Here is a 72,089-nt window from a genome sequence, read left to right as displayed (position 1 = left end):
GTCAGTGGTAAACAGCATAGCAAGCCACCTGTGCGGTTTCAATGATTGTGTTATATTTGAATTGTAGGGGCATCGGTAATGATCGCACTCAACGAGCCCTGAAGCTTCTGTGCCTACAACATCGTCCTGATTTTTTGTGTCTTGCAGAACCTCTTGTTTGTTTTAGTTACACTGCTGATAGGTTTTGGAGATCTCTGGGTCTTTCGTTTTTTGCCTGGAATGATAAGGATTCGCCGACTCTTTGGCTTCTTACTAAGGATGCTTCTTCTCTTTCTCTTCATTCTTCGCAAGCTCAACATGTTATTGTTCAGCACCAGCTGGGTGATAAATCTTTTCTACTCTCTTTTGTCTACGGTAGTAACCTGGCTTCGGAAAGAAGGGAGTTGTGGTCTTCTCTTTATAGTTCTGCCTTTCCAAATAATAATTGGTTGGTGCTTGGGGACTTCAATGCTATTACGGGCTCTTATGAGAAGCTTGGTCCCCCTCCTGCTGTTGGATCTTGCAGGGAATTCAGAAATTTTATTGATGCTTGTGATCTTATTGATATTGATACTTTGGGTCAAAGGTTTACTTGGTCCAATGGTCGACATGGGGCGGCTCATGTTGAATGTCGCCTGGATAGAGCTTTGTGTTGGTCCCTTGTAAGGTTGCAAGTATAGTTCCAAGGGGGGGTTAGGAACTATTTAAACTTTTTCGCAATTAGGGCAGACTTCTTTTTCTAAGGAAAAAAGGTTTTACAGCGGCACTGAGTAAACAGCAAGATACTGGCTTAGTCAACTGGTGACTAGGTCAGTTTCTTAGCTTGAGTCAGGAGATAGCACTTAGAGTCTATTCCTGAGCTCAGACGTTTAATGCGCACAACTCAAACTTGACCTCTTTACTTGGTCAGTTTTTGGTTATTTTAAGCAAGCAATATATATAAGGAGTTAAAGGTAAGAAATACTTCACTCAGCAGATTTATCCAGGTTCGGCTTCTTCTAAGCCTACGTCCTGTCCCCGAAACACGTTCCGAGATTTCGAATCCTCTACTGAGCTCTTTAAAGGTAGAGCCTCAAACCTTTTACAATCTTAGCAACTGAGTATGACAAGAGTACCTTCCTCTATACCTCTACTCAATCCTAATCTCTCGCTGAGTACTAAAACCGAGTACTCAGCCTCTCCTTTCTAATCTCTAGAAATGATAAGTGATTTGTCCTATACAAAGATTTGCTAAGACACTTTAGACGATTGAAATAATCACTCTAGGCTTTTACACAGATATAAGAATTGTAGTGTAAGATTTTGCTTTGCTTCTTTGCTTGCAGAACTTGTGTAGAAATTTGGTCAGCGTAATGGCTTGATCAAGTTCTGTATTGAGTGAAGCTTCTGATGGCACTATTTATAGAGACGTCTGGGCATCGGTCATTTCGAATTTCGAAATAACCGTTGGAGGGAAACGGCTTCCTGTCGTTGTCATCCTGACTTGCTCAGAGCTCTCGGCCAATCAGAATTGTGTATCTTCTGTCCTCGGTCAGCTCAGCAGACTGTCTCTCCTTTTATGGTAAAGTCAACTGGACAGCATACTGTGTCGTCTGAACTTTGCCCAAAGGGGAAATACTTTGTCTGGAAGTTTTCCTTCGCCAGCTGCTGTCTTGTACGTTTGTCGAATCTACTCAGCAGCTTCATCTTGAAGTTGTTCCCGAAGGTCTTCTAGATCCTTCTCATGCTGAGTTGCGTTTTGTCCAGAACGGCAACGTTTTGACAAACGCGGGCCGAGTTGTACTGAGTTGTTTGACTTGGGCCTTGGCTTCCGTATTGGGCTTGGGCCTTTTAATTCTTATGTCTTATAACAGTTTTAACTCAACATTGAACAAACACATTAGTAGAATAAATCAAAGCATTTAAACTTAGTATGTTTAGAATATGTATTTTAAATTATACTTAAACAATTTTGTCAAATCAAAATTATGTGGAAAGGTGTTTCAACAAACTCCCCCATTTTGATGTTGGCAAAACTATTCAGCGAGGAACTCAGTATGAGCTCCCCCATGATAGTTGACCTAGTATAGTTTAGCAAACTCCCCCGTAAGGGTTGAGCTACTGACTTAGTTTTACTCAAAACATTTAAAGGTTTAAATGAGTAAGTCTAAAGTCAGTTTTCAGATATAGGTCAGCTATTTCAACATATTCTATTTACTCAGTATTAAGCGGAAGGTTTGATCATATAGAGTGTGCCGAGTAATTTGTTGTTCAATGGATTCTTAACAGACAATGTTTTATAAGCACATAGGACAATGTCAAACATGTTATCAGCATTTGATTTAGTCAATAAAATTTATAAGTATAAAAGCTGATTTAATTGAAGATACGTAATGACTCAGTACTTAGTAACATATAACATATATCATAACTCAGAAATTGAATAAAAGATGCAGATATGATATATAGATAGAAGTCAGTGATTACACAGCAAAATATATATAGATAAGGCAAATAGATTACAACTGACTTAGCCTATACTGAGCTAGCCTATCTATTTCTTTTTCCTGTGTTGCGATGACTGACTTCGCTCATGCTGAGCTCTAGCTGCATGTTCTTTCTCCCCCATTTTGTCAACTTCAGGGAGTCTGAAAGCATCAGTTAAGACAGCTCGAGTTAGTTCTTGGGACAACTCCTTAAGTTTCTCAGCGCTTTCATTTACGCCATCAAAGATGGCAACTCCATCAGCTGATACCTCTTCGGGTACTTTGAGATCAGCAGCACTGAGCATATTGACGCTAAACGCTTGAGCTTTGCCTTGCCAGATAAGAGCTTCAGTAAGACCAGCAAAGATTTGGTGAAAAGTCTTTAAAAGAGCTGTGTCGTAATACTGACGTTGAATGTTGTTATGACGAATGTGGTTGAAAGTTTGTTGTGCGAGAGTCAGCATCTCATTCTGCTTCATGGCGTCAGTATCCATCTCTTGCTTATTCAGATTAAGCAACCGTATAGCCTCACCAATTTGCTCTACCGAGCACTGACTGTACGAAACCATTTGCTCGTTGGTCTTAAGTTGCTCAGTATGAAGCTGAGCAAAGAGCATCTTGATTTCAGATGAAGTGGCATAGTCAGGATGCGCAGCTGACAACTTCTGGACTTGTTGGTGGAGAGAGTTCAAGTGTTGCACGGTTGTCAGCTGGATCTCAGCCAGCTTGGCAATTGAATCCTGCTTAGCTTGCTGTGCTTGGAAGGATATGACGACGTTCAGCAGATCCTTGAGTCCCTTAACTTCGTTGAGAAGCTGAGTGACTTGGGAAAGCTGGGTGGTCTCAAGAATTGAAGAGCCAGCAGCAAGATGAGTGGAGTGTTGAAGGTCTCTGATTAATGCTTGCACCGAGTCAATGATTTTTTTGCCGGACTCAGTGGCATTCAGATAGCTTTGTGATCCTTCAGGGACATCAGTGTGACCGGAAGGAAGAGGAGTGAAAGGGGTTACCAGGTCAGTGACTGGAAGTGATGAACCAATCTGCACTTGTGTTTGTGGGATAGTTGATTGATCAGCAGAGAGTTGAGTTGGAGAAGTTGTAATGCGAATACTGTTTGTGCTGACGGTAGAAGTGTGTGGAGTCAGCACCATGCTAGAGGAAATAGCATGAACAGCAGTCGGCTCAACCTGACTGGTTAATGTTGCAGAAGCATTGGGGTCGGAATGTTCCTGCTGAGAAGAAACAGAGGCTTGCTTTTCTAATGGCGCCGATGTAGTGGAGGTTGATTGGCGTTTGAAAAACTTGAGTTTGATGGTAGAAGGGTCCTTAGTTGTCTTTGAGAGGACAAAGTCATGAAGATTTGGTGGTTGCACAGGAGGTTCACTGACTAGCTTTTCACTGGCCTTGACCAACTTTCGCCTTCTACGAGGTGGAGTGACAGTATGATCAGGTTCTCCTGAGTGAGAAGGGGAAGATTCTTGTTGCTCAGTATGAGGCTGGTCAGTTTGCTCTTCAGCTGGATCAACAGTGTGTTGGTCGAGTACTTGCTCAACTTCAGCAGCCAACTCAGTATCGGCATGCTCAACCTCAGTCTCACTGGCTATTTCCTTAGAGTCCTCAGCGTCATCCTAACCGCTGGCTTCTTCTTCTTCTTCCTCTGAGCTATCACCATCAAGTTCTTCTTCAACTTGGGAGATAAAATGATCATCCAGTTGTACATCGTGCTCATCATGCTCAGCTACAGTACCTTGACACTAGGTGAAGTGAGAGTCACCCGGTACAACGAAATCAGTTGGTATAGCATTGAGGGGAGTCAGTGTAGAAGGTTTCTGCTTCTTCTGAGGTTGCTCAGTAGTTTCCTCAGTTCCAGGCTCACCTTGCCTGCTTCGTTTCTCAGCTAACTTTCCAGCTGACTTCTGCCTTTTTGCTGGAGACTCAACATTTTTGGAAGAAGTCTCAGCAGTTTTCCTTTTGCGGGAAGCTGGGGCCTTAGTCCTTCGCCCTTTCTTTGGCTCAGCAGTTCCCTCAGCTTGGCCAGCAGCAGAAGCAGCTTTACCTTTCTTCAAAGGCTGTCCAAACTTTAGTGCTCTCAGCGAGGCAGCTGTGATCTCAGTTCCTCGAGTCTTCTCCTCACCTTCGAGATCAACCTTATGGTCAATGAGGATTCTGGTGATGAGTGATCCAAGCCGCATCGTGCCAGTGCTTCGAAGGAAACCAGCAATGAGAAAGACTGGCATGTTGATGGGAGTGTACGTCAGCATATGCCATATAAAGCATTGCTCGAAGTTTGTTGCTGATGTAGTGCAGTTGATCTTTGGGTAGATGAAGTAGGTCAGCAAGTAGTGAGCCATTTTCTGGTGTTGACCCATTGATGAAGCTGAGACTTCTCCTGAGTGGCCCTCAGGTTCGCAGAAGTTGTGTACATACCCAGTTCCATCCTGATCTCCAGATCTTCTCAGCCTTGCTCCCTCAGTTTTTAAATTGAGCAGATTTCCTATGTAGAGAGGGTTGATGAAAATGGTTTTGTCTTTCACCACTGTGCACAGGTAGTCAGTGTTGTCATTTGCAACTTTGAGGTTGTGGTAAAACTCCCTCACCAGGTCAGGATAGGTTTCATCCCTAACCGAAAACAGCCCAGTCCATCCATTCTGTGAAATCCACTCGCAGAACGGTTGTTCATTTTGCACGAAGTTTTCCGATACCCATCTTGAGGGTTCAACTTTCCATTCACGGACATTCTCGAAAACCTTGGAGTAGGTTCTGATTTTTACGGGTTTTTCCTGACCAGCTTTTCCTTTGCTGGGTGTTGGAGGATTCCTTATAGGTTCATCGGAGCTGGACTTTTGGTGGCCGGTACCGGAGGTGTTGTAGGAAACCTTAGTCATAGTTTTAGGATGGGAAAGCTTCGATGGATTTTTAGAGAGAAGGAATTTCTTTGCCTTAGAGTTCGATAAGCGTAAAGAATAAAAAGTGGGGAAATACCCATTATTTGTAGAGGTGATGTGTAGTGTGGATTTAATCGAATCCATGTGTCAGTTTTGCCTTGGGATTTTGAACCGACAAAGATCCTGGCATTTATGACACATATGACGTATACGTCATCCTAGGGCTATACGCGTGCTATTGCATTTATTCTAACGGATCTAACACTCAGTGTTTAGAATACTAATCGTTTGATATTCTGAGTGGTCAGTATTGCATAAAGAGATGATTTTTTAAGTTTAAGTTTAAACTAATTTACTCAGTGTGCAAGTTTACTCAGTATTTGATGTTCAGTCAGTTTCGATGAGTTACTCAGCAAACAATCAATCATTCAGCATAGTAATTCACTCAGCATGCATATTCATTTAGTTCAGGAATTTACTGAAGAGGATTAAACATACCAATAACTTCTCTCAGTATGTTGAACTGCTCACGGGCCAGTGGCTTCGTGAAGATATCCGCAAGCTGTTCGTCCGTTGGGACAAAGGTCAGCTTGATCTCACCCTTGAGTACATGGTCTCTAATGAAGTGATGTCTGATGCTGACATGCTTCATTCTGCTGTGTTGAATTGGGTTCTTTGAAAGATCAATTGCACTTTTGTTGTCACATTTGACTTCAATTGTCTTCGTTTGAACACCATAGTCTTCAAGCTGTTGCTTAATCCATAGGACTTGAGCAACACAATGACCAGCAGCAATGTACTCAGCTTCAGTGGTAGACAGGGCTACTGACGCCTGCTTTTTGCTGAACCAGGATACAAGACAGCTTCCTAAGAAGTGACATCCTCCAGAGGTGCTTTTACGTTCCAGCTTATCCCGTCCATAGTCAGCGTCAGTGTATCCGATGAGTGTAAAATCATGAGTATTTGGATACCATAAACCTGCGTTCACTGAGCTTTGCAAATATCTAAGGATTCTTTTTATAGCAATGTAATGAGATTCCTTAGGGTTAGATTGATATCTAGCACAGTAGCATACTGAAAACTGAATGTCCGGTCTACTGGCTGTTAAGTAAAGTAGAGAGCCTATCATACCTCGATATAATTTGCTGTCTACTGACTTACCATTCTCGTCAGCGCAGAGGACAGTGTCAGTGCCCATAGGAGTGGATATTGGCTTGCAATTTTCCAAGTCATATTTCTTTAATATCTCCTTGGCATATTTGGCTTGACTGATGAAGATGCCATTCTTTCATTGTTTAATTTGAAGACCGAGGAAGAAGTTGAGTTCTCCTATCATGGACATTTCAAACTCAGTCTGCATTTGTTTGCTAAACTCCTTGCACATTGATTCGTTAGTTGCACCAAATATTATATCATCAACATAAATTTGGGCCAGCAGGGTATCTTTACCCTTTCTCTTAATGAATAAGGTTGTATCAGCTTTGCCCCTAACGTAATTTCTAGTCAGCAGGAAACTGGTCAGCCTCTCATACCAAGCACGTGGTGCTTGCTTGAGGCCATACAGAGCCTTTTTGAGTTTGTAAACATGGTTTGGGAACTTAGGGTCCTCAAAACCTGGAGGTTGATTTATATAAACCTCCTCGTTTATAACTCCATTAAGAAATGCACTTTTGACATCCATTTGGAATAATTTAAAGTTCATGTAAGATGCATATGCACATAGAGTTCTAATTGCCTCTAGCCTTGCCACTGGGGCAAAGGTCTCACCATAGTCAATACCTTCTTGCTGACTGTAGCCCTGAGCTACAAGCCTTGCTTTGTTCCTGACTACATTTCCTTGTTCATCCATCTTGTTTTTGAAGACCCATCTTGTTCCGATAGTCTTTTGACTCTTTGGATGAGGCACTAGCTCCCATACATCGTTTCTTCTGAATTGATCGAGCTCCTCTTGCATTGCGTTCATCCAGAATTCATCGTATTCAGCTTCAGCGAAATTCTTCGGTTCTTGAACTGAGACGAAAGCAACATTGCTGAGGTACTTCCTGAGTTGATTCCTTGTCATCAGGGTATTCCCAGTAGAATCAAGGATTGCACTTTCTGAGTGCCCTCTTGGAATCCTTATCTCTTTAGGTAGATTTATGTCTTGTGCTGTTTCTGTTTCAACAATCTCTGCAGAAGTAGATGGGTCAGCATGCTCAGAGACGCATGGCTCAGCAAGTTCGTCAGCCATGAAGCATATCTTCGCTGACTCGGTGGCCTCAGTTTCTGTAGGTGAAGACTCATCACTGTCGCTCCAAGTAGCCACCATTGCCTTCTTCCCACTCTTCTTGTCTTTCCTCAGTGTGGGGCAGTTTGACTTAATATGGCCAGTTTGATGGTACTCAAAGCATGTAATGGGCTTTGAGCTGTCCTTTTTGTATTTGCTGTCGCTTGAGTCAGCTTTATACTTATCAAACTTTCTATAAGGCTTCTTAGAGTATTTGTCATTTTTCCTGAATAGCCTTTTCATCTTCCTTGTGAACATAGCCATCTCCTCATCATCAGTTGAGCTCCCGTCAATGGAGTCAGCTTTCATGACAAGGGATTTTTGTTTCTTGTCTTCAGATTTTTCCTTCACCTCGAAGTTCTTCATAGATATCTCATGGGTCAGCAATGAACCGATGAGTTCGTCATATTTGTAGGTGGTTAAATCCTGAGCTTCCTCAACTGTTGTCTTCTTTGCTTGCCAATCTTTAGGAAGACTCCTGAGTATCTTTTTAACTTGTTCTTCCTCAGTGAAGATTTTTCCAAGTCTCTTGAGCTCATTAATGATGTTTGTGAACCTTGCATTCATGTCTGAAATGCCCTCATCATTGTTCATCTCGAATAGCTCGTACAGTCTCATCTGCTGATTCACCTTGGACTCTTTTACTTTATTTGTTCCCTCGTAGGTGACTTCCAGCTTTCTCCAGATCTCTTGTGCCGACTCACAACCTGAGATTTTATTATATTCTGCAGCATCGAGCGCACAGTGAAGCATATTGATAGTCGAAGCATGGTTTTGGAGCTTCTTAAGATCATCCTCTGTCCATTTGACCTCAGCTTTTACAACTGTTTGGCCAGCCACAACTTCGACAGGTACAAATGGGCCTTGGACTATAGATAGCCAGGCACTCATGTTTGTAGCCTGAATGAAATTTTTCATCCTATTCTTCCAGAAGGTATAGTTTGACCCGAAGAATAGGGGAGGCCTAGTAATGGACAGCCCCTCAGACAGTATCTGAGTTGTCTGGTTTCTAGGGAGAAACCGAGTGCTGTTTTCGCCCATGGTAGGGATCAGCTCAAGGTTGTTAGACCTTTTACAGTGAGCTTTTAAGCTCTGATACCACTTGTTGGTCCCTTGTAAGGTTGCAAGTATAGTTCCAAGGGGGGGGGTTAGGAACTATTTAAACTTTTTCTCTAAGTCTAGCATAAAGACATTATCTATTTGAGGGGCAGTTAATATTAACTCATTTGTTTTACCCTCGTATATTTTACATCCAGTAGCATTAAATATAACTTTTCTCCCATTGTCACATAGCTGAGCTACGCTGAGTAAGTTATATTTGAGTCTGCTGACTAGGGAGACAGATTCAATAGTAGGATTACCTCCGATGGATCCTGACCCTACTATCTTACCCTTCTTATTGTCTCCAAAACTTACGCTCCCTCCTCGTTTACGCTCAAACGTGATGAACTGAGTTTCATCACCCGTCATATGCCTTGAGCATGCGCTATCAATATACCACATCTTTGACTTCTCGGCACATCTCAGGCTTACCTGCATTGTAACTAGTTACTTTTAGGTACCCAATTATTTTTGGTTCCTTGCTTGTTAGGTGCAACAGGTAAAGCATCATATTTTATTTTATGGCGACATACATGGACAGTATGGCCATTCTTTCCACAGAAGTCACAACTGACCTTCTGTTTAGGATGTTTCACAGAAGTCACAGCAAGATACTGGCTTAGTCAACTGGTGACTAGGTCAGTTTCTTAGCTTGAGTCAGGAGATAGCACTTAGAGTCTATTCCTGAGCTCAGACGTTTAATGCGCACAACTCAAACTTGACCTCTTTACTTGGTCAGTTTTTGGTTATTTTAAGCAAGCAATATATATAAGGAGTTAAAGGTAAGAAATACTTCACTCAGCAGATTTATCCAGGTTCGGCTTCTTCTAAGCCTACGTCCTGTCCTCGAAACACGTTCCGAGATTTCGAATCCTCTACTGAGCTCTTTAAAGGTAGAGCCTCAAACCTTTTACAATCTTAGCAACTGAGTATGACAAGAGTACCTTCCTCTATACCTCTACTCAATCCTAATCTCTCGCTGAGTACTAAAACCGAGTACTCAGCCTCTCCTTTCTAATCTCTAGAAATGATAAGTGATTTGTCCTATACAAAGATTTGCTAAGACACTTTAGACGATTGAAATAATCACTCTAGGCTTTTACACAGATATAAGAATTGTAGTGTAAGATTTTGCTTTGCTTCTTTGCTTGCAGAACTTGTGTAGAAATTTGGTCAGCGTAATGGCTTGACCAAGTTCTGTATTGAGTGAAGCTTCTGATGGCACTATTTATAGAGACGTCTGGGCATCGGTCATTTCGAATTTCGAAATAACCGTTGGAGGGAAACGGCTTCCTGTCGTTGTCATCCTGACTTGCTCAGAGCTCTCGGCCAATCAAAATTGTGTATCTTCTGTCCTCGGTCAGCTCAGCAGACTGTCTCTCCTTTTATGGTAAAGTCAACTAGACAGCATACTGTGTCGTCTGAACTTTGCCCAAAGGGGAAATACTTTGTCTGGAAGTTTTCCTTCGCCAGCTGCTGTCTTGTACGTTTGTCGAATCTACTCAGCAGCTTCATCTTGAAGTTGTTCCCGAAGGTCTTCTAGATCCTTCTCATGCTGAGTTGCGTTTTGTCGAGAACGGCAACGTTTTGACAAACGCGGACCGAGTTGTACTGAGTTGTTTGACTTGGGCCTTGGCTTCCGTATTGGGCTTGGGCCTTTTAATTCTTATGTCTTATAACAGTTTTAACTCAACATTGAACAAACACATTAGTAGAATAAATCAAAGCATTTAAACTTAGTATGTTTAGAATATGTATTTTAAATTATACTTAAACAATTTTGTCAAATCAAAATTATGTGGAAAGGTGTTTCAACACTTTGGTGTCAGAGGGATTTTTAGATTCTTGGGGCACTATTTACTGCACGGCTTTAGCAAGGTATAGTTCTAATCATTGCCCGATGCTTCTTCAATGCAAAACTGGGGAGCCAAGGATTGCTAGGTTCAGATTCCATGCCATGTGGACCACTAATGATTCTTTAAAGGGGGTAATTGCGAACCACTGGACTGCATCCCACATCTCTCTCCCTCCTGCATAATTATTATGTCATAAACTTCGCACTCTTAGGCATATTCTCAGGGATTGGAATAAAAATGTGTTTGGCAGAATTGATTCTAATATCCACCTAGAAGAAGTTCATCTTGCCGATATTCAAAAGCAAATTTCTGAGCAAGGTGATTCTCCAGAGTTGAGTAGTGCTGCTTCTGCCGCCTGTTCCAATCTTGATTTACAACTTCTTTGGCAGGAGATGATGTACAGAGAGCAAAGTCATGTTAAGTGGCTTAAAGAGGGGGATAGTAACACTAGTTTTTTCCAAAGGTCTGCTAAAGTTAGAAAGACTTGGGCCGGCATTCATCATTTAAGGATCGGCGATGGGGGTCTCACTTCCGACACGGATAGATTATCTGATCATGTAATTGATTATTTCTCTAATCTCTTCCGTACTTCTAGGGACCATTTCGATCTTTCTCTAATTAATGAGGTAATTCCCAACTTAGTAACTTCTTTGGAAAATGAAGAATTAATTTCTAAACCTTCTATTGAAACTATTAAAGACACGGTCTTTTCCATGGATCCTGATAGTGCCCCTGACCCTGATGGTTTTGGGAGAACCTTTTATCGCTTCTTTTGGGATATTGTTGGGAAGGACGTTTGCAATATGGTTCAGGCTTTCTTTGATCATGGTTGCATCTTGCCTGGGTTAAACTCTAGTATTATGGCCCTTATTCCTAAAGTGGCTGAAGCTGACAGAATTGAGAATTTTCACCCAATTGTGATGAGTAACTTTGGTTTCAAAATCATCTCAAAAATTCTTGCGGATCGCCTTGCAGTTATTGCTGCAAGGATTGTCTCACCCAACCAGTATGGTTTCCTTAAAGGTAGAAGCATTCATCAGTGCATTTCCTTAGCTTCTGAGGGAGTTAATATGCTTGACAGAAAACGTTTTGGTGGTCACATGGCCTTAAAAATTGATATTCGTAAGGCTTTTGATTCTTTAGATTGGAACTTTCTCTTGGTTGTGTTGGATTCCTTTGGTTTTTCTCTCACTTTCAGAGATTAGATCCTAAACATTCTGGCTTCTGCTCGTATTTCTGTGATGATTAATGGTTCTCCAAAGGGTTACTTTTCTTGTTCTAGAGGGGTTAGACAAGGGGACCCCCTTTCTCCTCTACTGTTTGTCATCGCTGAGGATTTTTTCTCTCGTTGGCTTACTAATATGGTTAGGGAGGGTACTTATTCTCCTATGTATTATTCTGGTGGAAATTCCTTTCCCTCTCATCTTCTTTTTGCTGATGACATGCTCATTTTTAGAGTGGCATCTTTGAGCAATGTGCATGCTCTTAAGGATTTTTTCCTGCTTTATGGACAGATATCCGGTCAGCAAGTTAGTTGGGATAAATCTGCTATCTTTTTTGGTTCTCAGGTGAGTCCTCCGAGGAAGATTCAGTTTGCCAACTGTCTTGGCATCCGTTTGGAGTCTCTCGCCTTTAGTTACTTAGGAGTCCCTTTATTTAAAGGTACTCCTAGGGCCCGTCACCTCAGCTGCCTTGCAGACAAATTTCTTTCTCAATTTAGCAAATGGAAAGGTAGCTCTCTCTCATTTGTAGGTCGTTTAACTCTAATTAAGTCTGTTATTACTGGTTGTCTGGTTCATTCATTCTTGATCTATAAGTGGCCAGTGGGTTTGTTGAAAAAGCTCAATCGAAGTGTTAGAAATTTCCTTTGGACTGGTTGTATTGATCAGAGGAAGTTAATCACGGTTCCCTGGCAAACTTGTTGCAAAAGTTTGGAGAGTGGTGGTTTGGGCATTAAGGATTTTAGGATCTTTAACCAGGTTCTCTTGGGTAAGATGTGTTGGGATTTAATTCAAGAAAACAGCCTTGCTATTTCTCTGATGAAGTCTAGATTTATGGCTGTCTCTGGTTTGCCTAAAGCTACCATTGCTCCTTCCTCGATTTGGTCTTCCTATAAGTTTGTTTATTCATCCATTTGGGACCAGACCTTTTGGTGGATTGGTCAGTCTTCAACGCTCAATTTCTGGACTGATAGGTGGATCATTCCATCGGTGGCGGACAGATTGGGTCTTGATCATCAGGATAAGCGTTCAAGCTTTAATTCTGTTGATGATTTCTTGGTCAATTCGGAATGGTTTGGCTTAGGCACTCTGCCTTCGGTTGTTCAAGACAGTATTAGATCTATTCACAGGGGTAGAGATGATTCTGATTTATGCGCTTGGCAGCCCGCTATGAAGGGTATTTTCTCTGCCAAAGAGTACTATTCGATTATCAGTCCTCGTTCCTCCTCGGTGGACTGGTATAAATTTGTTTGGAATGCTCACACTCCCCCTTCTCATTCCTTCACATCTTGGAGAGTTTTGCATGGAAGGGTTCCGTCTCACGACCTCCTGCAGCGTCTAGGCTTCTCTTTTGCTTCTCGTTGCGTTCTTTGTGGTAGGGATGATGAGTCCATTAACCACTTATTCATTAGCTGTTCTTTTGCAGATTCTCTATGGAGGGCCCTTGAGATTCATTTTGACTGCGTTTTACCTCGTCATTCCCAATTCATCCACTTCTTCAGCACTTTTCGTAGCATTAATTTTGGCTCACAGGTGTCGTTGATCTGGCGTGTTGCTGTTGTCTCTTGCATCTAGTTAATCTAACATTGCAGGAATGAAGCAACCTTTAAGGAGGTTTCTCCTTCTATTCAACACTCGAAGATCGCCCTTTTTCGAATGATTCGAGAGTCCTTTGCCTCTTCTAAAGGGTTTTGCTCTTCAATGAGGGATGCTGATATCTTATCCCATCTTCTAGCTTCTCCAAGGCCGCCTCCGACTCCCAACATTATTCCGGTCCATTGGCTTAAACCTCCTCCGGGTTGGGTTAAAGTCAATGTGGACGGCTCTGCTTTTGGTACTCCTGGCGAGGCAGGAGCAGGCGGTATCTTTCGTAACTATCGCGGCTTTACCAAAGGTTGTTTTGCTTTTTCTATCCCTCCTTCTTTTGCTTATATGGCTGAATTGAGAGCCGCTATTTTCACAATTGAACTTGCTTGGGAGAAAAATTGGCATCATCTTTGGGTTGAGTAAGACTCCATGTTCGTAGTTAATCTGCTTCGACTTCGTTTCATGGATGTTCCTTGGAGTATTCGACAAGAGTGGTTGCACTGTCTTAGCATTTGCTCTAGTATGAACATTATTTTTACACACATCTTTAGGTAAGGGAATCATGTTGCTGATGCTTTGGCAAAGTTTGGAGTCTCTTCCTCTGTGATCAATTGGTGGTCTTCAGCTCTTGCTTTTTGTCACAGGTTTATCAATGATGACATTTGTAATATTTTTCATTTGCGTTTTTCTTGATTTTTCCTAAACTTTTCTCCTTCCCCCTTCTTCTTGTTTGTTCTCCTTCCTCTTTTCTTGTTCAAACTCACTTTTTCTTTTTTTAATATATGACGGGTTTGCCAGTTCTTGGGCCATGGGTGCTCACCCTGCTCAAGGTCTGTCTCGTCCCATTTTCTATCAAAAAAAAGATATGTCGTCTAAAAGTTTGAGAGAAAGCCTAATTTACTCTGTAGAAGAAATTAGGTTTTTATTTTGGTATTTATATGACGTTTAAATGCTTGAGCGCGTTATAAATTTGGGAAAATATTTGCTCCCTTGCGAACCGTATAAAATTTTCTTTTTTATTTATTTATTTTCAGACATCAATGACAGTGTTAATATAAATAATATCATGTAATAATGATGAACATTTTGGGTTAAAATCAGGTTTTTATAGGGTGACAGACATGTGTTATCGTAAAGTCATTGTAATTTAAGGTTCTTTGTACTTAAACTTTTAGATGATACTATTGCGAAAAATAATCAAATGATAGGAAAAAAATATCTATCATATATCTTGTGTCATCTGAAAGAGTTTATTTTGATTTTTTATAGATTTATAATAACTTTATAATTGTTCTTTTTTTAACGTACATTTATTTCTAAATTAGAGAAGATAATAGTTGTGGATAGATGCATATGAAATATAAATTGATTAGTATATCCAATAAATTGAGTTCATTATTGTATGTATTGAGGAAAAAATTAACACATGCTTAGTTGTGATTCTTATTTACAAACTCCATCCTTTATGTGACATAAATTCTAAAACCAAATCCCATTGTAGGTATAATTTGAATAAATTCTACTCTTTGCTTTCTTTTCTTGTTCCCATTTTGTGTTTATTAATCAACATGAGTATTATATTATTTTTTTCCAAGATAGTATGGACGACTTATACATTTTGTAAAGTTACGGTATAATACATCAGTTGCTTCGTGAATGTGTTCAAAATCCTTTATTGCCTCCGGCACTTATATAATGTCTGATTAGGCTCATGAATTTACTTAAAGTGTACTGATTAAGTCCCTAAATATTATAAAAACTTCATAAAGGTGTAAAAAATAGAAAGTTAATTTGTTTTAAAGATATAGAATCATGAATCATACATTTATTTTTTAAGTTTTGACTTTTTTTTTTATAGATTTAAACAAATTGAAATGTATATCACTTTAAACAAGTTCAGAGGGTAATGAATCACTATAAGCGAGTTTCGAAGACCAATATGTCATTTTAAACAAATCTAGGTGGCAAATAAGTTACTTTAAGCAAGTTGAGGGAGTTAACAAAACACTTTATAAGTTTAGGGGGTCAATCAACCTTTTAAGGTAAGTTCAAAAGCTATTAATGTATTTTAACTATTATAAAATAATTAATTGATTTATATATGAAAATTTAATTCAATTAGATTGAATTTTAGTAGATTAGAATGGAATACAATTTTAAAACTGAAAAATTTGGACAGTTATAATGTAATAAATTTTGGAAAGCGTTTTTTTCTTAAAAATGGTAAGATGTATATTTGACTATATTTAATCAGTTTTGAAAATTCAATGAAATTAAATTTAATCGATTATAATATAAATAAATTCGAAACTGAAAATTCAATGAAATTGACTGTTACGGTTGAAAAGATTGATTTTTCAGCTATAAAAGGGAAACAAAGGATGTCTAACCAACACATAAAACTCTCTCTTTTAAAGTAAAAAGGAAAACATAAACAGAAAAGTAAGTATTCAAACATTCCTTATATTTCAAAGTTAATTTCGTTCTATTAGTTGAATTTTCATTACAAACCATTTTATATTAAATCTTTAGGCCATCAATCTCACCCATTTGAAGTGCTTGACAAACACCGAACGAAGATCAGTCTAAATGTGGAAACATTTCAAAGGTGCCGCCATGGTGATGGAGGACCTCCAAGATTATCTTATGATTAAAGCTATGTCCGCAAAGAGCAAACTAGCTTTTCGAAAGTGTTCGGGACTATGCGACATAGACATAGTGATGGAGTTTGAAACTCGACCAGATCAAGTGAGTTGTCTGAGTTAATTTCAAATAAATATTACGTGGTTTCATATTTTTTTTAGATCGGTATATATTGTTGGTAAAAAATTTTATTTTTTTAAATTTGACCAATATCGATCTCAAAATAAAAAATTTTAAGAATTAAATAACCAAATTTTTTATTTTTCAAAATTATCATTTTTTAAGTTTTCTTTTTTTAAACATTAACTTTCTCTCTCATAAACAAAACACCACCTAAATAATCTTAAACCAAAAAAATTGAAGAATTAAACTTGATTAAAACATTATTTTTTTAGGTGGATAAATTTGGAAAAATGAAAATTTTGATTGAATTAAGTGTAATTGAAATCAAAAGTAAAATTAGCCTAATTAATATTATGATGTTAGGATAAAATTAAAATTAAAATTACTCTACCAAAGTTTTTAACACCTTATTGCTTGAATTCACCTTTGAATCACACTTTACTGTTTCGAATATTCATTAAGATTTTCTCATCTGATGCAATTTTGTTTGTCTTAGGAGCAGACAGAAGGCGAAGGAGATAAAAACGCTGCCGCCTCCGCCGCCGGCGAACCGAAGCATGTTTCTGTTTACAAAATGAACATGCATTGTGAAGGCTGTTGTAAGAAAATTAGAAGAGCCGTGAAGCATTTAGAAGGTGAGAATTGAATAGGATTGATTGATTTGTTTTGATTGATTTAGGATTGCCAATTGAAGTTTGTGATTTGTTGTTGAAGGTGTGGAGTCGGCGAAGACGTATCGTCAATCGAACAAATTGACGGTGACTGGGGAGGTTGACCCTGAGAAAGTGAAAGCGAGGCTGGAAAAGAAAATGAGGAAGGAAGTAGAGATTGTATCTCCGCAGCCGAAGAAAGACGGCGACGGTGGTGTTGAGAAGAAAGCGGATGAGAAAGCCGCCGAGAAGAAACCGGAGGTGAAGAAACCTCAATTAATTTAATAATAAAATAATTAATTTAAATTCGTTTCTGATTACGATGTGTTGGATGGAAGATTAAACTTCAATTAGAGTGATTAACTCGTTTGGATTTAATTAATCAACGCAGATTACGGTGGTTTTGAAAATCAGAACTCATTGTGATGGTTGCATTACCAAAATGAAGAAGATCATCAGAAAAATTAAAGGTAGATAAATTTTTTCAATCTCTGCGATTATACAAATATTTTTTCAAATTATAACTGACGTTACCGATTAACAGGAGTTGAGAGCGTCGCAGTCGACGACAGAAAGGATCTGGTAACCGTGAAGGGGACAATGGAAGTTAAGGACCTCGTGCCTTACCTGTCGGAGAAGTTCCGGACGTCCGTTGAGGTCGTTCAGCCGAAGATAGATGAGGCAAAGAAAGAAGTCGGCGGTGGCAGCGGAGGAAGAGACGAGAAAAAGACCGATGCTAAGAAAGTAGATGGAGGAGGCGAGAAAAAGAGGGATGACAATAAAGAAGGCTCCAAAGCCGGCGAGAAAAAGAGCGATGGTAAGAAAGATCAAGCCGGAGCTGGAGAGAAAAAGAATGATGATAAGAAAGGCGATGAAAGAGGAGAAGAAGCAAAGGTGAAGAACAAAGAAGCTCTAGCTCCAGTTCCAGTTCCAGTTCCAGTTCCAGATCCGGCGACAGCGACGGCAGCTAGTGGTCACGGTGATGCTATGGCAGAGGTAATAAATAAGATGGACAATTATCCGGCATATGTTCCTCCTCATTGGATGGACGGGATATTTTCTCAGACTCACACTGTTGACCCACAACATCCGCAATACGGTTATGGATATAACCCGATAAATCAAGGTTACCAGACTCCGGTGTACAATTATGGATACATACAACAAAGGTATGGACAACAAGGGTATTATATTGAACCAGCGTACAATCATCCATTCAGCGACGACAATCCACATGCTTGTTCCATCATGTAAAACGACGACGGAGAATGATATAGCCGGTGATCACGGCTATTGTATATAATATGTAATAGGGCTAAAAGAGTAAATATCTTTTAATTAATGTGTAAACATACCTTTCCTATTAGCTTGCGTTGTTAGAGTGATGAAGAATCCCCTTCTTATTGTGTATTGTGGATTAATGCAAATTTCAGAAGGCATCACAAAGGTCCTGCAACAAGAAAAGTTGTAACATAGTTGCAGAAATTAAAATTTTCAAATTCTAGTCCACTTATCCCAATACAATTTTCCTTTCTCAAATCCAACCCAACTAAACAAGTATTAGTACTAAAAACCAGTGAAACATAAATTCAAATTAGCAGTTCCCAAACTTCCCCGAGGGCATCTAAAGATTGGGTTGGGCAGAACTCAAAATAACATCTGATGAAAGGAATAAAATCAAATCACTAAAATATATAGAAACCTGAGGAAAACCAAATGATATATACTTGTTTAAGAACAAAGCTTCTTCAAGGGCACACCTGAGGCTGGATTCTTGGTGACAGTCAATTCTGTTGCCCCAATACAAGTACTTGTCGTGGAGAAAGAAAACCCAAAAAAGGAACAAAGATGCAATTGCAGCTATAATAGTGAGAAATCCTGAGTTTAAGCTTGGGTCCAAGGGGTTTGTGTATTGTAGCCATAGTAGGGAGAAAGAGAGAGGGATTGAAGGTGAGATGATGAGGAATTAAATATCACTTCACCCACTTCCAGTTTTGAGCTTTCTAGTTGGAAGAGAGATCAGATCAAGGACAACAATTCTTAATTATCATTACTAATGACAAAAATTCACCGTAATTTAATTCTTACATATTCATAAAACAGTGTCACAGCTCCCTAAATTGAAACCATAAATCATAGGGTAATATTTCAGGTTTTTAACTAATTTAACAATTTATAAACTAAATTGATATTTAAATTCATTTGACACTTTAAGTTATCATCAATTAAGGCAAAAATCACCAATTAAGATATCATCTTATCCAAAATCATTAATTAAGTTATCATCCTATCCAAAAATTAGTAACTGTGACTATTTGATATAGACTATAATAACTTCTGTGTTGGCTCAAAATGGATTGGAAAATAGGGTCTAAAAGTGTTTAACCGAACTAAATCAATTGATGATTTTTGCTTATGATGGATGACTCAATTGATGATTTTTGCTTAGTTGAGGATTTTAATAGTTTAGGGCTCTAATTGACTTTAAAGCTTTAGAGAGCCGAATGAATGTTATATCTTGAATTTATATATCTATGTAGAAAACTTTTGAATTTTAAATTCCACTTGTTTGTATACAATAGATTTTTTTTGGTGTTTATATGCTTACTAAAATTTTAGATTAGTGGAAAAAAAATGTGAAGAAATATTGCACTTTTTTAGTCTTTTAATTTTACTATATTTTTTTTTACGTTTTAAAAATAGTAGTCATTATGATTTCTTTTTATTTTTCAGTTGTAATTAAATATCGAAAAATTTATTATTATTATTATTTTTTAATAAACAAACTGCGTGTTAGTATATGTAACAAACTTTAACAAAAATTATATATATATATATATATATATATATATATAATTGATTTTGGTTCAAATTAGTATTATATTAAATTTACTCTTTACTAACAGTCTAGATTTAAAAAAAAACAAAATTACGGATAACTAACTGCCAATTAAGATTTTTTTTTAAACAACCATCTTCTAACTAAATAACATTTAAATGATGTCTAAACTAAAAGTTCAAAAATTAAAATTGTTAAAATATCATTTTCACCAAGTTTATAACGGAGGATTAACTATTATTTGGAGTGCACATATTAATCAAAGGTAAATGATGTAATTATGTTAATATAGTGCAAAGTTGTAAGTTCAATAATCACAATGTTCATCTTTAAAGTTCAGAGGTCGCAATGAAAACAAGTGAAAAGTAAAAAGATCATAGGTGTAAATTACCTAAAAATATCATCTTTGTAGAATTTTTATTCTGAGTATTAAAACACAATTATTTGGAATATTGACAAAATTTACCCCAAAATTATTATAAATATATATTTTATTCTTATTTTATAAAACAGCTGAATTTTATTCAACTCATTTTATTTTAGGTTAAAAAGTTTAGTTAAATTTGGTGCTTTTAAAAGTAATAACTATGAGGTAAGTGACATTTTCTAAAAAGAAGAGTATAATTGAGTTACGATGGCTACTATTGAGACAAAATTGATTTGTTTTATACAATGGAAGTAAAATTAAACTTTTTTAATAACCTTAAAACTAAATTAGCCCTTATTTTGTGCTTGTTTGTTTCCATTTTTTGGAACTGATTCTTACCTTTTAATACTAAAAATGAAATAGAAAGTGTTTGGTAAGTCAATCAGAACTTAACAATGTAATTTTAAATACTTTGTTTTGTAAAAAAACATACCATATACCTTTATTTTACTATAAAATTGTATTATTTCTGTTTTTTTATCCTCATTCCAAAGTTTTCAATATTATATTTTTTTGTGAATTATAGCAAGGCTAAAACAGGGTAAATTTCATACAGGACTACTGAATTTTATCCATTTTAACATTGTGGCTATTAAACTTTAATTCTTAACGGTATAACCACTGAACTTTACACCTTTTAACACTGGTGACCATTCAACTCTAATTAAGTCCTTAAAATAACTGTTAAAGTTGTTCAGAACGACGTTTACCATGAAACCACATTTTTTATTTTCCAAAATCACATTTATTTGGAGCTTTCTCTCTCTAAAAATTCACTATCTCCTAACAAAACAACACCTAAATGACCTCAAAACGAAAATTTCAAGAATTAAAGTTCCTTAGAATATCATTAACTTTTTGAGTTTTTTATTTTGAGCCCATTAACGTTCGTTTTGGGGTGTTGAGTAACCACCAGTGTTAAAAAAATATCGAGTTCAGTGGCCATATTGTTAAAAACTGAAGTTCAGTGATAATAATGTTGAAATGGATAAAATTCTGTGACCATGGATGTAATTTATCGAGCTAAAATACTTTGATTTAATGTCTTAGTAAAACTACCCTAATATATCTTTTGATAAATTATCAACATATAATATGCAATTCTCTCTTTCGACATGGTATTAGAGAGCACGTCAAATATGGAAAATTGAGCAATTTCAGTAGCTTCCTTTTCCCCAATTTATTCTTTTGCGCCCATATCATTTGGGGGATTCTTCGTCACGAGTAGACATCCATCCAGGTGTTAAAAAATTCATGAACTTTATTTGAAAATTTTCCAAAACCACCCTATAAAATATTGAGGGCAATGCATCGACCCCTGCCTCGCTCTGTTGCCACTACAATTTATGACGATTTTTCTTTCTACGAACACAGTTTCATTACAAATAATCACTTAACCATGCCACATTTTACATTTTGTCATTATTTTTAATTTTATGATGATAATTTTTAAAAGAGTCTCCATTGTTTTACCGATTTGTCACTATAGGATATATTTTATGACGATACACAAAAAATTGTAACCTATAGTTTTGGAGGCAAAATTTATTAAAATGAATTTGGCGGGTGATGCTCGCAAAATATATAGCATTTAACAGGACAAGTGTATCCTATCGCAACAAGTAATAATGTACTAAGCACGAGATCGAACACAAGAACTATTCGTTATAATTAGTAAATCTACTAAGGCTGGTCTAATTATTTAGAGGGTTGAATCAAATTGGGGTTTGTTTAATAAACTAATTGAATTAAAAGCAATAAAGTGAACAATTAACAGTGTAGAAGGTGAATTAATGGAAGGCATAATCTAGATTGAGGGGTCCTTTGATTGAATCCTATGTATGGTTTCAGGCTTATATTCTTGTTATTAATTTGACGGTATCACCCTAAGAAGAAATACGAACGTAATCAAGATTCATATAACCTATTTACATGCATTCAGCTAACGGCTTGGTTAGGCATATAACCTAGGACATGTAAAGTATTATGTTTTCTGGTAATTAAGACTAAATTATAGATGACCTATTGCAACATCTTAATTGAGTTGCAATAGATCCTAAAAATGTAACAATAGGAAAAAAATGGGATTTGGCAACATATTGTGGCATATTAAAAGTGTTGGTATATTCACCATTGCCTTTGCTGTCAAAGGCAACATTGTTATTTCAAATGCAACATCAAGGAACGTGTTGCTATAATTTACAACAATTGCAACATTATATCACAGAATAATAAAAGGCAACATTTTGTCATCCGGAAAAGCAACACTTTTAATATTAAAAACATATTGCCCTAGTTAAGTAATGGCAAGATTTTGTAGTAAATGCAACATTTATATTCAAATAAAAATGTCGCTCTCTAAAGGTTAATGCAACACTTTTTGAGCTTAAAGCAATATCATATACTTGTTAATGCAATAATATTTTAAACTAAAGGCAACAATTTTTTTTTATCTAAAACAACACTATCTGCCAACAATAGCAACAGTTTTAAATTAACACGTGTAACATTATTTGGTTTCAAAATCAGCGATTGTAAATATGCTACAAAGCAACACTTAATAATCGAAAAGGCAATTGTTTATATAAAATGCAACATAACATCTATTTACATAAAAAGGAAAGAATAAAAAAAACCAAATTATTTATCAAAAGTACCTAATATTATAATTCAACAGTACAATAAGTATCTAACTATTACAAGCATAAATAAACCATTGTTCATTCATCAATATGAATTTCGATGGTATGGGGAGAAGAAACAACCCCAAACAAATTTAAATTTAGTGTTGGGTTGATTTGGTTCAACCTAGCTTGCATGGTCTTTTCTGTTTCTTCTCTAACTTCATTTCTCATTTCCTCTCTTACTACCGCTTTTATTTGTTCAGTTTCCTCATTAGAAATATTTTTTTACTTGTAGCAATAGAAGATTCGCCTCAATTATCTTCATGTTTTCCCCTCCAGATAACAACTTTTCTTCGATATTTGCCTCCATACCTAAATACTGAAAGTTCTTATTGAATGAAAAGCAAAAACAAGCTCAAAACAGCTATATACATAACATATTTTTCATTTATAGATTGTGTAACTAACTAAAAGAAAAAACATGCTAAGAGACAAATACATTCTCAGAAAAAAAAAATTAAGAAAAGTAAGATACATCTATGAAGCTCTTTTCTATTTTTATATCAACTATTTAAAACAAAAAAAAAATCAACTATTAAATTTTGATTAACATGCTTTATTATAAGCAATTGGTATACAACAATAAATATTAAGAAATGCAAATGTTAGAGTTGAGTCCCAATTTGGCAGCTTTTCAATATAGAATTAGTACTTGAGGTAAAAGAAATAATTAAACTAATAAATCAAAGGTAATAAGGGAGGATGTTCTTGACTTTACTTCTCTTATTTCTCAACTGAGTACTGAAATCAGAGGGAAGTATTCCTATTGTTTAATACCCACATTAGGGGAATCAAATTCGAGTTGAGTTCGAGTTCGAGTATAAGATAACATTAGGTGTAGATGACATTCCTATTTCAAGTTGGGATACTAAGGTTTCAACTCCTCCTGTTTCTAAACAACCTGATGTTAAAAATTAAACTTAATTTATTATATAAATAAATAAATAAATAAATAAAATGAAATCAATAATGTGATTTGAAGAAAAAAAAATCAATGGTCAAAAGTCAAAAAATAAAATAAAATAAAGATAAGAGATAAGGAATTAATTATGTATGGGTTGGTTTGAATGGGTTGATTTTATTTTGTTTTTTTGTATGCTTGTAACCTTTATAAGAGGGTTTGTGGATTGTAATTTTAATTGAATAAGTTGTGAAAGCAAGTGACATTGTGTCTAATGGAATAATTTGTTCCAAAAAATAAAAAAGATAGTCCTTCTAAATTTTATTTCTAGTCCCTTTAATTTCAACAAAGTGGTATCAGAGCCATATTACGAGAGTCAGTCTTCCGCGAAACAGACCCTATAAAAAATGTCAGACGGTCTCAAACTTCCTTATCAATACCCTCAGCTCACCAAAACCAATTATTCAAGTTGGTGTATTCGAATGAAGGCGTTACTCGGATGTCAAGATGTCTGGGATATAGTCGAAAAAGGCTACATAGTCCCAGGTAACGAGGAAGCGTTGACACAGGCAGAAAAAGATACTCTGCAAAAAAATCGCAAAAGCGATCAAAAGGCGCTTACTCTCATCCATCAAGGTTTGGATGAATTAATGTTCGAGAAAGTAGCCGAAGCTACGACCGCTAAACAAGCCTGGGAAATTTTACGAGTTTCTCTTCAAGGGGAGGAGAAAGTTAAAAAAGTTCGTTTGCAGATGCTGAGAGGAGAATTTGAGATGATGAGGATGAAAGAGACGGAGGCCATTAGTGATTACGCATCCCGAGTAAAAGCTGTCGTAAATCAGATGCGGCAGTATGGAGAAAAAATTGAAGAGTCCAGAATTGTTGAAAAAATTTTGCGACCACTACTACCAAAATTTGATTATGTAGTGGTGGCTATGGAGGAGTCTAGAGACATCAGTGAAATGTCAGTTGACGAAGTTGTAGGGTCACTACAAGCACGAGAGGAGCGGTTTGAGAAACGAAGAGAAGATTCCGTAGAACAAGTCTTAGCAACAAAGGCTGTGTTTAAAAATGGCGAAAGTAGTAAGTCCGACAGAGGACGCGGAAGAGGTCGAGGAGGAAATGGTAGAGGACGAGGACGTGGCAGAAGTTAAGGCAGAAATGAAAACGGCAACAACAACAATGACAGAAGCACTCAATTCACTAGAGGCAGAGGAAGAGGCCGAGGGCGCGGTTAAGGAAGAGGAAGCTGGAGGCCGAATGAAGGACACGATAAGTCCAATATTCAGTGTTATAATTGCTCCAAGTATGGTCACTACGCGGTAGAATGTTGGAGTCCCCCTAAGGAGGTAGAGGAGACTGCCAATAATATTCAAGATGAGGAAGTAACTGGCACTGTGTTACTTACCTACGAAGGTGAAGAAAATCGCGAAAATAATATATGGTATCTTGACAATGCATCAAGTAACCATATATGTGGTGACAAGAAGATGTTCGTGGAGCTCTATGAATCCATTCGCGGTAATGTTGTATTTGGAGATTCCTCTAAGGTTCCTATTACAGGCAAAGGAACCATTCTTATTCGGCTCAAAAATGGCGCTCACCAGTTTATTGATAATGTTTATTATGTTCCTAGCATGAAAAGCAATATTTTGAGTTTGGGACAGTTACTGGAGAAAAATTATGAAGTTCACATGGTGGACCGGAAACTACTCCTGTTGAATGAGAAAAAGGAGCTGATTGCACGAGTACCCATGGCGAGAAACAGAATGTTCACAATTAACATTCAGACGGACGTGGCCAAATGTTTGAAAGCTTGTGTGCAAAGTCCCCCCTGGCTTTGGCATTTACGGTACGGACATCTCAATTTTGGAGGACTGAAGCAGTTAGGACAGAAGCAGATGGTAAACGGATTACCTCATATTGACCAGTCTCATCAACTGTGTCAAGGATGTCTTGTTGGAAAACGATTCAGAACCAGTTTTCGAAAGGAGTCCATGTCAAGAGCAAAGGCGCCACTTGAGCTAGTTCACACAGACGTGTGTGGACCGATCACTCCACAGTCTCTGGGTAAAAATAAATATTTTCTACTTTTCATTGATGATTATAGTAGAAAAACTTGGGTGTATTTTTTGAAGGAAAAAACTGAAGTTTTTTAGATATTTAAAAAATTCAAAGTCCAAGTGGAGAAAGAAAGTGGTCATTTTATTAAAGCACTCAGATCAGACAGAGGCGGTGAATACATGTCCATCTCTTTCAAGCAATTTTGTGAACAGCATGGAATCCGTCATTTCCTTTCAGTCCCCAGATCACCTCAGCGAAATGGCGTAGTAGAAAGAAAGAACAGAACGGTTCTCAACATGGTGAGAAGCATGTTAAAAAGCAAAAATTTACCGAAGGAGTTATGGGCCGAAGTAGTAGATTGTGCTGTCTACCTGTTGAATAGATCGCCAACTGTTAGTGTTTGGGATCAAACTCCACAAGAAGCATGGAGTGGAATAAAACCCAGTATTTCTCATTTGCGTGTTTTTGGCAGTGTTGCTCATGTCCATGTACCGGATGAAGAACGCAAGAAGCTAGATGATAAAAGCAAGAAATATTTGTTTGTGGGCTATTCAGAACATTCCAACGGGTACAAAATGTTCGATCCGCAGACTCAGAAAATTGTAATCAGTAGAGATGTCACCATTGATGAAGAAGCAGTTTGGGACTGGACCGGTGAAAAAGAAAACAACTACAGTTTTTATCCTTTCATGGATGAAGACAATTATCAGGAAGAACCAGCCATAGTCGCAGCCACAACACCAGCAACCAGTTCGACATCAGCAAGCTCATCCAGTTCGAGTTCGTCCTCGAGTGATGGAGACAGTTCAGATGAACATCTGCCCGGAAAGCCAAAAAAATTCATACCTATTAAAGATCTCTATGATGTAACAAGAAATCTCGACGGATATCTGGAAGAGGAAATTTATATCCAGCAACCACATGGGTATGTTGTGAAAGGTCAAGAAAATAAAGTGCTAAAATTAAAAAAGGCACTTTATGGTCTTAAGCAAGCACCACGAGCCTGGAACAGTCGCATTGACAAATATTTTCAAGAAAATGGTTTTGTCAAATGCCCAAATGAATATGCCCTGTATGCAAAGGTGAAAAATGGAGATATGTTACTTGTTTGTTTGTATGTGGATGATCTCATTTTTACAGGGAACAATCCTAAGATGTTTGAAGAGTTCAAGAAGACAATGGCTCGTGAGTTCGAGATGACTGACATTGGTCTAATGTCATATTATCTTGGCATTGAAGTGAAGCAGAATGACAGTGGAATTTTTATTTCTCAAAGTGGTTTTGCGAAGGAGATCTTAAAGAAGTTCAAGATGAAAAATTGCAATTCCGTCAGCACGCCGGTCGAATGTGGAATCAAGTTGACGAAAGATGAAGGTGGAGACAGAGTCAATCCAATATTATTCTGAAGCTTGGTCGGAAGTCTCAGATATTTAACGTGTACGAGACCGGATATTCTCTATGCAGTCGGCTTAGTAAGTCGATACATGGAAGCCCCAACGGTGTCACATTGGAATGCAGCAAAAAGAATTTTCCGTTACGTGAAAGGTACAACTAATTTGGGATTACTTTATTCAAAAACTCACGATTTCAAATTAGTTGGATACTGTGATAGTGATTGGGCCGGTGACAAGGATGACCGAAAAAGTACAACTGGTTTTGTATTTTTTTTGGGTGATACTGCATTTACGTGGAGTTCGAAGAAGCCAGGCAATTGTGACGTTGTCAACCTGTGAAGCTGAATATGTCGATGTAACCTCATGTGTCTGTCATGCAATTTGGCTCCGAAAATTGCTAGAAGAATTTCAGATGACTCAAAATGATCCAACGGAGATTTTTATCGATAATAAGTCTGCATTGACATTAGCAAAAAATCCTGTGTTTCATGATCGGAGTAAACACATTGACACGAGGTATCATTTTATTCGGGAGTGCATTGAGCAAAAGGAGGTGACACTGAAGTACGTGAAAACGGAAGATCAGATTGCATATATTTTTACAAAGCCGTTAAAATACGATGTGTTCAGTCAATTGAGAGTTCTATTGGGAGTTACAGAAAATTAAGTTTAAGGGGGTATGTTAAAAATTAAACTTAATTTATTATATAAATAAATAAATAAAATGAAATCAATAATGTGATTTGAAGAAAAAAAAATCAATGGTCAAAAGTAAAAAAAAAAAATAAAATAAAGATAAGAGATAAGGAATTAATTATGTATGGATTGGTTTGAATGGGTTGATTTTATTTTGTTTTTTTGTATGCTTGTAACCTTTATAAGAGGGTTTGTGGATTGTAATTTTAATGGAATAAGTTGTGAAAGCAAGTGACATTGTGTCTAATGGAATAATTTGTTCCAAAAAATAAAAAAAGATAGTCCTTCTAAATTTCATTTCTAGTCCCTTTAATTTCAACACCTGAAACATTTTATTAGCCGAGGATTGCAGAGGATGTTTCATCTTTTAGGAGATGTGAAATCATACGATGAATATGTGGCTATGATCAGTGTTTTTTATATTGATGGTAATGGTGTTCTTGATTTTCATGAATTTTATCAAATGATGGCTTAGTTATAATTAATTAATTAAGGCGGAATTGATAAGCTACATACAAGTTATTATATAGGGAGAAATGTGTAGGGCCCACGAGTTCACCAACAGCTCCACCATTAGTATGATATTGTCCGCTTTGGGCCAAGCCCGCACGAATTTGTTTTTGGGCTTCTTCCCAAAAGGCCTCATACTAATGTAGTTGGTGAACTCCTTTATAAACTATGCATTTGTAGGGCCCACAAGTTCACCAACATCTCTACCATTAGTATGATATTGTCCGCTTTGGGCCAAGCCCGCACAGATTTGTTTTTGGGTTCCTTCCCAAAAGGCCTCATTCTAATGTAGTTGGTGAACTTCTTTATAAACTATGCATCTCCCTTGTATCTTTCCGATGTGGGACTTGGGATGTATACCCAACAATCCTCCCCTCAGACCAAGGACCACAAGCCTCCCCTTCAGCGATAATCTGTCTAATCATCTTGTACCGCCGCCAACCCGCAAAACACGCCACCTGACCACCACAATATCAGGAAGACTTTCGACACAAGGCACCAAGCACAGATTTTCCATCGCGAGGTCACACTGAGAGCCTCCCACATCTCCTTAGATCTCATGCATGTTCTCCCAGCCGAACCATCGGCTCTGATACCAGTTGTAGGGCCCACGAGTTCACCAACAGCTCCACCATTAGTATGATATTGTCCGCTTTGGGCCAAGCCCGTACGGATTTGTTTTTGGGCTCCTTCCTAAAAGGCCTCATACTAATGTAGTTGGTGAACTTCTTTATAAACTATACATCTCCCTTGTATCTTTCCGATGTGGGACTTGGGATGTATACCCAACAAAATGTACATTTGAATGTTTTATATGATAGGAAAAAATTGATGTTTCTAAATAATTTTGGATTTAGAAGCCATAGAGAAATTGACTTGATGCTTCCCACTAGATACCCTTAATTATTGTGGACTTATCCTATTACTATATACTATAAAATTAGAATAATTCCAATGCAATAATAAAAGGATTGTTTTTGTGTCTACACGTTTTTACTATGCCTTCAAAAAAAATCATGTATGTTGATGCAATATAATCTGTTGGAATAGGCTTAATATATCACTTGCCTTTTGAACTTGTCTAAAAAGGTTGATTGGCCCCCTGAACTTTCAAAGTGCCTCGATAGCCCCCTGAACTTGCATAAAATGTTCAATTAGTCCTCTGAACTTGCATAAAATGTAATCAATTGATCACTCAGTCGCAAAAAAGTAAGTTAAATACGGAAGTTCTAATATTTTAGAAGACAAGTTGTATAGCTAAGCAAGTAATAACTTCATTTTTAATTTATCTTTTAATTATGTAATAGCATTCTAAGATGCGTGGATTACATCTTTCGCATTTAATTTACTTTTTTACGACCGAGTGATCAATTGATTACATTTTACGCAAGTTCAGGGAGCTAACTGAACATTTTATACAAGTTCAGGGGGCTATCGAGATACTTTGAAAGTTCAGAGGGCCAGTCAACCTTTTTGGACAAGTTTAGAGGGCAAATGATGTATTAAACCGTTGGAATATTAAACTCACTGTCCCTTTCAATCTATTTTTTCAATATTTATTACCAGCATCAATATAAATAATTTCATCTTATCCCAATCCTTAAAATCTAATTGAAAATATTTCAAATTAGTATTACTATTTTAGAAAATCCCTTTGAATATAGATGTGATACCTTCTAGTTGCATTCGTCTTATTTTTTAAGTAAACTAACAACCAAGTTTTCATTTATTCTTAATCAAACTCCATTGATCTTCCCAATGAATTCTAGCTTATTCATAAACATTAAGCATAAAAAATCAAACACCAAAATGATATCGTAATAATTGAAGTTTCAACGCAGCAAGTGATAGAATCTTCAAGCATAATACAAATTACTATTTAGAAATGATATGGTAATAATTGAATTTCAAATACTAATCAACAAAGTACTACTGAATTCTCAAAACCCTCAAAAACCAAGATCCAAGCTTGAGCTCTTCAATGTGCTGGACCTGCAAAAGCAACTCCTTAACCCATTTCAATCTATCATCATCAAGATTACAATGTCAGTCTTCAATCTCAAAATCCAAAGTATTGGAAAATGAGTATTGGGACAAGAGTCCATTGATTTAGCCACCGCTTGGACAAAATGCCGGTTCTAATAGTCTTAATTGTTTGCATCTTCTTCTGCTTCAATTCCCATGCCTAGCACAGTGGAAGCTCCCTGGTGTAGGGCCCACGAGTTCACCAACAGCTCCACCATTAGTATGATATTGTCCGCTTTGGGCCAAGCCCGCACAGATTTGTTTTTGGGTTCCTTCCCAAAAGGCCTCATACTAATGTAGTTGGTGAACTCCTTTACAAACTATGCATCTCCCTTTTTCCGATGTGGGACTTGGGATGTATACCCAACACCTGGTTGCCGCCACTGATACGCAGTCGAAAGGCCTGGCTAGGGCAAAATTTGTACTCGACAGTGTCAAAAGAAAGCATGTGAAAATGAGACAATTTCTGTTTCTTTTGACAAATATAATACAAATTCATATTAAACATGCCTAGTTGAAAATATTTATATATCGAATCCTATTCTCGATATTTACAGAAACGGGACTTACTGGTTTTTGAGAGTTTCCGTTTTTAAAAAGGAAACGAAATGCAAAAACATTACTAAAGAGGTTTTTTTGTGCAACATAGCTCGTAGTTTTCAAGATTCGATTTTAGACTACTTAATCTAAAACGCTTTGATAACATGTTCAAAAAACATTAACAAAAAAAATAAATAATAAGATGATAATTAAAACATAATGATAAATTTTATTGTAATCTATCACATGCTTGAAGTTGATTATAAAGTATACCTAATCAAGTTTTTTCTGTTATTTAGGAAGAATGAGTCAGCCAGCTAATGTTGTTGTCTACTAAATTCTACTTTACAACAACAACAAAGCCTTAGTCCCGAAATGATTCGGGGTCGGCTAACATGAACCATCATATAAAACCGTGAAATCAAGTCGTGTCAGCGACACAAATTCTCTCCCTCCACTCTGTCCTATCCACTACCATATTTTCCTCAAGCCGAATAAATTCATATCACTCTCGATCACCCTCCTCTAAGTTTGCTTAGGTCTTCCCCTACTCGTCACCACTACTAAATTCTACTCTGATCCCAAAAATTCTATGTCATAATCAGATTACTTTAATTGGGTATGTGACATATTTAATAAACTTCTGACCCGCTAATTTCATGTAAAGTTGTAGTCGTGCATAATTTAAATTAGACCTACTAATTTCATAGTATAGTATGGTTAATGAATCATTTTGTAGGACTACAACCGAACCAAGTCGAGCCGAGCTTTGATCTGCTCATGTTCAAGCACGACTCATCAAAAAAATTTTGTAAGCAACAGCTAACAATGAGGCATCAATCTTGTTCATCCACTTGATGAAAAGGAAGGGGTATTATTTAACAGCTCCAAACTTGCCAAACTGATATGGAAAATAACAAGAAAAAGTTCAGGAAATTGTCCTCTTCTATTAACAAAACATGAGGAAACTCCAGCATCTCAACATACAATTTTAACTCAATTAGAATCTCAAATTTCTATAACATACATCACTACAAGAAAAATGGGATTTAATGATAAGAAAAACCATCATTAAAATTCTAATTCCACTCATTAAAAGTTTTTAATGAGCGGAATGTTCCCCTTGAGGAAGCCCTTCTTACTAAAAGTATTAATGAGCGGAATAATTCCGCTTATTATTAACTAATAATGAGTGGACAATTACCCTTACTAGAAACTATGTATAGTGATTAAAAATACGCACATTAAAAGTATTTCTAATGATTCAAAAATACACTCATTAGAAGTATTTATAGTGACTAAAAAGTACACTCATTAGAAATATTTATAATGATTTGGATTGAAGGAAGCTACTTTAAATTAAAATAGCATGAAACTTGTAATTATGATAACCAACTCCAAATGAAATCATATCATTAATAACAAGACATGGTAAAGATTGAAGGTATAATCTTTACGTTATAGCAAGTAAAGTATAATATTTATACTTCTGAGGGAAAGTAACACATTGTTCGGCCTGTTTCCAAGTTGAATCTGATTCAACACCAAGTCTGCAAATATTTTATCCAGGGATGTTATCCCACCTTGTTCTGTTCATGCTTAGAAAGATTACTAGGTTCACAATCCATCTAGACGAGATAATGATCACTTATTTGATTATCAATTCCACAAGATCATTTGAAGCTTCTTCTAACAAGCTTGCAACAAATAGGGTCCTAACTTTCCACTATCAAAATTAATAAACACAAATTAGAAGAATTTGCATTTAAAGGATTTAGGCATGAGCCCCTTGAGGGTCAATATGAAAAGGTAAAGCAAAATTTAATCACCTTGAAAGAACCACTGATAATGACTTGATCTCCATCTCCTCCTAGGAATTTTCGTGCTGTACCATTAAGTGAGAGTTCATTTTGTCCATTTCATCTAGCTTCAACAAGCATCCAAGAGAATATGGTTCCTGTTTTGAATTATGACAATTAGTTGAGAATTATGACAGGTAGTTGTTTTTCAACTAAGGACTTCAAAGCAGTAATACTTAAAACCAAGAAAATCATAATAATTTCTAGTCCCTTGATCGCAAGAATTCACAAGAATACTAGTAACAACTAATAATGAACAATGATTAAAGTTTCAGCCGCATATTCCCTATAATCCAATAGTACTTTGCCCACTCGGATCTACATGCCAAGACCAAAGTTGAAGAGAACTTCGTGATAGTATAGATCGTGTTTCAGCTGAATAAAGCTTAGTCTAATTTAGTTAGAGGCAGACAGAACGAATCTTTTTGTCCTCCACTACTCGGTTTAACACTAGCAAATTATAGTGATAGGGAAGGTGCCAATTCGTTCCTAACTAGTTTACAACACTTCACACTTGGCCTAACCTAGTTTACTTCACTTAGCCTTTCTCTAGCAGTTAGGTGCGTACTCTGATACTTATACTAAGCCATAGTTTTCGACTATTTCGAATGCTAGCTTTCTTTTTGTAGAGCCGGGAACACTTAACTGACTTATCCTGGAGCTATAAACTACTCATACCAGGAGTAATGGCCACTAGGAGGACTTACACTTATACTTAGATTATTGGGAGAATCAACAGGGGAAATAAATTCGTGCAGCATGGTCTAAAAGTCTCGCTGATAGGAGCAGCTTGCCTTGCATTCAATGCCATTATTGGATTAACTGTCCATGTCAGATTTTGTGCTTAAGGTTGCTTGGGCTTCCTGCTTCCTTAGATTGAGAAAAAGGGGAAACTACCTAATCCAATAGGTTCAATTTTTAGAGGAAGTGCTGAAAATACAGAGTGGACCAACTTCAACACAGTACATTCATTAGTCTCAAATAGACATCCAAACTTATCTCTATGGAAAACGAAAAGAAATAAAAAACTTGAATTGCCTACTGACATTGATCATTCTGGTTTGTAGTTTATGACCGGCAGCAAAGAAACAACATCAAACATAGAAACTGTGCAACTGTCTTTTAATATATGTATCTCATATAATGGTCCCTTCCATGTTCCCACACCAATTTTACATACTGCGATTTAATCTCACCGTCTCATTGATCAGTAATATAGAAAAGAAAAGCAGAACAATTTAGAACAAATAATTTCAATAATTTAGGAAAGAAAATCACAAGTTAGGGGAAATTAATTTCACATAATCTGACATACAAACCCCAAGAATTCAGTTTAACTAAAGAAAAGCAAACATTGACTTCATGAATTTAAAGTCAAGTTACTTCCAAATGGAAATTTCAGTCTGGCATGTTACTTCCACTTCTGTCAACGGAACTCTATAACCAAAGACACTAAAGCACCCAAATCAACCATTCGATAATGTGTATAGGTTTTCACGATGTTGAATTCAAAGTCATACCTTCAATATCTTGCCTATAGATGCATCCAGGAAGTCTGACAAAGATAAAAGAGTCACAGTGTATGGCCCTGAAAGTCAATTTAATGAACCTTAACTAAATCATTTTCACAAACTATCACATAAATTATGGCACTTCAACTCACTGTGGGTGTAGTATCAAAAACTATTAGGGTAAACATGCCATATTGTTCTGATTCTAGAAATTATATAAACTTCCAAGAGGATCTATAATCAATTAGAAAGAAACAAAAAGGCAGGCTAATGCAGAGTATGCAAAATGAACAAAGTAGAAAAGCATACTTTTGAAATTGCTATAGCTTCATCTAGACCAGGAGGAGGCGTGTCTATAAGATATCCCGATTTCAGCTCTCCTATCTTTGTCAATGCAGGGAGTTTAAAAAGGTCAGCAGCATGTACCATAACAGACACAAGAATATCAATTATGAATTCATTGCAATGGGAGATTCATAACTTGTAAGCCAAATTAGTTCTAACTTGCGGAGATTCATCTCTTCATAGCTTCAGAAACATAGCACTTCAAAAACATGTGCATACAAAACATCTCAATTAGATTACAAGTCACTTTTTGACAACAAGTAAAACAGTTTAGCCACAAAGAAAAATTCTGACCATTCCTTATCTTATATTCAAACATATCCCTTTAAACTTTGCTCTCAAATTCAAGTAAATTTTGAGGCATTAACATTTATACAAGTACAACAGTTCATCTCTTTGTGTTATCAGACATAAAGATTATTTCTGCAGAAACAATCACACCATTATTATTTTGATGCATTGAGTTATGTCTAATTCTATTGAGTTTTCTCATTTCTAACTAGAGAATGAAAAAAATTCTAAATTATTACTCATATCAAACATCTGCTTGTTGATTTACACAAAAAAAAATTCTATAAACAAACATAGTTAGTGAAACCCATGAAACATCCCCATTCCTTAACTATATACTATTCTTTGCAACCCTCATTTTTCACTGTTTCTATTAGCTAATTTTCAGGAGTCAAAGGAAATAGATATTTACAACCTGCAACACACATATGATGAAGAAAAACATCAATTCCCACCACCAAATACAATAAATTCAAACTACCGGACCATACTTCCTCTTAGAAGTACAGAACTCATCCTCTAAGCATAGTCTCTTATAGCATCAATCCATCTCGGACTACAATCTTCAAAGTCTCGACCAAGCACAACTTATCCTTCCTTGTCCTCAACATCCACATATGCTCCATGTCTTAGAAGAAGGAGAGCAACTTAGGAATCAAACACAAGTCAATTTTAAAATCATTGCAAAGAAAGTTAATATTAGCATCATCAAATACAAACTATCATAGATTTCTTACTGTTGTTCATGACAAGCAAGAGATTCCTATAATTGGCATTTTAATTATAATCTCTCTTGAAAATTAATTTGTCTAGTCAACATCAATCTTATTAAATGGATTTATCCTGAAAGATAAGGCTGCTCTTAGTCCTCCACATAAATTCCAGTTGTTTCCCTTGCAAAATGGGCATGATTTTCAAGACCATGATTCCACCTAAAGCTATGGTTAGAAGCAAAGGTTGAGCCTCAGTTGCTATTTTACCAGTCTTTTATAAACAAGGAAGAACTAATTCTATGAAGAACTATGTGAAGCTTTAATTTCTCTTTAGTTTGTATGATTAACACAATTTACACTCTGTTCCCTCACGCAATTTTACTAATTCTCAAGCCAGCTTCTAAGGATGAGTCAATCGGAAATATTTTACTAAATGTGGTTATTACAATATCTAGTATTTCTCCTGGATCTATACCCAAATTCCAATTGAAAATTATAAAGCCATTTAACATAAAACAACTATAAAAAAACAAGAATCATTAACTACTGCGCAGACATGATAATGATAAGCATAAACATTTTGCAAAATCCACAATTTCATATCCAAAAACTGAACAAAAATATTGAAAACCCAATAAAAAATATGAAACCTAAAATCGCTTCGTGCAAAAGATATATGTAAGTGTTGATTATTGGAAGATACCTGAAAATTATTCTTCTTGATATGGGACTGGATGAGCTTCAGAGCTTAGGTGTGAGGGATTTCAGAAGCACCAACAAGTTCAGCCATTTCAGGGGAGACACGATGGGGCTTTATGATGTCAGGTAGTCGGCGATGCTGATGCCCCTAAGACCAAATGGTGGCGTAACTGATGCCAGCGGAAGAGGAAGCAACAACCATGGCAGAGGAGTAACCAGGTGTGAGATACGACACCATCTGAGGAAATAAAAAGCTGGGAGAGAAAATCCCAGAAGAAAAATCGCTATTGAAGCTAAGTTCTCACGCACTGGATCACTGAGCAAGAAGGGAAGAGAGGGAGGATTTTGTTAGGAAGATATGACCTAGTAACTCGGGGATTTGTGAGATTTCAAAATCACTGTGTTATTTTTAGTCAATTTGTCAATTTTGTTTTGGGGGGAAGAGTACCGCCCAAAATTTTAGAATTAATGAGTGGAATTTTATTAAAATTTATTAAATTTTTATTTTGGTAATTTATATTGTAGTTTTACTGAGCAAAATATATATCCTATCATTATAACTATTAAAAATAAGCTTTCAATGATGGGTTCTCTTAACACATTAAATTCTGGTCATTATTTGTTGTTTTTCTTGTAGTGCATTTCTATATATCCTAGATATGCTATTAACAAAACATGGGGACACTCTACCATCTCAACATTCAACTTTATCCCAATCAGAACCATGCCGCTTTAAACATGCAACTTCAACAATAACATGCGGGGAAGCTTTCGGAATGCATGACAATTTCTTGCAAAGGTGATGCGCAAAAATCATCCCTCGTCCAGGAGCTTCAACTAACACTATTTTCTCCAACATCCTAGCATTAGTGAATAGAAACCTAATAAATCTGACCGTATCCTTATGTTCACCACCACCATTACTCCATAGATAATGGAGGCCAACAATCTCAACAGTTTTTAGATGTGATACTAAACTATCAAATACACCGAATTTTACCGAGTAGTTCTTTGCCATCCTTGTAGAGCTTCGGCTTCCCATCTGCAGAAACAATTTGTTACGCCCAAGAATTGACCGAATATCACAAAGTAAATAATGATGTATTCTTATAGTCTGATATGTGTCTCCATAAAACAGTTCACTGAAATTGAATTTGATCAGTCAGGACAATGATTCTCTTATGGCATTATCAGAAGATATTGAAATGAAGACCAAATTATTCAGAATTGATTTTAAGATTCTTTCACACAAACTTTACCAGAACAAGATCACAATGTTCCTCTGGATGCAACTGTAGAACTAATTTCTCAAGTAAGGAAAATCTGAGTTGCGACATAGGGAGTCCAGGTTGTGTCACTTCCGAAACAGAACTAATCACAGTCAAGCATTTGTTGTTTAACAATAGAGTTGATTCATCTCTCAACGCAGCAAGTGACAGAAACTTCAAGCATAGAACAAATGATTATTTAGAAACGATATTGTAATAATTCAATTTCAAATAATATCCAATATATCTTTTGGAAGGAAATGAAACTCAAACTACTATTGAATTCTAATATTTGCTCTACTTTAATAACAAATATAAATAAGTAAATTACCATCAAAAACCAAGGTCCAAGTTTTAGCTCCTCAACATGTTGAAACTGCAAAAGGAACTCCTTAACCCATTTCAATTTATCATTGCCAAGATTATGCAAGCCTATATCATTCTGAAAATTCAAAGTAACACAAACTGAAGATGGCAAAGCCTTAAACTTAAGAGACTTAAAGCGCAACTCCCCCAACATTTCCAATTTCTCCAGATTAGGACATGAGATTTCAATAGCACTAGTGTGGTCTCCAGATTGAATCATACGAAACGTTTTTAAAGATTTAGAAGCAATGACAAGATCTTCAAACCCATTGCAGTTGCATAATTCCAAAAATTCAATCACAGGACTACCATACAAAACATTTTCAATCCCTTGATTAGGTAAGTACGCATAACCTATATGCAAAGCCTTTAGAGATGCCCAATTTACTTTCCCCTCTCTTGGCCTAAAAATAAAACCATATGTCTTCAATTTAACCAAGAAAGCATTCTTGAATAGGAGTAGAGGCAAGTCATAGTCCTCAAGAAGATCTTCAATGTCTTGATTTTCACATTCCAAAATGAGCTCTTTCACATCTCTTCTTGTGGCGAAACGGATCCACCTAGTCAATTTATGACGCAGCTCACCCGTGTGGGAACCGCGTGAATTGATGACAAATTTATTGATTTTCCAGACATTATAGAAACTTAGGGCATCATCAATAAAATCGGAGAAGTTTTCAATAGACATACCATTGGATTTGAAAATGAGAGCTGGAAGATAGGTCCATTGATTTAGCCACCTCTTCGACAAAATGCTCGTCCTAATTGCGTGTTTAGTTGAAGGGAGAAATGAGAGAATGTGTTGGATGAGGCAATCGGGTAACTCACTGATGAAATCTTGATCATCTTTTTCGTCGCACTTCAATCTTTTGCTTTTTCTTTCAGCAGTATCATCAATTGAGTTGTGCTTTTCGCCTTCATTTCCCTCGCTTACCACAGTGGAAGCTCCACTCCTTTCCGCCATTGATAGTAGACAGTCAATACTAATAGGTTTAGGTAATTTGTTCTCTGTTTTGATTTTAATTTCTGTGGAAAGTGCATCAATAATATAAATTTGGGGGATGTTTGTTAGAGGAGATTAGATAACGGGTATAGGGATAAAAAGAAAACGAGATGAGTTATCTCATATAAATGGGCCTAGATTGAGTCTACTGGTCTTCCTGCCGGAAGTAGCCATAAAACTATAAAAGTACATTTTCAGGCTTTTTACATCATAATTCACTGTAAAATTACAACTAAATCATATTATTAAATTTAATTTTTAATTTGTAATTTTTTCTATATGTACCAAATAAAATATATATTTACACTTAATTTAAAAAGTTTAAACCCCAATTCATAAATCTCAAATTCTTGACAATATATTTTAGACTTTAATTTATAAACTTTAATTTTTAAAAATAATAATTTTATTAGTTTGACATAATTCAAAATTATAACTTGATATAATTGTAAATAGTTTTTCAAAAGTGAATTTCTATATAAATTTTCCTACATTTTTTTCCTTACCTAGTAAATTACATAACAGTCATGACTAAATGAATTATTTATATATAGATATTTAATCAGTGTGGTTTTTTAATATTTTTTATCAAACGAGACCAAATAAAATACTGAAATGCATTTAAAAATAAAATTGAAGTCGAATTGAAATTTAAAAAAATCAAACAAAAAAATGAATTCGGTCAGTTCGGTTTAATATGTGATTTATAGCAAAGCACACTCCTATTCATCACATCTTTCAATACAACACCAAATAACTGCAAGTTATCTCTCTGCGAGAATTTCAAGTTTTAACTCCAAAATAGTGGAACTTGAAAAAATTTACAATTCCAAAGAGAGTTTATTAGGCATAAAAATTCAAGGGTAAATAATTTATTAGTGTTTGGCTCTTTTGTGGAAAAATGTGGGCGTGTCAGAGAATTATAGTATTCTCAAACTATGGAATAAAATTGCGCCTAACTAACTTCTAATTATCAAACGATTGTATGTAATAAAGAGACCGTAAAATTCTAAAGATTCGATTATCAAAATGATACCAACCTTACAGAAATGATTGAACAACAAATAAAATAAAAATGTACTGGGAAATTAATGAACTTTGGATCTGAAAATCGAAACTAAGGGAACAACTGATAATTATAAAAATGCTGAAGTCTAGAGATAATTTGCTAGAGTTTTTGCTTGAGTGTGTTGAGTTGTTGAGTTGTTGTCTTCATCGTGATTGCTTCATTTTATAGACGTTGGGGAAACTTCCTGCTTTATTCTACAAGCCACGTTCTCCATATTGAGTAACTAATCCACTTTAACTTCCACGATGAATTGATATGTATACTTTCTGATTTTTTCTACTTTTTAATTGGCTCACAGAATACACGTTATAAATATTAAAAGACCTCATGATCCCCTAGGTTTACTTCAAGTATCCTTTGCTATTCACTCTAGGAAGTTGGTTTCCCATGAGCAGGGACGGAGCTAGCCCAGAGCCCGGGAGAGCCGAAGCCCCCCCCCCCCCACCCCCCGGCCACCGGCTCCGCCCATAAGTACTGTTAGTTTTATCTCGTGTAGCCCCCCTAATATTAGTATATATTTAACCTATATAGTATTATTTCAATAGTTTAAAGTGGTTAAGTTGGTTAAGAGTCTTGTTTTAGGGTGAGAGGTCATGGTTCAAACCACACCAAGCTCATTTTTTTGTTTTATTTGAACTTTATTTTTTCAATTGGACTCTTTATTATTTTATTTGAACTTATTTTTATTATATCTATTTTTTTAAGATTTATTATTTATAAGAAATCAACTTCTTACTTTTGAGGCTCAATTAACTTAATTTCTAAATTAAATTTTATGAAAACTATAAAAAAATTTATAGCTAAAAATAATAATAAAAAAAGTGTGAAAATATTATAATTTTTAGTCAACATACCAAAACGACAAAGTTGAAATGTGCTGGAAGCTTAAAAAAATTACTCCCAATAATCGGGCTAAAATTAGCTCCCCAACTATCAATTCCTGGCTCCGCCACTGCCCACGAGGTACACTATGGTTTCTCATGAGGTACACTACATGGTTTCCCCTTAGGTACACTATGGTTTCCCATCAGGTACACTACATGGTTTCCCCCAAGGTACACTATTGGAAATTCTAAGTGAATGATGTACCAAAAAAGTTTCCTAAACATGCCTTTTAAGAAAAGGTTTCCTAAAATGTTCTTTTAAGAAAAAGTTTCCAAAAAAGAAAAGTTTATCCTATGAAAAGTGTAAACCAGAGTATGAAACAAGAAAACTTTATTTTTGGTGCAAACAATTAGTCTTCATCTTTCTTTTTACGTAACACACTGTTTAGTACTCATATTTTATAAAACACATTAGTAGGTTCATATCTTTTGTCAATATTAACCATTTGATCATTTTGTCTATTTTTTAATGAAACATATTTTACCTTTCAAAACAGTCATAGTACGATACAAAATGACCGTGTTACTCTTGTCTGTATGTTTATGTCAAATATAATGGTTAAAAATCTAAAAAAATAGACATAATGGCCAAATGGTTAATAATGACAAATGATAGGGACCTCATAGCATGTGTTTCAAAATAGGGGGACTAAATAGTGTGTTAGGTAAAAAGGAGGAGACTAATAAATTATTTATCCAAAATTCAATGACCCTGTGTATTCTTAACTTGTAGGGCCGTTTGTTTTATCTACTGTTTGCTGTTACGGTTTGTTGTTTCATGTTTTAATCTGGAAATTCTAGAATTTCTGAAATTCCAGAATATCTGGAATTTCAAAATATAAAGAATTTCTGAAATTCTGAAATTCCAGAATTTCAAAATTTTTGAAATTCCAAAATTTTTAGAATTCTAGAATTTCCAAAATTTTATAATTTCTGAATTTCGAGTTCCAAAATTTCGAGAATTTAATAATTTTTGAAATTTCATAATTTTTGGAATTTAGAAATTCCAGAAAATTCTGAAATTTAGAAATTCCAGAAAATTCTGAAATTTAGAAATCTTATAATAATAGATCTAAAATTCCAGAAAATTCTGGAATTTAGAAATCTTAAATTCTAGAAAATTATGAAATTTTAGAATTTCTGATCTATGAAACCATGTGTTTTTTTAATTAACCCTTAATTTTATAACTTTTCTTTTGAGGATATATAATTTAATATTTCGTGGAATTAGAGAATATATGAAAAATAAAAATATATATTTATTAACTATTAAATAAATGAATGTTTTGACGAAATTATTTATTGGGTTGTCGTCACATCCTCACATTTTATAAATAAATAAATATATTATTTCAAAGGAAACTATATATAATGAGTTGACAAATCTACTAATATTAAAGAATAAGTATGAAAAGAATAATATGAAGAGAATAATTTTGATTTAGTGAATGAATAATTCAAATTTCATTCAATATTTCTTAATCAAACCCAACCCAACCCAATCCAACCCAACAAATAAGTTAGATAATATAGAATATGTTGGGTTGGGTTGGCTTGGGTTGGCTTGGATTGGATTAGATTGGTGGATTGGGCATATTTTGTACAGCCCTAGAAAATAAGTCTATTTAATTTAAGTTAAATATTATAAATTATAATATTTAAAGTATAATTTTAATTATAATGGGGAATAATTGGTGATCCGTCGGGGATTCTCCATATGGGATTAACGGAGCGGGGCCTGGGATCCCCACGGGACAGGCTTACCATTCTCCATCTCCGCCTCATCCCTATCACGGGGATAAAATTATCCTCCCGTCTCATGGGGATTCTTATCGGTCCAGATGGACACGAGGAATCCTCGCCCTACTTGCATCCCTACTCTCTTCTTTCTTACAAAAGAAATCCACTATTTCTTATAGCTGTAATCGGCCTTCTTCTTAATTTGGAGAAAACAAGTAAGAAAATGGAAAGAAAGAGAGTGAGATCATTACGTGATTGGACGAGTTCTTATATTAAGCATCCAGTCTTTTATTTTATTTGGAGGATTCACAATTCACATTTGGACATTTTTATTGTGATCCTACTTAATAATTAAAATAATAATAAAAATTTATAATAATTATGGGTACTACACGTAGAGGACGAGCCTTGGCGCAACGGTAAACGTTGTTGTCGTGTGACCCAGAGGTCATGAGTTCGAGTCTTAGGAGTGGTCTCTTGCCAAATAAGCATTATTTTGTTTATAAAACTTGTTTGAATTATATAGTAATTCGAAGGTTTTAATATTATGTTAATAATTGCAATGAAAAATTAAATATGTCATAATTTTTTTTGTTATATGGATCTTAATGCTATTTATTAAAGTTAAATGAATGGAATTTGAATGAATAATTTCATATTTTTAGTCGTTGTATTTTTTTTTCTTTGGCCTATTTTATAATATTATGTTAATAATTGCAATAAAAAATTGAATTTGTCATAAAAAGTTTTTTAGTTATATTAGTTTTAATGTTATTTATTAAAGTTGGATGAATGGAATTTGAATGAATAATTTCATATTTTTAGTCGTTATATAATTTTGTTTCTTTGACCGGTTATTTTATTATAGCTATTAAATATAAATTAAATTAGATATAATATTTTCAATATATGATTAGATATATTGTCACACCCGACCCAAACCGGCATCGGGTATGAGCAGAATATAGGATAACGAACGATTAATAGTTTGAAAAGCGAACCGATTTACTAATAGATAAAATTCATTTGAACTACCTAGAGTTTTATTAATTATTTGACTTGGACTCGATAATTCTATCGAGCTTCCTACGTATCCCGAACATCTTTTAATCTTTTAAATCGGGAATCGAAGCCACGTAGTTCTACCTATTTTAGGTAGTTCTCTTAATTAGGTAGTTCTCTTAACTTATGAACTCATTTTAACTTATTGACACGTTGATTGATTCGCTAACAACTTAATTGTATATTTCACTTTATTACTATATAATTTAATATATATATAAATCGCTTTATCAAAACGAATCAAATCGAATAATGTTTTATCAAAACGAATCAAATCGAACAACGTTTTATCAAAACGAATCAAATCGAACAATGTTTTATCAAAACGAATCAAATCGAACAACGTTTTATCAAAACAAATCAAATCGAATAAACTGCTTTAACAAACCAACTCATAATCAAATAAATCGCTTACAAACCAACTCGTAATCAAATAAATCGCTTTAACAAATCAACTCGTAATCAAACAAACTTAAAACATTATAATTCAAATCATCAAACATTATCAAAACGTAATACTTGTGTGTCCATCCTCGAATTCCACCCGTGTAGCTTATCATAACATCAATCATATCAATAATCGAGATATCTCATTTATATCTCGTCTTGCCTAACGTTAGGACTACCAGTCGTGTACTCTGGCCATACCGCCCTTAGGTATGGTCTTAGAACTACTAACCCTACCCCGGGCAATCCTAGATGGACAAAACATTTTATTTATCTTTCAAACTATCACAACTCGTGAAAATCATCCAAAATAATAACAACCGCAATAACTTTCTCAATCCAAAAATAATTCGTATAAGATCATCAAAATTCCAAAATACCACGATAATAAATAATTATTCTTCAAATAATCAAAATCAAAAGTATATAAATACTTTAAACGTTATATTTTTAAACAATATAATAAAACATATTCAAAGCCACTTAAATAACTTAAATAATTTTAAACTGAACTTATTTTTATTTATCACTGAAATAGCTATTTTAGACCGAATATACCGTTAGACTTGTTATATTATCATAAGTCTATTTGTACTAATTTTATATTCAAATTCTTGTACCAATTTTATATTTGACTTTATGCCGACTCTACTTGGCAAATGTCAGTATCGGTCCTTCTATTTTCAACGTATTTTGATTCTAACTATTAAAATTACCTAACATATTTTATTAATACAATTTACAATAATCAACTATTCTTATTGGATTATTTTCGGTTATCACCGGAATAGTATTGTGTAACTCAAACCGGAATAGTTATTTTAGACCGACGTAGTTAATTGAGACTGATTATACCTTTAACTCGTGACACTGTTAAAAGACCATTAATACCGACTTGAATAAATCTAATGGACAACTTTCTAATTTTTTTTTATTAATAACCTATAGACTTAATAAATCACAACTCAAATCATGTCTAAAACACTTTATAAATAATTTAGATATAAAATAGAGTTACCGAAATATCATTGTCGAACATTGAAAATTCGTCGGTCTGATCCGCTGACAGCTGCTGGTTCGCGCTGCTATCAGAAGTTCAACGATGGTGGTTTCGTGTCCTATTTCTTCGTAGTTCGATCGAATCGAATATTTAAATCTCCAATATCCATAATTCCAAAATATGAAAATAGCCTTAAAAATGTAAGAATGATCAAAATAATCAAAATGGGTAAAAAGAAAACACCATTTATTTATTTCCTCCCCAAATTCTATTTAAGTATGAAAATCAAGAAATGATGAAATCTTCTTTTTTTTTTAAATAATACTTAAAGAAATCACTTTCTTTATTTTCCATAACATAAAAACGTAGATTACATATAAAATGGTGAATAAAACTATTTTTTTTATATATATAATTAATAATACATTTAGGAATACTCTATATAGGAATAACCTCTATTTTGTTATAAAAAAAACTCGGTCCCAACTTGGGCCCGGTTATAAATAGGAATAACCTCCCAAATGTTATTTGTTATACACTTTTCAAGTCCCACCTTTAGAAACTATGCCTCTATATAGTAATATATATTAAGAATTCAAACTAAATTATAAAATATTAAAAAAAAAACTATTGAAATTATCTATGAGTGGGAAACACCCTATTATTATTTAGGAAATATATTATTGATTGATTTGTATTAGGCATAATTATAGGGCTTGATTATAGGCATAATTATAAGGCTTGATTTTTTAAAGGGTAAATTCCAAAAACAAACCCCTGTGGTTTGATGTTGTTCCAAAAAAACCCTTGTGGTTTGGTTTTACAAAAAAAAAAGGACCGTGGTTTCGCCGTTACCCGAAAAACGGAAAATGACTTAACACCGTTAAAAATGCTAACGTGGCAAGGGGTAGAGTTGGAAATTTTTTTTTATTTTTTCTTTTTCTTTTTCTTTTTCTTTTTCTTTTTCTTTTTCTTCTTCTTCTTCTTCTTCTTCCTCTCCTCCTCCTCCTCCTCCTCCTTCTTCTTCTTCTTCTTCTTCTTCTTCTTCTTCTTCTTCTTCTTCTTTTTTCTTCTTCTTCCTCTCTCTCTTCTCTTCTTCTTCTTTTTTTCTATCTTTTTTTTTTCTTTTTTTTAATTTCCAGAATTCTGGAAAATTCTAGAATTCTGGAAAATTTTCAGAATTCTGGAATCCAATAATTTTCAGTTATTAATTCCATATCCAATAATTTCCCTCCACCATTAATTCTTCTCCTCCTCCATATCTCTCTTCAAACTTCACCGGAATTTCACACACTTTTTCATGAAAGGCCATTTTTTCTCAAAAGAGAACCACGGCCACAGTCACGCTCACGCTCACCCTCACGGCCACGGACAAGGCCATAGTCACAAAGACTCAGACGACGATTCCTCCTATATGACGACCGGAAGTAGTAGCGAAGATTATCCTTTCTTCAACCTCGATACTTTATCTACTAATGAGAATTATCCCCCTTCTCCCTTCGTGAATTCGCCCTGGTCTTCTCAAGTAAACATCGAATTCGAAACATTGGAATCAGAAGAATTTTCGTTAAAAGTTCAATGAGGCCAAGCAATTACGTTGAAATCAGAAGAAATCGGAACATTGTTTGGCTAAAACATTTTGATGCAATCTCATGTCTAAGCTTAAGCGAAGATTCATCTTTTCTTTACTCCGCCTCCTGGGATAAAACATTCAAAATCTGGAGAATTTCTGACTCCAAATGTTTAGAATCCGTCACTGCTCACGACGACGCTGTGAACTCAATCGTCGTCGGATTCGACGGATTAGTATTCACCGGATCCGCCGACGGAACAGTAAAAGTATGGTGGAGAGAAACCCAGGGGAAAGGCACAAAACATTATTTTCAGACGTAACGTCTCGATTTCAGAAATTAAAAAAAAAATAGAAGAAGAAGAAGAGAGGAAGATGAAGAGAAGAGAGGAAGAAGGAGAAGAAGAAGAGGAAGAAGAGGAGGAGGAGGAGAAGAAGAAAAATAAAAAAGAAAAATAAAAAAAATAAAAAAAAATTATTTTTCCAACTCTACCCCTTGCCACGTCAGCAACTTTAACACTGTTAAGCCAATTTCCATTTTTCGGGTAACGGCGAAACCACGGTCCTTTTTTTTTGTAAAACCAAACCACAAGGGTTTTTTTGGAACAACATCAAACCACAGGGGTTTTTTTTGGAATTTACCATTTTGTAAACTTAGCATAATTATAAGGCTTAATTTTGTAAACTTTTGGGTATTGATTATAGACATAATTATAGGCATAATTATACCAACCTCTATTTAGTAATAACCTCCCAATTGTTATATAAATAGTCTCGTCTCAAGTGTATTCCTATATAGAGGTTTTACTGTAATAATAATATTATTTCATACCACTCTTTGTTTATCTTTAAGCATTCTTTGAAAAGAAACTAAATGTTAAAGTTATATATATATATATATATATGAAATCATTTTCCCCTCCTTCCTCTACTTGTACATTCAAACCCCCTTTTATAAGGTTACTCACATATAATTATGTATTTACAAATATATATCCAAAACTCATGCCACATGTATGATATATGTGAATAAAAACATGTAATAGGACATGTGTCCCTTTTGTTGTCACAATATACTTTATTTATTTATTTTTAAATTTATATGAATGACACATGTATCTTAGATTGATTATTGATTCAACACTTGTTATTTCCACTATACAAATCTTTTAAATTCTTTTATTATTATTATTAGTATTAGTAAATTAATATGAAATTAGTATGCACCTCCTTATATATACACGTATATATGGTTTGGTAAATTGAAAAATATTGATTTTGACCCTTTAGTTTATAGCTTTTATAAAACTTACCCAAAACTTTTAATTTACACCTAAAAACATTGAATTGAATCCTATAATATATTTAAATTTATAATTAATTAACACTATTTATTTTGAAAAATAAAAATTTTAGACACGGATGTTACATATATGGTTTATTTTGTTATTTTTCTATACTTACAAATCTAGTAAAGTCCTTGAAGAACTTATTTGTATAGTATATTTGCAGCATGACTTTTTTTAGTGCTTTCTTCATCTATGATCAAGATTCTGCCTTCATATAATTTGCTTCAAAATTTATTAATTTGTGCTTTACGAATACTTCCATGAATGGTGCTACCCTGTTTTGCAACAAAACAATTATATCAATAGATTTTTCAGTTTTAATGAATATATTAACGTGTTTAACAAATACTGAGCTTTGTGGTTTTGCCATAATTACTTGACAATTAGGCAACTCCATGGAACATTGCATTGTTTATTAAAGTTCTTGATAGAAACATTGGGTATATAGCCCTTCAGAAACGAGCAATGGAACTATGGAAACCTAAGGGGGATGTTGAAATTATGGATGTGGGTTATGGATTTCACATTGTACAATTTAAACACCTCCAAAAAGAGAATGTGTTATCAGAGATGGTCCTTGGATAATCCAGGGACATTATCTATCTGTGTGAACTTGGTCCCCTGATTTCTAGGCAGCAACAGCCATTATTGCTTCAACAATGGTCTGGGTCAGGTTTCTAGACCACCCAGTCCAAATGTATGATCCTGATTTCCTTTCAGCAATTGCTAATTCCTTTGGTAAGACTGTAAAAACGGATAAGAATACTCTAAAAGCATCAAGAGGAAGATTTGTCTATGTGTGTGTTGAGATCGATTTACAGAAACCATTGACAGCTGAATTTGAAGTTAATCAGGTAACATATCGGATTCAAAATGAGGGCATCACGTTGCTTGTACTAATTGTGGTAGATACAGGCATATCAAGTCGGCATGTGTTTTACCAAGCATCCAACAAGAAGTTAATGCTCAGGAGAGAACCGATGAAACTTTAGTGGCTAATTGTGACACTACCAACAGTGATCCTATGGTAACTGCTTCTGAGGTTGAATTAAATGGGAAGGAGAATGAGTACGACCCATGGATGATGGTACCAAGGTGAAGATATATTCCAAGCGCTGACAGAGTGATATTGGGAGAGTTGCAAAATAAAGATCTATCAGATAAAAATAAGGAGAATCAGAATAATAATAGGAAATTTACTTCAACATGCAAAAGTATTCTGATGGAAAATGAAACTCCTAAACTGGCAAACCAATCAAGAAACATTCATAATATTTCGAATCCAGCTCGGGGATTGTTATTCGCAATCCTTTTGATATCCTCAGTAATATTTCGAGCAATCTGATAACTGACTCCCAAGATGGGGAGGACTCTAGTAACAGAGCTAAAAGAAGCCGTGCTGACCGTGTTCAGGAATGCACTCATGTTGGCATTGGAAATATGGATGAACATATGATTTTTGGGGCTTCACTTAATCACAAACCGGGAGCAAACATTAAACTTGCAGGTTCGAGTGCTTCACCTAGGAATATGGACATGAGTAATGTCGAGCTCAGATGAAAATTTGGTCAAGGGACGCCCCGAGTTTAGGTGGAATGGTCCCATTCCAACATTGATTGTTGGGTTGGGTTTCTTGTCAAATCTTGTCCATGCGAATTATATCTTGGAACTGTTTTGGTGCTGGAGGCACCAAATTCTTTAAAGCTTGTTGTCATTTGGTTCTGAAAAAGGAACCGAATATGTTAGTTTTACTTGAAACCAGACTTCCTGGCACGCGTGCGTCTCACATATGCAAGCAGCTTTATTTCTCTAATGTTGAGGTGGTGAAGACAGAGGGATTTAGTGGAGGAATATGGGTATTCTGGCATCATGATAAAATTGAGTTTATGGTTTCAAAGAAAGAAATGCAGTTTTTACATGGGGAGATTTTGATTAAGGTTGGGAAGAATGGGGGGCTAGATTTTCTGTAACATTCACTTATGTCTGGCCCCAGATGTGTTTTCAAAGACAGTTTATGGAAGATCTCCTTATCCTAACGGATACAGTTTCACTTCTCTCGCTACTCATTGGGGACTTTAACATTGTCAAATCCGCTGATGAGAAGCAAGGGGGGCTCCTACAGAACTCTGAATCGCAGCTCAAGCTTTATGGATTAGATCAATAAAATGAACCTGATTGATTTGGGCTTTCAGGGTCCATATTTTACCTAGTACCGGGGCTCTTCTCCTAGAACTCGTGTGGCTTACAAGCTTGATAGAGGCCTCTGTTTGATGAACTGGAGGTTGGTCTTCCCAGAAGCAATTATCCATCATCTACCTAGACATCGGTTTGATCATTGTCCTATTTTGTTGGGTGAATTGGCTTTGTCGGGTGAACTGGCTTTGTCATAGAGATAGAAACACGACATTTTTCCACCTTTCAACTTTAATACGGAGAAGAAAAAACAAAATTGAAGGATTACGTAACAAAGATAGAAACTGGATTTGGGATTCTGACACTGTAACGCAGATGATTTTGGAGCATTTCAGTGAGGTGTACATGAAAGAAATTCTACTAAGGGGCTACCTTCGTACTATGTGCAATTTCCCTCCTATGCCTAGCCGGTTGAAGCGAAGATTAGCGAATATTTTCTTTCATGATGAGGTGAAAGCAACAAGTTTTGAGATGGCTCCCTCTAAAGCTCCTGGGCCTGATGGGTTTAATTTCGGTTTCTACCAATGCCTTTGGACAAAATTAGGAGATCAAGTCAGTGATTTAGTCCTAAATGCTTTAAACACGGGTAGTTTCGATCCGAGTATCAACTGGACACTGATTTCTCTCATCCCCAAGGTTCCTTTACATGAATCAGCTCCTCATTTTCGTCCCATAAGTCCCTATAATATGATTTACAAAGTCATTACTAAGTGTATTGTGAAGCGTTTGAAGCCTATGCTTGCTCATGTCATAAGCTCGACTCAGACCAGCTTCATTCCTGGTTGTAGCATATCAGATAAAATCATTCTGATGCAAGAGGCAATCCATTCTTTCAATAGAAAAACAGGGCAAGAAAGGCAGTATGATTCTGAATGTTGAACTTGAAAAAGCATATGACAGAATAAGCTTGCAATTTCTGCTTGATATGCTTTTTCTGGCTAGGCTTGAACAAAATTGGGTTGACCTTATTATGAAATGTGTAGCTGCCTCCTCTATGCAGGTACTCTGGAACTGTGAGAAACTTACAAGTTTCGTGCCTTCTATGGGTCTTAGACAGGGTGACCCTCTCACCCCATATCTGTTTGTTCTCTACCTAGAGTGGCTGAGTCATATGATTGAAGATGTTGTGCTCTGCAAAAGTTAGAATCCAGTGAAACTCTCCCGCACTGGACCTCAACTGGCCTATATGTTTTTCACTGATGATATTGTTCTTTATGCAGACGCATCCTAACACAATTTCCACAAAGATTTTGATTATGACAAAAATATTAAATTAAATTTATATCTCCATAATTAATAACACATTAAAAGATAAAAATGATTTATTTATACTAATATGTTTGTTGAAGTGTTTGATTAATTATAAGCAAAAGTTCAAAGATGTTAAATTGGGCCTTAAGGCTCAATCCAAGCCCATTATCAAGAAGGATTGTGAATCAAAAGTTTAAGCCCATATCATAAAAGGATCCAGAAGTTCTACAGCCATCTGTAAATTAAGAGAGTTCTGAAAGACAAGATTCAAGCCACGCTTGACAAGATCAACAGAGACAGAGTTGACATGCACACAACTATCGATTGCCCATACTTGATAAGGAAAGTTTCAACCTGAAAACTTTGCCTGATTTGGTTAGACCAAGAAGACATACTCCGACCAACTCTGAACAACAATGCAACAGACAAACCAACAGACAAAAGATATCAGATAATTGGCTGTAGGCACTGGCCTCTAGAAAGTGAAAAAGACAGATGCACATTTTCCCTCTTAACGGTTATTTTGAAATTCGAAATGATCGCTGCCTCAAGTATTAACTATAAAAGGCCTCTCATTTTCAACCTTGAAAAACACACAGACATTTGAGAGATAGAACGATCTTCAATGCATAAGCTTTGAGTGATTATCTTTTGAAGTTCCAAAAAGCAAAGCAAAAAGCAAGAACTGGTTTACACACACTTTCATATTTCTTGTGTAATCTTTTCTTTCAGTTCATTCAATGTAATCTTAGATTAGAACAAAAATCATCAATTCTCTAGAATAGTTCGGAAGCTCTGTTTGTTCGGTATTTAGCAAATAGAGGTAGATAGTTAGTCGGAATGTAGAATTATAGAGGAATGTACTCTGTAATTGGCTCAACAACTATTGTAAGAGTTTGTGCTCTACCAGAAAGAGCTCAGTAGTGGATTAAGCTCAGAAGATGAATTTCGGGGACTGGATTTAGGTAGGAGGCCGAACCAGGATAAATCTATTGAGTATCATTTTCAAACTCTTACTCTGTATATTTGCTTGCTCATTATTTTGGAACTTTTAAACTAATCAGAGTATTATCTCTAACGTGCAAAGTTTGGAAGCCCTCTAAGTGTTGCTCTTCGAATCAAGGACATGAGTAATCTTAGCTACTAGTTAACTAACTGTAACACCCTGTCAAATTTCCTTCTTTTAATTGATATTTAACCTTTGAAAACAATTAAAATGTCACTAAAACGAACAACTATCATAAACACGTCGATTTATTAATTGTCCAACCTTTACATATCAAGAACCTAACCATGAGCCTATACTCTAACCATGTACTGCAACACAGTTTAACATACTAACCATCCTGACAGTTGTACTGCTAGCCAATTTTAATACCTTTAACCTGTAAAGAAAATTGGTGGAAAGTGGGGGTGAGCTTAGGGAGCTCAGTAAGATAGCTAATTAAATACATAGCACAACCACACACACATACAATTCAGTTTACATGCACTTAATAATTATTAGTTATCAAACAAAACATCTAATAGAAAAAAAAATATATATTATTAGTTTATTCAAGGGCCCTGCTTACTCTAGTCTAGTAATATCCAATGGTTGTTTGACCAATAAAATCAGATCCTGGGATACCCTGTCATAACAAATACCTGGTATCCCATCTCTATCTCTAGGTACCATGCTGTCGTAATAAATAACTGGTACCTTAACACCCTATCGTAACAAATACCCGGTGTTTATATTTCACGTGATCACAATATTCATTTTTTCTTAATTCAGTCGCAACCATTGAATATACTATCCTAGATAAGCTCTTATTTTCATAATTTTCCAGTCTTTCATATTATCCAAAGTTTATCAAATGTATCATAATCAATTTCTATTCTATCATCAATAAGTCTCGGTCTAAAAACCATTCATATCCTCACAACCATCCATATCAAATTCAATTCATTCACGTCACCGTAGTGTGATCATAAATTTCAAGTATACATGTCAAATATATAAATCAAATTAGTAAGCAATTATTACACCAAATCAAATATAGCACCCACACATACAAGCACACATATTATATATTTAATTAACCATTTACCTCCATCTCAAAGGAAAACTAATAACGATCCCGAATTTATCACCCGCATGCTCATCTAGAAATTATTGGTTAACTTGCTCATGGTTGGCGGCTCCCAAAATAAAGAACAGAGTTTTTCTTTCTTTGGTAGGTTTACTTAGTCTCCCATAACAAATTTAATCTGTTATATATATATATATATAATTTTTGAAAGAAAAATCGTTGTCAGCTCCATTAGTTATTGGGCTGAAAACAAAATCTCAAACCTATTTCTTTTTAATTATAATAAGGTTTTAATAATAGATATAAAAACACACGTAGAAACAATACAAAATGGAAAAAAAAAACATTTATCTTAACCATTAAAATTAAATTATTTCTTTTAAAACCATGTTACTATTTTTTTCCATAGAATTTTAATGCTAGGAAAATTAGTAAAATATTGTAATATATCCATATAATTAAAGTCTATGTGAATGATTTTGCGGACGTTACAGTTAATTGTTTTGTGGGCGTTACACTAACATTGCCTCTAAACCTCAACATCTGCACTCTGATCTGTTCAGTGTGCTGTGAGAAATGTTTTTGAATGCACCAAAGTTTTAAATCCTTAATAGTTCCATTAACCCCCCCCCCCCCCCAATCTGGAACTAATTCTCACATGACTAAGGGACCAACAAGTGGTATAAGAGCTACACTAGCTCAACGCATAAGATAACACTATTTTGAGATGATCCCATAATGGCTAGTACTGCAAACAACACTCGTTTCCTACCTGGAAATGAAACAACTCAGATCTTGCTTGAGGGCTTGTCTATCACTAGACCACCTCTGTTCTTTGGATCAAATTATACCTTCTGGAAAAACAGAAAAAAAAATTCATCCAAGCCACGAACATGAGTGCTTGGCTAGCAATAGTCAAAGGTCCGTTCATTCCGTATAAAATGGTGGAAGGTAAACAAGTCATCAAGGAAGAGGCTAAATGGTCAGAGGATGACCTTAAAAATTGAAAAATAATGCTTCTCCCATAAACATGCTTCAGTGTGCGTTAGATGCTATAGAATACAACAAGATTTCAGGTTGTGAATCAGCACATGAAATCTGGAAAAAGATGGAAGTGACCTATGAAGGCACAAGCAAGGTGAAGGAATTAAAAGTGAACCAGCACATGAGGCTATATGAGCTATTTAAGATGAATGATGGCGAAGAAATCTCTGAAATGAATGATAGATTCACCAACATTATCAACAAGCTCAACGGACTCGGAAAGGTTTTCACAGAAGAAGAGCAAGTCAAGAAAATACTCAGAAGCCTGCCCAAAAGCTGGCAAGCTAAGAAGACCGCTATAGAAGAAGCTCAGGATCTAACCACGTACAGATTTGATGAGCTGATCGGATCTCATCTAACTCGTGAGATCTCCATGAAAAGCTTTGAAAGCAAGGAGAATCCAGAAGATAAGAAGCAAAAGTCCTTAGTCATGAAAGCAGACTCTACTGATGAGAGCTCAACTAACGATGAGGAAATGGCTATGTTTACTCGGAAGATGAAAAGGATGTTCCGGAAGAATGAGAAATATGGAAAGAAGTCCTTCTGAAAATATGACAAGACTAAGAATGAATATGGTGACAGTAAGTACAAGAAGGATGCTTCAAAACCCATTATGTGCTTTGAATGTCATCAAACTGGACATATCAAGTCCAACTGTCCAACTCTAAAGAAAGACAAGAGAAATGGGAATAAAGGAATGGTGGCAACCTGGAGTGATAGTGATGAATCATCATCCTCCAAAGATGATGCTGCAAAGATAGTAAACATATGCTTCATGGCTGCTGAGACTGAAGAACCAAAAAATTCTGAAACACAAGAATCCTCTTATACCTCTGAAGACGAAAATCAAGCTACTGAGGTAACTTCACTTCCCACTCTGAAAAATGAAATGATTAATGCTCTTTGTGATGTAAACTCTCTAGTTAAAAAAATGTAACAAGAAAATAAGAGTACTCACTAGAAGATGTGATGAGGTTGAAGAAGTCAAACTTAGTGACTTCTGACACCTTCTCCAAGATAATACTAGGCAAGATGAAAATCTTAAGATAATGCACAAGTTTGTCTCAAAAGTCCAAATGGAGTCTAAAAGTCTCCGGAAGGATATCACATCAATTAAGAACCAATTAAGGGTTCCGAATACAAAGAGCCATAGCCATTAGTACACTTGGAATCATAGTTCTAGTAGAAATAGATGGATCCCACAACCTAGAGTCCAATGTGATTTCTATGGGAAATCTGGCCACACAACCAAAGTGTGTCGGCACAGAATTAGTTACAATAGCTGTAATCATGTTTTACCTGTCAGAACTAACAAGAAAGGACCTAAAAAGACTTGGGTACCTAAAAGCAAGTAATTGTATTGCAGGTGGGCCTGAGATGTGCTTAGAAGTCAAAGATGTGGTATATTGACAGCATGCTCAAGGCATATGACTTATGATGAAACTCAATTCATCATATTTGTGCATAAACGAGAAGGAAACATAAGTTTCGGAGACAACAAGAAAGGTAAAATAGTGGGTTCCAGATCTATAGGAGGTAACCCATCTATTGAACATGTCTCCATAGTCAGAGGTCTTAAGTATAACCTTCTGAGCGTAGCACAACTATGTGACAACGGAAGAAAGGTTATATTTGACTCTTCTGGATGTCAAATACTTGACAATAAGACTAACTCTATAATTCTTACTGCTCCGAGAATAGATAATGTATTTATGCTAAATCTCGAAAATAATTTTTCAAAAGATATATGCTTGGACTCAAAGGAAGAAAATTACTAGCTATGGTACAGAAGACTTGGTCATGTGAGCATGGACCTTCTGGCCAAACTAGCAAAAAATCAATTAGTTGAAGGACTGCCGACATTAAGATTTGAGAAGGATCATTTATGCAATGCCTGTCAATATGGAAAACAATCACGTAAATCTTTCAAAAGCAAAAATGTCCTTACAACCAAACGTCATCTGGAACTTCTTCATCTAGATCTTTTTGGTCCAGTTCAGCCTCTAAGTCTAGGCGGAAGAAGATTTTCCCTAGTCATTATAGATGACTTTTCTTGTTATACTTGGATCATCCTACTCATTAGCAAAGATGAAACTTTTGAGACATTTTCAAATCTGTGTAAGAAAGTTGAAAATGAGAAGGACTTGAAAATCACTCATATCAGAAGTGATAATGGTGGAGAATTCAGAAATCAACTATTAGATGAATTCTGCGAAACAAACGGCCTTGACCATAACTTTTCTGCTCCTAGAACTCCCCAACAAAATGGGGTTGTTGAAAGGAAGAACAGAACTCTGGTAGAAATGGCCAGAACAATGCTGAGTGATAATAAACTTCCAAAGTACTTTTGGGGAGAAGTTGTTAACACAGCTTGCTATATTCTCAATAGGGCTCTGGTTAGACCTATTCTAAAGAAAACCCCATATGAACTCTGGAAAGGACGGAAGCCAAACATTGGGTACTTTCAAGCCTTCGGTTGTAAGTTTTTTATTTTAAATACTAAGGACAGTCTTGCTAAGTTTGATTCAAAGGTTGACGAAGCCATCTTCCTAGGATACTCAACTAACAGTAAAACATATGGAATTTTCAACAAAAGAACTCAAGTACTTGAAGAGTCAGTGCATGTTAAGTTCGATGAAACTGACCCTGTAGTTAGAACTATCAACGCTTTAGAAGAAGAGCATGGTCCAACATCTGCAGAACCCAGTCAGAATCCAAAGTCAAGTTCATTCGGAACCTCTAAAGGTAAAAATGAGTCTCAGATTGTTTTTGCTAACCATCTACCTACTGTAGATATTGTTGAAACACCTATAATTGAAGACATTACTCTTCCAAGAGAAGTTAGAATCCGCAGAGGGCACTCTGAGGACAACATACTTGATGATGCCAGAAACAGACTGATGACCAGAAATCAACTAAGAAGATTTCTGAGTAATGTAGCATTTGTATCAGTTCTGGAACGCAAGAACTTTCTAGAAGCTGAAAATGATGAATTCTGGATGATAGCCATGCAAGAAGAATTGGACCAGTTCAAGAGAAACGAAGTATGGGATTTAGTTCCACATCCACGGAACCAGAAAACAATCGGAACCAGATGGGTATTCCAAAACAAACTAGACGAAAAAGGAAACGTAATCAGAAACAAAGCCAGACTAGTCGCACAAGGGTACAATCAACAAGAAGGTATTGATTATGGTGAAACCTTTGCTCTAGTAGCAAGGCTTGATTCCTACAATAAATGTTGATTACAATGCCTATGATACCGTAATCAGTAATTAAAATAAGAAAAAAAAATCCATTATGGTATTTAGTGCACCATAATGATAATTTTTTTAACCATAACATATAAACAACCCCATTTAAGGAAATATTTTCTAACCAATTCTATATTGGGAATAATTTCTTCAAATGGTACCTAATTGGGGTTTAACCCTATACAAAAGGTTTAAACACCAAATAAATTTTAGAAATCTATGATAACAAACAGAAACCAGGGAGAAATTATACTGTGTGCCTGACACACCACCTCAAAATCTGATATGGTGTGTGATAGCCAATGAAATTGAAATACATGGGATTTAATTAAATTTCTTTAATAATTCTTACCAAAAAAAAAGCCATTAATTGACTTTTCTTATCCCTCATTTGCCTTTGTCATGGCCTTCCTCTTGAAACCACCACTTTCAACATTTTTCCTCTTTTTTTACTTGAATTTCACTCATCTCAAAGACACGGAGATATGATTGTATGAACTTCAATTCAATTGGGTTTTGAATTAAAACCTTTTAAAAAATTAAAATTCAGATCCACAAACTTTTTAAAATATGTTTAAATCCAATTAAAACTCATCGGTGGTGGTTGTATGAACTCCAATTCAATTTGGTTTTGAACTAGAACTTTTAAAAAAGATTAAAATTCAGATCCAAAAACTTCAAATCATTTATGGGTTTTCTGAAAAACATCTTTTTTTTCCAGACTTAAAATAAAAATTCAGATCCAAAAAACTTGAATGATTTTTTAGTAGAGTTATTGTCGCGGAGACCAATTTTTACTCAGTTTTCACTTGTCCTTTAGCTGTGGAAGAAGGAAAATAACCGATAGAGAAAATCGATCGGAGGTGGTGGAAGAGGAAAATGGATAGACAAGTGGTGGTTACCGGAAAAGAACAATTAGAAAAATATAGCAGCACCGCCTAGAGTTGTAATGTAGCCGGAGTTCAATCTTCATAAGAGAGATAAAAGTTATTTGGTTTTGTTAGATAAATTATACTTATCCAACGAAAAAACTCAATTTAGATTTTTTTTATTGGTGTCATGTTTCTATTTGCCATGACACACCACATCAGATTTTGAGGTGATGTGCAGGCACACAGTATAAGAGAAATTTCTAAGTTATTATATATATATATATATATATATTATATATATATATATATATATATTATATATATATATATATATATATAATCTAGATATGTAGGGGCTTGGATAATTGATCTAAATATGTAAATGAGTCTCCCATTTGATCTAGTTTTGTAATTTTTTCTGTAAAAAAATAAAAAGTTAATTTGTTTTAAAGATTTAAAATCGTGAATCATACCTTTATTTTTTAAGTTTTGACACCATACACATCCTTCTTCTAGCTGCTCAACAACTTTAGCAAGAGTAAATCTGATGATTATTATAACACAGATCAGGAAAAGCTTGATTAATAAACAACAAAACCATTGCAGATCGAGAAAGAGAACAAATAAAGCTTATTATTTCTATTTTTTTCGAATCGCATGTAGAAGCTTTCATGCTTATGGAGTAAGGCAAGAGCGAGATTTGAGAGCTAAAATGAGAGCTCTAGAAGGATGATGATTAGATATGTCGTCTAAATGTTTAAGAGAAAACCTAATTTACTCTGTAGAAGAAATTAGGTTTTTATTTTGGTATTTATATGGCGTTTAAATATTTGAGCGCGTTATAAATTTGGGAAAATATTTGCTCCCATGCGAACCGTATAAAATTTGTTTTTTTTTTAATTTATTTTCAGACATCAATGACAGTGCTAATATAAATAATATCATCTAATAATGATGAACATTTTGGGTTAAAATCAGTTTTTTATGGGGTAACAGATGTGTCATCGTAAAACCATATTGTAATTTAAGGTTCTTTGGACTTAAACTTTTAGATGATACAGTTGCGGAAAATAATCAAATTATAAGAAAAAATGCCTGTCATATATCTTGTGTCATTTGAACGAGTTTATTTTAATTTTTATAGATTTATAATAACTTTATAATTGTTGTTTTTTTTACGTACGTTTATTTCTAAATTAGAGAAGATAATAGTTGTGGATAGACGCATATGGAATATAAATTGATTAGTATATCCAATAAATTGAGTTCATCATTGTATGTATTGAGGAAAAAATTAACATCTGCTTAGTTGTGATTCTTATTTACAAACTCCATCCTTTATGTGACACAAATTTTAAAACCAAATCCCATTGTTGGTATAATTTGAACAAATTCTACTCTTTACTTTCTTTTCTTGTTCCTATTTTGTGTTTATTAATCAACATGAGTATTATATTTTTTTTTTCGAGATAGTGTGGACGACTTACATTTTGTAAGTTATGGTATAATACATCAGTTGCTTTCTGAATGTGTTCAAAAACCTTTATTGCCTCCGACACTTACATAGTGTCTCATTAGGCTGATGAATTTACTTAAAGTGTAATAATTAAGTCCCTAAATATTATAAAAATTTCATAAAGGTGTAAAAAATAGAAAGCTAATTGTTTTAAAGATATAGAATCATGATCATACATTTATTTTTTAAGCTTTGACTTTTTTTATAGATTTAAACAAATTGAAATGCATATCACTTTAAACAAGTTTAGAGGGTAATGAATCAATATAAGCGAGTTTAGGAGACTAATATGTCATTTTAAACAAATCTAGTTGGCCAATAGGTTACTTTAAGCAAGTTGAAGGAGTTAACAAAACACTTTATAAGTTTAGGGGGCCAATCAACCTTATGAGATAAGTTTAGAAGCTATTAATGTATTTTAACCATTGTAAAACAATTAATTGATTTATATATGAAAATTTAATTCAATTAATACAATTTTTAAACTGAAAAATTTGGACAGTTATAATGTAATAAATTTTGGAAAGCAGTTTTTTTTTTTTAAATGGTAAGAGGTATATTTGACTATATTTAATCAGTTTTGAAAATTCAATGAAATTAAATTTAATCGGTTATAATTCAAATAAATTTGAAACTGAACATTTAATGAAATTGACTGTTAGGGTTGAAAAGATTGATTTTTCAGCTATAAAAGGCAAACAAAGGGCGTCTAACTCACACATAAAATTCTTTTTTTTAAAGTGAAAAGACAAACAGAAATATAAAAGTAGATAATCAAACATTTCTTATATTTCAAAGTTAATTTTGTTCTATTAGTTGAATTTTCAGTCATTACAAACCATTTTATATTAAATCTTTAGGTCATCGGTCTCACCCATTTGAGGTTTTTGACAATCACCGAACGAAGATCAATCTAAATGTGGAAACATTTCAAAGGTGCCGCCATGGTGATGGAGGACCTCCAAGATTATCTCATGATTAAAGCTATGTATGCAAAGAGCAAACTAGCTTTTCGAAAGTGTTCCAGACTATGCGACATAGATATAGCGATGGAGTTTGAAACTCAACCAGATCAAGTGAGTTGTCTGAGTTAATTTCAAATAAATGTTACGTGGTTTCACATTTTTTTAGATCGGTATATGTGATTATTTTTTCAAATTTGAACAATGTCGATCTCAAAATGAAAATTTATAAGAATTAAAGTTGTTTAGTATCGTATTTACTATGGAACCATATTTTTATTTTTCAAAATTATCATTTTTAAAGTTTTCTCTTTCTAAATATTAACTCTCTTTTATAAAAAAAAACAACACTTAAATAACCTTAAACCAAAAAAGTTGAAGAATTAAAGTTGATTACAACATTATTTTTGATGTCGTTATCGAATAAATTCAGAAAAATAAAAATTTTGGGTGAATTAAGTGTAGTTGAAATTAAAAGTAAAATTAGCCTAATTAATATTATGATGTTAGGATAAAATTAAAATTAAAAAAAAGAAACGCTTCAGCTTTAATCGATGGAATTCACCTTTGAATCACATTTTACTGATTCAAATATTCATCTGATGCAATTTTATCCCGATTTTGCTTTTCTTAGCAGCAGACAGAAGGTGAAGGAGATAAAAATGTTGCCGCCTCCGCCGCCGGTGGCGAAAAGAAGGATGAACGGAAGCCTGTTTCTGTTTACAAAATCGACATGCATTGTGAAGGCTGTTGTAAGAAAATTAGAAGAGCCGTGAAGCATTAGAAGGTGAGAATTAAATAGAGATCTCTCTTTTTTTTCTTTTGTTTGTTTGTTTGGTTTGGTTTGATTGATTTGGATTGCCAATTGAAATTTGTGATTTGTTGTTGAAGGTGTGGAGTCGGCGAAGACGGATCTTCAATCGAACAAATTGATGGTGACCGAGAAAGTTGACCCTGAGATAGTGAAAGCGAGGCTGGAAAAGAAAATGAAGAAGGAAGTACAGATTGTATCTCCGCAGCCGAAGAAAGACGGCGGCTGTGGTGTTGAGAAGAAAGCGGATGAGAAAGCCGCCCAGAAGAAACCAGCACCTAAAGAGGTATAAGAATAAAATAATTAATTTAAATTCGCTTCTGATTACAGTGATTAACTCGTTTGGATTTAATTAATCTACGCAGATTAAGGTGGTTTTGAAAATCAAAACTCATTTTGATGATTGCATTACCAAAATGAAGAAGATCATCAGAAAAATCAAAGATAGATAAATTTTCAGAATATTTTAATCTCTGCGATTATACAAATATTTTTTCAAATTATAACTGACTTTAAAATTATACAGGAGTTGAGAGCGTGGCAGTCGACGACAGAAAGGATCTGGTAACGGTGAAGGGAACAATGGAAGTTAAGGACCTCGTGCCTTACCTGTCGGAGAAGCTCCGGAGGTCGTTCAGCCCAAGACAGACGAGGCCGTTCAGCCGGAGACAGACGAGGCAAAGAAAAATGTCGGCGGCGACGGCGACGGAGGAGGCGAGAAAAGGAACGATGCTGAGAAAGTAGACAGAGAAGGCGAGAAAAAGAATGATGCTCAGAAAGTGGACGGAGGAGGCGAGGAAAAGAAGGATGACAATAAAGAAAGCTCCAAAGCCGACGAGAAAAAGAGCCATGGTAAGAAAGATGAAGCCGGAGCATGAGAGAAAAAGAATGATGATAAGAAAGGCGATGAGAGAGGAGAGGAAGCAAAGGTGAAGAACAAAGAAGCTCTTGCTCCTGCTCCTGCTCCAGCTCCAGATCCAGATCTAGCGACCGCGACGGCAGCAAGTGGTGACGGTGGTGCTATGGCGGAGGTAACAAATAAAATGGACTATTATCCGGCATATGTTCCGACTAATTGGATGGAGGGGATATTTTCTCAGAACTACATTGTTTACCCGCAACATCCGCAATACGGTTATGGATATAACACGGTAAATCAAGGTTACCGGATTCCGATATACAATAATATTGAACCAGTGTACAACCATCCACCAGTGAATCCAGCACAAATGTTCAGCGATGACAATCCCTATGCTTGTTCCATCATGTAAAACGAGGACGTAGAATGATATAGCCGAAACGAGGACGTAGAATGATATAGCCGGAGATCACGGCTATTGTATATAATATTGCATAGAACCTTGTACTGGTTTTCCTGATAGTACATTGGCTTTCTTTTGAGTTTGGTAAATATACAGCTACTTGTAGTTAAGTTAGTCTTAGAGATCTCCACGAGTTTGAATCTAGGCATGAATATTTCATCCTAAACTAAAACTTCTTAAATTATCAATTACGCTTTGAGTAAAAATCATCAAATTATCTTCATATTCTATATGTACTATAATAATCTCTGTGTTGGTTCAAAATTGATTTGGGGAAGAGGATCTAAAACTGTTCAATCGAACCGAATCAATTGGTGATTTTTGCGTATATATAATGATGACTAAATTGATGCTTTTTGCTTAATTGAAGATTTTAATAGTTTAAGGTTCTAATTGACCTTAAAGCTTTTGGACCTGTTTGGTTTAGCTGTTAACTAATAGTTGTTTGTTGCTGATATTAGCTGTTTATTATTGATTGGTTAATTATTAGTGTTTAGTAAGATTATATTGTATTGTTGATACTAGTATTTAAATGTCAAATATAGACATGTTTTAAAACAATCAATAAAAAAATTATAAAATAAAAAAATGTATTACACAAATTAATAAAAATAACTCAGATAGATACAGAAGGCATTTAGCGACCTCTGGAGCTTGCGGTAGATGTAGAGGCCATGTTGAATCGTTGTGCCACGCTCTTAGGGATTGCCCTAAGAGTGAAGAGGTTTGGAAGAAAATTCTCCCTCATCATACTTTCTCTTCCTTCATGTCTCATTCTGTGAACGACTGGTTCTCAGATGGTATTAGGGGAAAGTTATTGTCTTATATGGAGCATGGGGACATTTTCTTTGCCATTATCTGTCATCAAGTGTGGAAATGGAGGAACAAGGAGATTTTTGATAATAAAGTTGTTCTTTTGCCTAACTTAGCTGAGTTCTTCTTGAAGAAACTCTCATCTATTATTGATAGTTTCAAAGGTGAGTCCCTTGCCAGATCTTCCTCGAGTAGTGATGTCCACCTCGTGAGCTGGAGCAGGCCGAGAGAGGGGGTTGTGAAGCTGAATATTGATGGTTCCTGCCTCAGTAATGGTAAGATTGCTGCCGGGGGTGTTCTTAGGGATGCGGGAGGCGCCTGGCTTTCTGGGTTTATCCAGAATTTGGGTTTGGGTTCTTCCTTCTCTGCGGAGCTCTGGGGCATTCTCTCTGGGATCCAGCTGGCGATTAGGCTGGGTGTTAAGAGGCTTTCTGTGGAGTCAGATAACTTGGAGGCCATCAATATGATTTTGGGTAGTCATGCCATGGGTCTTAATAGCCGCAACCTTATTAAAGCTATTAAGAGGCTTAGCCCCTCATTTGATATCCTTGAGTTCAGCCACATTTTCCGAGAGCAGAACCGTGTTGCAGATCACTTGGCGGCGGCAGGCCATGAGGGGGTGTTAGGTGTTTCTACCCTTACCGTTCCCCCTATCGCTCTTTCTCCTCTTATTTTAGAGGATAGGATTGGGGTTAGCTTTCCTAGGCTAATCCCGGTGTAGTTGCTTGTTTTGCTTTGCTTTCCTTTCCTTTTCTACCAAAAAAAAATTAATAAAAATAATAAAATAAATTATTGAACGTGACAAAACCTTGTCCTTTCAGTAATTATGCTATATAAATAAAAATAATGTTAAAGAAGAAACATATTTTATAGAAATAAGAAGGATAATTTTATCAATAACAAATAACTACAAAAAGCTCCAAAATGACAGTTTTCAGAAAAAAGGTTAAACGTTGCGGTTATATAAACCTAATTGGAGTGAAACGCTAAATGATTCTCCGAAAAGCTGAAACAAACACACTCTTACCTTAAAGAGCCAAATGGATATTATATCTTGAATTTATATATCTATGTAACAAACTTTTGAATTTTAAATTCCGTTTGTTTTATAGAAACAAGATATATAAATTCAAGATTTTTTTGGTGTTTGTATGCTTACTAAAATCTTGGGAGCATTTGGTTCAAACTTCGGAATCAGAATTGGAATCGAAATCGGAATGCTACGGAATCAAAATCGGAATGACTATTTAATTCTTTTGTTTGGTTCAAACTTCGGAATTGGAATCCAATTATTAAGAGATTGTTTGGTTTAAATTTCGGAATTGGAATCAGAATTAAAACGGAACAAACTTTTTTTTGAAACTAATATATATATTTTATAGATAATATAATAAGATATTATATTAATATATAATTTAATAAATCATATTTTATATAACATATGTATGAAAAAATATATACGATTATTATGTATATGTGGGTAGTTATTAAAAGCAATTTGTAGTTGCTTAGTAGTAGTGTATCTAAACAAAATAAACGTGGGTCTAGCACCAAAAGAAATATAACCAAAAGTGGGATCATTTTTTTTGTGCGGTAAATTTGGAAGGAAATGAGAATGAAAATTGATTGATAGAGAGGGAAGAGGGAATGAATGATTCCTATAGATGATGGAATATGATTCTCATTCCGAGATTAAAATTGTAAAACCAAACGTTAAGAAACGAAATGAATCATTCACATTCCCATTCCTTATTATAAAATTGTCTAACCAAACATCCCCTTAGATTTGTGGAAAAAAAATACAATGAACGTGAGGAAATATTGTACTATTTTAATCTTTAAATCTTCTATATTTCTTTTTACCTTTTAAAAATAGTAGTCATTGTGACTTTTTATTTTTCGATTGTAATTAAATACTGAAAAATATTTTATTTTTCAAAACAAAATTTTTTTATTCAATATTTTTCAACAAATAAATAAATAACAAATAAACGGGGTGTTAGTATAACAGATGGTATATATATATATATAATTGATTTTGGTCCAAATTAGTATTATATCAAATTTACTCTTTACTAATTAACAGTCTAGATTAAAAAAATGCGGACACTTAACTGCCATTTTAGATTTTCCAAATTATTATTTTTTAGATTTTTCTCTTTAAACAATCATTTCCCAACTAAATAATACTTAAATGACGTCAAAATCCAAAGTTCTAAAATTAAAATCGTTTAAAATATCATTTTCACCAAGTTTATAATAGAGGATTAACTATTATTGGAGTGCACATATTGATCAACGGTAAACAATGTAATTATGTAATATAGTGCAAAGTTCAATAATCACAATGTTCATCTTTAAAGTTCAGAGGTCACAATGAAAACAAGTAAACAGTTAAAAGATCATGGGTATAAATTACCTAAAAATATCATCTTGTAGAATTTTTATTCGGAGTATTAAAACAAAATTATTTGGAATATTGACAAAATTTACCCAAGATTATTAAAAATATATATTTTATTCTTATTGTATATTTAAATTCATTTCACACAGCTGCAATTCAATTTTGGGTATGCGTTTTGTCAATAGCGAGTATATTAATGATGTAGTAGCGGTGTCTAGGAAGAGCGATAGAATTATGAGTGTTAAACTTGTGATAGGCGATGAGGTTGTGAATGTCATAAGTACATATGCGCCACAAATAGGATTAGATGTCTCTATAAGACAAGCTTTTTGGGAGGACTTGGAAGAAGTGGTGCAACAGGTTCCTAGCTATGAAAAGATGGTACTAGGTGGTGATCTCAATGGACATGTAGGTTCTAGGCGAGATGGGTTTGAGAGTGTTCATGGAGGGTATGATTTTGGAGATAAAAATGAAGCAGGAAATGATATCTTGGAATTCACATCAGCCTATGACTTGAGTATCATGAACACATGGTTTATGAAAAGAACATCCCACTTAGTTACTTATCAGAGTGGCGGTAATGCGAGCCAAATTGACTTCTTCCTAGTAAGGAGTGCTTGGAGAAAGAGTTATATTGATTGTAAGGTGATCCCTGGTGAGAGTACGACAACCCAACATAGAGTAGTGGTGCTTGATTTTCGAAGTAGGAGATGTATGAGAAAACGAACACCACAAGTGGAGACTAAGATTAAGTGGTGGAAACTACAAAGGGAGAATCAACAAAAATTTGTGGATGAGATGGCCAAAAAAGATATTTGGACTTATAATATGGATTTAGATATAGATTCGATATGGACTAAGATGGAGCATAGTATAAGGGAGGTAGCGAAGGAAGTTCTAGGGGAATCTAAAGGTAGCATGCCACCGGGTAAGGACACATCTTGGTGGACAGAAGAAGTACGACAAGCAGCAAAGAGTAAGCGAGAATCCTATAAAATATTAGGGAAGTGCAGGAGTGATGAGAACTACGAAAAGTACAAAGAGGCTAAAAGGGAAGTAAAGAAGGTCATACGAGATGCTAGAGCAAATGTGAATCTGGATCTGTACACAAGAATGGATATGAAGGAAGGGGAAAGAGACATATATAGAATTGCTCGGATGAGAGATAGAAAGATGCGAGATCTCGGAAAAGTTAAATGTGTGAAGGATGTGGACCAAAAAGTCCTAGTTGGAGATAATGATATCAAGGAACGATGGAGGTCCTACTTTGATAACTTATTTAATGGAGATCACGGACAAGAGGTTTGAGATATAAGTATCCCTCACGATATGATAAATCGTGAATGCATACGGAGAATTAAAAAAGGTGAAGTCAAAATGGCATTAAATAAGATGAGATTGAAGAAAACAGTAGGACCTGATTGCATCCCTATTGAGATTTAGAGGTGTTTGGGAGAGAGAGGAATCGAATGGTTGGCGACGATCTTCAACAAAATTTGGAGAAACAATAAGATGCCATCCGAATGGAGGAAAAGTATCCTAATCCTATTATATAAGAACAAAGGTGATGTCCAAGATTGTGCCAACTATCGAGGAATCAAATTAATGAGTCACACAATGAAACTGTGGGAGCGAGTGATCGAACAAATGCTAAGGAGGACGGTGAAGATCTCGGAAAACCAGTTCGGCTTTATCCCGGGAAGATCAACTATGGAAGCATCCATCTAATGAGACAATTAATGGAGCACTATCAAAATAAGAAGAAAGACTTGCATATGGTTTTCATTGACTTGGAGAAGGCATATGGTAAGGTACCAAAGGAAGTACTTTGGTGGGCCTTAATAAGGAAAGGCATTTCGCGGAAATATGTTGACATCATAAAGGACATGTATGAGGGAGCATGCACGAGTGTACGCACCAATGTTGGGAAGACTGAAGTGTTCCCTATTACGACTGGAGTGCATCAAGGTTCTGCACTAAGCCCATTTTTTTCCATCGTTATGGATGAACTAACGAGTTCACTCCAAGATGGTATACCATGGTTCATGTGGTTGGCAGATGATATTGTGTTGGTTGATGAGACGAAAGAAGGCGTGGAGAGAAAGTTGGAACTATGGACGCAAACTTTAGAATCTATAGGCTTTAAGCTGAGCCGAAGTAAGACAGAATAGTGTAAGTTTAGCGGCGATAGGAGTAGGGAGACATGGACAATCACCCTAGATGGGAGAGTTGTTCAGGCATCAGATTGCTTTCGGTATTTAGGATCTATTATCCAAACGGATGGAGAAGTAGATGGAGATGTTGCTCATAGGATTAAATTTGGTTGGGCGAAGTGGAAGAGTGCTAGGGGTTTCCTTTATGACCCTAACATGCCAAATAGATTAAAGGGAAAATTCTATCGCACGGCAATCAGACCAGCATTGTTATATGGTACGGAGTGTTGGACAGTGAAACACTGTCACACTCATAAGATTCGGTGGTGGAGATGCGTATGTTGAGATGGATGTGTGGTCATACGAGAAAGGATCGGGTGAGTAATGAAATAATTAGGACATAAGTAAGGGTTACATCTATTGAGAATAAAATGAGGGAAAACCGACTAAGGTGGTTTGGCCATGTAAGACGAAGAGTGCTTGATGTGCCGGCTAGGAGGACTGAAGACTTGCAAATGGATGTAGTAGTGAGGGGTATGCGAAGACCTAAGCAAACTTGGAGGAGGGTGATCGAGAGTGATATGAGTTTATTAGGGATTGAGGAAAATATGGTAGTGGATAGGAAAGAGTGGATGGAGAGAATTTGTGTCGCGGACACGACTTAATTTCACGGTTTTATATGATGGTTCATGTTAGCCGACCCCGAATCATTTCGGGACTAAGGCTTTGTCAATATGTAAATATAATTTTTTTTAAAAATAAAAATGCTATTGATTGTCATCAAAACTTAACAGTGTAATTTTAAATACTTTGATTTGTGAAAAAACATACCATATACCTTTATTTTACTGTAAAATTGTGTTATTTCCATTTTTTTATCCTCATTCCTGAGTTTTCAATATTATATTTTTGGTGAATTATAGCAAGGCTAAAATAGGGTAAATTACATACATGACTACTGAACTTTATCCATTTTAACATTGTGGTTATTAAACTTTAATTCTTAACGGTATGATCACTGAACTTACACCTTCTAACATCGGTGACCACTCAACTCTAATTAACTCCTGAAAATAACTGTTAACGACCTTAAAATAAAAATATTCAAGAATTAAAGTTGTTCAGAACGACATTTACCATGAAACCACAATTTTTATTTTCCAAAATCACATTTTTTTGAGCTTTCTCTCTCTAAAAATTCACTATCTCCTAACCAAAAAACACCTAAATGACCTCAAAACGAAAATTTTCAAGAATTAAAGTTCCTTAGAATATCATTAACTTTTTGAATTTTTTATTTTGCGCCCATCAACGGTCATAAAATTGATAAAAATGTAGAGTTCAATGGCTATATTGTTAAAAACTGAAGCTCAGTGATAATAATGTTAAAATTAATAAAATTCAGTGGCCAAGGATGTAATTTATCGGGCTATAATACATTGGTTTAATGTGTTGGTAAAACTACACTAATATATCTTTTGATAAATTATCAACATGTAATATATAATATGCAATTCTCTCTTTTCGACATGGTATTAGAGAGTACATCAAATATGGAAAATTGAGCAATTTCTGTAGCTTCCTTTTCCCCAATTTATCCTTTGGCACCCATACCATTTGGGGATTCTTCGTCACCCGTAGACATCGCGTTAAAAAATTCCTGAACTTTATTTTAAAATTTCCCAGAACCACCCTCAATATTTTTTTTAGGGCGATGCATCGATCCTTGCCTCGCTTCGTTGTCAACCCTAATTTATACTAGTGGTGGAGTCAGAGAGGGTTTTTGGATACAATTGCAACATTTTTAAACTTTTCTTCAAGTGGAGGGTGAAACTGCAACCATTTTTCCAAGGTAGATTCAGTAACTGAGGGTGCAACAAAACTTCCGTACATCTCTCTTTTTCCACCAATAAAAAATCCAACGGATACTTAGAGGGAGGAGCTTACACAGACCGTCAAAAAACTCAATGAAAATTATGTGTAGAACACCCATATATTACTAGAGAATATCCCAAACACCTCTTAATGTCGATGGATCATGAATCAGTCACTGCCTTTTGCTGTTATTTATACCTAATTTTGAATTTTCGCATCAATATATATATGAGATAAGGTACAAAAACATTCTATAACTATCGACTAAAAGCGATTTTGTCACGTCCGTGTCTAAATTTCTAGAAATTATACCTATATATTAATATATATTATAAGTATTGGGTGTGTGATTATTATTTGGTGCTATAGGAAAAGCTTGGAGTTAATTTGATGGGTTTATATGTAAATTAAAAGTTTAGGATAAGTTTTAAAGATTATAGAAAGATGGAGGATCAAATGTGATATTTACAAAATTTGGATATATATTCAAATTGTTCCAGAGAATACGGTATCATTATCTTCTTTTTTCTTTTCTTTTCTTTTTTCAATTCCTTCTAAATTCATCAGTTTTCTCTGAACCGTTTCTCCATCGTTTCTTTGATTTACGGAGATTCGACCGTCCGAATCACTCGAAATTGAAAACCTAGCATCCTTATGTATAGATCTAAGTCCTAATCGAAGAGTTTTTGAGTTTCGGTAGTGATTGGAGGGTAACGTCTTAGACAGAATTTAGCGGAGAATTGAACGATAGTGTTTTCTTCAATTAGTAGCCAAGGTAAGTAACTATCAACTATATTTTGAGTTTTATGTATATGGATATATATATATATATAATCAAAGAATTTGCAGAAATTGATATTTTAAGGTTATGCAGGAATTTTGTAAAATTGGGATTTTTCACGATTTTGCTTTTTATTGTGAAATTATGGTTCAAATGAAGCTATTGACTATGCTTCTATGTGAATTTCAGATTTTACTTGATTATGTTGATTTAAGGCTTGATTTGGTTGATTTACATATATACATATATGTTTTTGGTTTCAATGTATATATATATTGAATAAAATGAATTTGATGATTTCTTACGAATTGTTTTTGGATTGAGAAATCTGTTGCGGTTATTGTTGTTATTATTTTGGATTGAAGTCCATATATGATTTTTATGAGTTGTGATATTTTGAAAGATAAAATGGTTTTGTCCATCTAGGATTGCCCGGGGTAGGAGTTGTATTTGTAAGACCATACCTAATGGCGGTATGGCCAGAGTGCACGGCTGGTAGTCCTAACTGTTAGGCAAGGAACGGGATATAAATGAGATATCTCGATATTGTTATGATTGATGTTATGATCTACACGGGTGGAATTTGAGGATGGATACACATACACAAATTTTATTTTATGAACTTAAGTTTTGAGAATGTTTTATAAGGTTTTGATGATTATATTATAAACTTAAGTTTTGAGTATATTTTATAAGGTTTTGATTAAATCCCTTTATAAATGTATATATGTA

General features: G+C 35.1%; 2 protein-coding genes and 1 pseudogene across 2 annotated transcripts; 2 read left to right on the top strand and 1 right to left on the bottom strand.

Moving 5' to 3' along the window:
* Positions 1-15,948: 15,948 nt before the first annotated feature.
* On the top strand, positions 15,949-18,029 carry LOC136208137 (heavy metal-associated isoprenylated plant protein 5-like). The gene is made up of 5 exons (XM_065998952.1): positions 15,949-16,107; positions 16,622-16,760; positions 16,840-17,049; positions 17,159-17,245; positions 17,320-18,029. The coding sequence occupies exons 1-5, from the start codon at positions 15,949-15,951 to the stop codon at positions 18,027-18,029; spliced, it is 1,305 nt and encodes a 434-aa protein (XP_065855024.1).
* An 18,723-nt stretch (positions 18,030-36,752) lies between these two features.
* LOC136209380 (F-box protein At5g03100-like) lies at positions 36,753-38,954 on the bottom strand. The gene is made up of 3 exons (XM_066000826.1): positions 37,873-38,954; positions 37,533-37,715; positions 36,753-37,315 (listed from the first exon to the last, which is right to left on the bottom strand). Exons 1-3 carry the CDS (start codon positions 38,869-38,871, stop codon positions 36,968-36,970), a joined length of 1,530 nt encoding a protein of 509 aa, XP_065856898.1. The 5' UTR covers positions 38,872-38,954; the 3' UTR covers positions 36,753-36,967.
* A 22,226-nt stretch (positions 38,955-61,180) lies between these two features.
* Positions 61,181-63,280, top strand: LOC136208135 (heavy metal-associated isoprenylated plant protein 5-like; annotated as a pseudogene).
* Positions 63,281-72,089: the final 8,809 nt, after the last annotated feature.

The sequence above is a fragment of the Euphorbia lathyris genome, chromosome 10, assembly GCF_963576675.1.
Source record: "Euphorbia lathyris chromosome 10, ddEupLath1.1, whole genome shotgun sequence".
Taxonomy (NCBI): Eukaryota; Viridiplantae; Streptophyta; class Magnoliopsida; order Malpighiales; family Euphorbiaceae; genus Euphorbia; species Euphorbia lathyris.
This window is presented reverse-complemented; position numbering and strand designations above follow the sequence as displayed.

What these genes read in the sequence shown, in the direction of transcription:
- LOC136208137 (XM_065998952.1), top strand. Translation starts at nt 15,949, where the DNA reads ATGTGGAAACATTTCAAAGGTGCCGCCATGGTGATGGAGGACCTCCAA. An exon ending in AGCCGTGAAGCATTTAGAAG is followed by an intron (nt 16,761 to 16,839) that starts GTGAGAATTGAA and finishes TTGTTGTTGAAG; the next exon opens with GTGTGGAGTCGGCGAAGACG. An exon ending in GATCATCAGAAAAATTAAAG is followed by an intron (nt 17,246 to 17,319) that starts GTAGATAAATTT and finishes ACCGATTAACAG; the next exon opens with GAGTTGAGAGCGTCGCAGTC.
- LOC136209380 (XM_066000826.1), bottom strand. Translation starts at nt 38,871, where the DNA reads ATGGCGGAAAGGAGTGGAGCTTCCACTGTGGTAAGCGAGGGAAATGAA. An exon ending in TTGGACCTTGGTTTTTGATG is followed by an intron (nt 37,716 to 37,872) that starts GTAATTTACTTA and finishes CTATGCTTGAAG; the next exon opens with TTTCTGTCACTTGCTGCGTT. An exon ending in AACATTGTGATCTTGTTCTG is followed by an intron (nt 37,316 to 37,532) that starts GTAAAGTTTGTG and finishes TTGTTTCTGCAG; the next exon opens with ATGGGAAGCCGAAGCTCTAC.